This window comes from Anoplophora glabripennis, unplaced genomic scaffold (genome assembly GCF_000390285.2).
Source record: "Anoplophora glabripennis isolate ALB-LARVAE unplaced genomic scaffold, Agla_2.0 scaffold84, whole genome shotgun sequence".
NCBI lineage: Eukaryota > Metazoa > Arthropoda > Insecta > Coleoptera > Cerambycidae > Anoplophora > Anoplophora glabripennis.
The window spans coordinates 1187610-1250484 of NW_019416213.1; the positions used below are offsets into that span (position 1 = coordinate 1187610).

Below are 62875 nucleotides of genomic sequence, written 5' to 3' on the forward strand. Positions count from 1 at the left end.
CGGTAAAAATAAAGTATTTTTTATTAAAAACTAAGTTTGTGGAAAAAGACGTATTGTCGGTTCGAGCGTTTGCTGGAGAGTCCCTGTGTGTGGAGTCGGTTGTAGGTATATGAATAAGCATCTGGTCACCAGCTCCAGTCCGCCGTAGACCCTTTCTGGAACACTGGTGCGTCCGGCGGCGTCCGGCTGGCGCTCTTGACTTAATGCTTAAAAATGGGTCACTTGCGAACATGTGTACCCACAAACTGATTTGACCGATTTAGACGTATAGGGTCTTAAAATGTTCATCTGTTAAGAGGCCTTCAAAAGAAAAGTGGCGTTTTGAGAAATTCAATATGGTGGATCAACTATGGCGGCTACAAAATTGACTCTTCATGGTAAATTTAGAAAAAAACATTGATAACATTCTCAAAAATAGGGGAATATATCCCCAATGCATATATTAAACTGTTTTTGGGTCTGCTGAATACGAATCAGAAATACAAAATTGAAAATGGCGGATCCAATATGGCAAACATAAAACTCATATAATAGTACCGTAACGATTTCAAGTCACTTGAAGGTTAGAGTCCAGGGACTTTTGGATTCTCTGATAACAAATTTGCCATTGAAGTTTTGAAATTCAAAATGGCGGAACCAATATGGCAGATGAGGAACTCCAACTATCTTTTTTTGCGTCAAAAAATGGTTACATCTCACATAATGTCTGGTGTTTTTATTGCGACTACAAATTACGATTGAACTTTTAAAATTCAAAATGGCGGATACAACATGGCGTAGGAAGACCTCCGAATCTTCTCCTTGTCGGCAAATAACGATTAGAGATCACTTAGATAACTCAAAGAAAACGGTCTGGAAGTTCTCAGGAAGTCTGATTACAAATTTGCCATTGGATTTTCAAAAATTCAAAATGGCGGACATGTTCTGCAACTATGGATTAGGTTAGGTTAGGGTAGGTATGGCAAATTTGTAATCAGACTTCCTAAGAGCCCCCAGACTATTTCCTCTCAATGATCTAAGTGATCTGTAATCGTTTTTTGCCGATAAGGAGAAGATTCGGGGTTTTTTGTACGCCATATTGGATCCGCCATTTTGAATTTTAAAACTTCAATAGTAAATTTGTAATCGCAATTCCTAAAAACTTCCAGACTCATTACCTTATGTGAGATATAATCGTTTTTTGCCACAAAGAAGGATAGTTGGGGTTCTCTTCCACCATAATGGTTCTGCCATTTTGAATTTCAAAACACCATTGGCAAATTTGTTATCAGTTTTATGTCTGCCATATTGGATCTGTCATTTGGAGGTTCGTATTTCCGATAATAGATTTATAATCAGCAGTCTAAAATATGTATTGGGGATATTCCTCCATTTTTGAAAATTTTATCAATGATTTTTCCTAAATTTACCATGGAGAGTGATTTTGTACGCGCCATATTTGGTCCAATATATTAAACTTTTGAAAACGCCACTTTTCTTTTGAAAGTCTCTTAATAGACGGACATTTTAAGACCTTATATGAATAAATCGGTCAAATCAATTTTTGTGTAGGTTGGGCGATCGGTTTGACGTGAAATGTCCCGTATATTTAATTTTTTTTTTTTAATATCTATACTTTATTACTACAACAGTATCTGGCGATTCTGCTGATGAACGATCCTAGCTGTTTACTGGATATTGTGGGTGTAATTCAATGTTGGATGTAGCCCGCAGATTAATTGTTTTCCACAATATTAGTTAAAAATTATTAAACCATGTTTACATATTTCTTTATGTTTATGTTTATTTGTTATTATCTTTCTTTGGTATCAATATTGTTTAGATTTATTGATTGGTTTTTATTAAACAAAATGAAAGAGCACCATCATTATGCAATTTACTCTAAAAGTATACTGTTTCAATAAAGTTCTTCAGGGTCTCGGAAACATTTTTGCTCACTTTTACCCGAGGAAACTTCCCTTTAACTTTGTGCCTTTTCATAGCCCATTGGAAGGTATGTCAGAAACAAAAAAATTGTTCACAAGACTTGAGACCCCCAACCCGAATCCGACTTGATCATGTTAACAAATTGGGTAAAGCATGCTCATGACGAGCTTCAACCGGCTAGCGGGTTGTCACTAACACCGTGCATTGAGTGTTACTTGTCTGCCTCCGCCCCAAGGCATGTACCGCTTGAACCTACTACCACCAGTATGTTTATGTGTGTCACCCCCTTTAGTCACAGACCACCAAGGACAACACCGCCACCTCCTCGAGCGCGGCGGCCAAGCCACCTCCCGTTGTTCCGGCCCTGGTCACCAGCCTTGCGACCACCCAAGCGGTGCCTCCTCCGGCCCCCCCAGCTCCAGTGTCAGAGGTGTGCACTCAAACGAGGCCTGCGCCAACACTAACACCGGCTTCCACTAGCTCTGTGTCTGTCTCCCCTCCCCCCAAAGCCCCCTCCCCGTCCACCCACCAGCAGTTTACCGTCCACGGGCACTTCGCCGGCCCCGGCGACCACGTGGGGCCCGCGCCCAACGTCACGGTAAACCCCCACTACCAGCCCAGCGGCGATAGCATCCCCATCCCTCATCCCAGGTTAGTCGCCCAGCAAAGTAGTACGTCCGCGACGGATCAACAGATCCGGGTACTGACCCCCTCCGAAATCATGCGCACACTTCCCTCCCTCTGTCAGGAAAACTATGAACCTCAGCCACTGGTGAGAACCTGTTTCGGTGTGGATTTTTTCCAGTTTTTTGTTTTTTTTTTATCAGAGCTTCTTAAGATTGTTTCATGTGCATTTTACATTTACTAAGAATGTTGTTCGAGTATTATTTTTTTAATTTTTTTGGTTTTGATCAGTGTTTGTGTGTTTCCAATCAGAACAGCCGGAATTTTAATCGAATCGAAGTAAAGCGCATCGAAATTTCGATAAACGCTGTTAAGTATGCGTAAATTTTTACAAAAATGAAGTAATCATATACTGCGAATATCCTACTGCACCTCAAAATTGGTTAATACAAAAACACAAACCAGTGGCGGTTGCAGAAAATTCAGATGGTCATATTTTGATAATGTTGTTTGCGGATGTTTTCTATGCTCACGTAAAGAACGAAGGAAATTGAATTTTGTGAAAAGTAAAAGGCTCACGTGATTGTATCTGTCAGTTAATTATGAAACAAAATTTATATTTTTCACGTATTGTGGAACATCAATCGTCAGGAATGAGTCCAGACCAAATTAATGAATATTTTGGATAACTGGATAGATGACAGAAAAAAATTGATGAAAGAATGGTAAAATTACTGTATTTTCATACTAATTTAAATAATACAGTTATTAAAATAATGAAAAAACTGTTGTTGTTAGCCTTCCAATTTTTTAAAGGCGAAGTTTTTCCAAAATTGTCCATCACCTAACGTTTGTATATAACCAATTTATCTTTCAATTTTGAAGTAAAATGTTTTATTTGTTTCGTTATTCAATGGAGATTTAATAATTTGGAAACTTAATTTTTAACTTTTTAATAAGAATTGGAAAAAATTGCAGATATTTGAAATAAAAATAAAATGTTTCCAGATATTTTTTGCTGGAAAAACTTCATTGAGTATGAAAATATATTAATTTTATTAAATCAAATCTCAAATTAGAAAAATTATCAAAAAGTAAATATATTTTTATTTAAAATGACAAAAAGAAACTAAATCTTTCAGTGATGAAGTTATGACAAAAAACAAATTATCAATTATCTAAAAAAATAAATATTGAAAGTGTTTCTTAAAAAAATTTCAAAATAAAAGCAAACTAAAAAAACCAAGCTCATAAAAAATATTATATTTCAAATTTACTAAAGGACGATCTTCGAATCCCAAGTCTTTTACCTCTAACTCCAGAGCAACATTTTGAATTCTAAAAGAAGAAATCAACTCATTAAAAAAAAATAATTTCTATAATTTATTTTTTAAATTTATTATAATTGGCAAACATGGTGACTAGAACCTTTAGATCCTCGATTTTAACTAAAGTTAAATATGTGTTTTTTTCCATTTTTCAGGAGAAAAAAGTAATTTTTTTGCTATGCCAATTTTTCCAAAAATTTTGGACTTCTGGCTGTGTATGGATTAACCGTTGTCTAAATAATTGGGGTTCTACTGTTTATTATGTGCAACCCTCTTTTGAGATCTCACTGTAAGCTGCCTGTATTATAATTTTTTTATTCCGCAAATTTCGTTTGAAATATACTTAGAAATCAACGTCAACTTAGAAATCTTCCCCCCAGAAAACAATACGAAGTCTCGCACTTCATTCTAAAAATATGACCGCTTTAATTTTGTGTAACCGCCGCTAACGTAAAGGATGTTTTTTAAATTTATCCAAGTTTTCCTTCCTCTTACCCAGAAATCAGATACCAGAGCTATTCTGTATCAGTACTGAAATTAATTTTACGTTTTTTAACTTTGGAACAGATCTGATCTGACTAACCTGCTTTCGGTGTTGGAAATTAAGAAACATTTAATTTTATTCCCGTAACTTTTTCATTTCCAATTGTATTAATTGTGAAATATGTTTGATGTTTAATTGTACTAGGAAAAAAACTCACAAAAACCTTCTTGTGCATGCATATTCGGGAGGAACTAATACATAATGAGAAACAGTAGCGTAGTTTGATACATATGAGCATGGCCTTTTTTTCTTTGTACATACAGTGAGTTGTGGTTTTGGTCTCTTTTATTTCTCTGTGGCCTCTATGTGTTGTAGTGTTTGGTCATTAAAATTTTTTATTTTAATGTCTTATCGATGATCTGCGGGTCACATTGTGAACGTGTAATGTTGTAGGATCAAGAAAAGATCGCCTTGCAGCAAAAGTCGGCTCGTGAGGCTGAACAGGAGAGACAGTGGAAACAGTTGCAGGCTATGAGGCAGCAGCAGGCTCAGCAGCAGCAACACGTTATCCATGAACAACGTGTTCAAGGTACTGGTATGTCCTTTACAATTTCTATTAATTCATTTTCATGTAAAAATATTTATTTATATTACAAAATATATCAACAATTCGTAAAATTGAATAAAACCTTTTTTATAGCGATTGCGAGAGTCCAACGGCAGATAAGCACGGACCCGAATCAACCTTTCATTCAGGATCAGCAGAGCCCCCTGCAAGCGACAACTCCGCAAGATCTTAGCCCCGTAACTTCCCCCTCCCCAATTTCCCGACCGTTCCTAGGTATTAAATCGCCAACTTTCCCCCTCCCTTCGCCTATATCGGCCCCACCTATCAGACCACCGACACCTTCACAATCCCCACACGATTTTCCTCAACCTACGACACCCGACAACAATGATCCGTATGCACAAGCCCCTGCTACTCCTAAACCAATATTTCAGCCCAGGTTGCCCGCCGATCCGTACGCTCATCAGCCTGCAACTCCCAGACCACAATTTCCCATCAACAGGCCACCCATACAGGTAATGTTTCTTATTAAATAATTTTTTTTTTCTAATGTCGCATTTGAACATAAAGGGTTTTGGAAGTATACGTCCCGAGCAGCAGGAGGTCAACATCAACCGGCAACTGCGAGACCTTTTACAGAGACAGCAGTTTAAAAAATTGGATGAATTGCTTCCTGGTAAAACGCAACAACGTGTTTGGCCACCGGTCGAAAATCAAGATGCCGAAACACCGACAACCACGGTAGTGTCGAGCGCAGACGGTACATTCAGGCAGCCATTGCCACCGAGCGTTATGAGGCCGAGAATGACCGTTTCCGTAGGGAACAGACCCATTATGAACACCAATCCCATGAGATTGCAACAGATCGATCCTCGAATCCAAGGTTTAGACCCGAGGATGCGGTTAATAATACAACAGCAGCAGGTAATACAATCCGGTGATTCGGTATTACCACGTTTTAACGTTTATTTACAGCAACGTTTAGCACACACCAGCGCGCAGGGTATCCAGCAACAGTTCGTGAGGTTCTTGCCCGGAGCGGTGAGGCCGACCACGGTGGAACAATTTGAACTACTGCATCGTCAGAATCAATTACAGAATCAGAACCGTGCGGCAGATCTGAGTACGGGCCCGCGATTACCCATTAACCAAAATAGCGTCGTTCAGAGGCCCCCGCTGACTCAACCACCCACCGTCACAACAGCCGCTGGTGCTCCCGAAAACAACGTGAACGAAGAAGGCATTCCGGATAACGTAACTGCCGAGTTGGAGAAGCTGGAGCAAGAAACAGGTATTAGAGTATAAAAAAGTTGTTAAAGTCGACTGTACTTTTTCATATTTTAGGTACGATGGTTGAGCTGCAAGGCGTAAGCGACATCTTAGGCGGTCTGGGCGATGACGACGACGAACTATTGGCTGAAATGGGGGCTGACTTCAACATTCTAGAATACGCCGATCCGGAACTAGAAACTCTGACCGGAGGCAAAACAAATATCCTAGATCTGGAACTGGAAGAAGAGCCGATAAAGAAGGACAATAAAAATAGTGCACCGGCAACGACTTCTACGCAAAAACAACCGGTGACGACAACCGCAACGGCCACAGCCGTCCTGAAAAAAGACACCACGCCAGTTCCCTCGAAACCAGCGCCTCTACCGATGCAAACCCCGGAGCAAGTGGGAAACCTACCGCCGCCTCCCCCGTTGGCGACTTCCCAGTCCCAACAAGTAGCACAGCAGCAGCAGCAGGCGCCACATCCCCCTCCAACCCAGCAGCCTCCCCCGCAGCCCCAGCCGATGCCGCCGCAGCATTTAACGCCTCAGCAGATCCATCAGCAGATGTTGCATCAGGTAAGCATGTTTTTTTTATGTAAAAACGTGATTACGTAATATGTTTTGTTTTAGGTGCAGCAGGCTGCCGCGCAGGGCAGACCAATGCCTCCCGGGTCCAAAATGCAGACACCAGATGGCGTGATTGGCATTGTTATGCCTAATAACACCGTGCAGCTGCAAGTGCCGCCGAATTATCAGCAAAGGTTCATCCTCCAACAATGTAAGTACAGCCAGGTTTTTTTTTATCTGCGAAGCAGTTGTACCACCAGTCTAAAAGAATTAATTTGTTGTGATTGTACAGTATGCAGGGTGTTGTACAAAAAAAGAAAGCCCTTCCTGTGACTGCTGCAGCCATACAGCAATGCTTACTTGACACCTGTCATGTCTACAGTGTAAGACACTGCATGTTCTCCTAACCTCTCCGTCAACTCTCATGTCACCAAGTTTAAAGATTGGCTCTAAAATTAATATTTCTTAAATAAAACAAAACGAAAGTGGTAATGTGACAGTTCATAGAGAGGTTAGGTGAACATGCAGCGCCTACCTTACATTCTAGCCATGACAGGGGCAAAGTAGGCAGTGCTGTACTAGAACATTTCGATTGTTTTCCATTTCACTGATTGCTGCTATCAAGGCGGGTGATGTCATACATATGTTTAAACTTTCTATTTTAAATAATTTGCTAGCACCATACTAAATATACAGGGTGTTCAAGAAGTTTGGAATCCCCTTCTATCTCGGAAAATACTGCTGAAACAAAAAATTGATTAGGACAAAAGTTGCAGGGTTTTAAGTGAGCAATCCAATGGTGACCATGACCATGACCATGACCTTCAAGGTCATTTAGAGGTCAAGTTGAAAATTTTAAATGGAATCGTATACTTTTCATCCCGGAAATAAAAGGAGCGAAAAATTTTACGTTCGGATGTGACCTTGACCATGACCTCGAGGTTAGAGATTGGAAGAGATAATTTAAGCTATTCATGAATATTCATTTCCGGGATTAAAAGTATACGGTTCCATTTAAAATTTTCAACTTGACCTCTAAATGACCTTGAAGGTCATCGTCAAGGTCATATCCAAACATAAAAATTTCCATTTTTTCCATATCCGGGGTCAAAAGTATATGGTTCCATTTAAAATTTTCAACTTGACCTCTAAATGACCTTGAAGGTCATAGTCAAAGTCACATCCGAACGTAAAATTTTTGAACACCCGTTATATATAAAGTACTTTTCTGTTGGATTTGTTGGCGGCTCGGTATGCAGAAGTTTATTTTTTCATCTGCAAAATCCAAGATTCACTTCTGTATACAGGAAGTTTAAAAAAAACAGGCGAGGAGTACAGAACGCAACAGTGCTCGGGAGTGAAAGATTAAGTCGATGAATGCCGACTTGCCTGCCATTCCAGTCGATTTATTAAGATCTTATTCTAACTAAAACATTGTTCAACTTCAGTACAACACCAAAAACTACAAATGAGAGTAGGACAGGCTGGGCCTCGGATGATGTCCGTCCAGGTCTCCCCATCGCAGCAGCTGCATCCCCCACCCGTAGGTCTCCCCGCAGGGCCCAGGATGGGGGCAGCAGCACCCCCGCCGCCGCCTCCGCCATACCCGGGACCTCCACCACCATATCCTGGCAACGTGACTCCACAACACCAGCCACAACAGGTAATTTACGCCTGTTTCTCTTTTCGTGAGCATGTGATTTGTTTTTTTTTTTTTATTTGGAATTGAGTTTGTTAATTAATACGCTAATTGCGAAAAAATAAATTGTGTATCGTTTTGGTCTGCCACCGTCTGATAAAATAATTACTAAATTGTAAATTAAACTGCCTTTCTAACTTTTAACAGTTTCAAATTCATGTTAGTGTCATATTTTCTAAATAATATTCTAATAATTTTCTAAATATCAAAAATTTACATTTTTTAGTAAAATTTATTATAATAAAAAAAAATTGTACGGGATGTAACTCTGAATGGGGGTCATATTTGTCCAGCTTGTCAGTTTGTTTTCTCAAATTCCACTGTGAAAAATGATTTTTTTTTAAACCTTTTTTCATAATTTTCATATATGATATACATTGTTCTCAAAGAGTGATCGCAAAATCCGCCTGTTTTTGAGACTTTGACAGAGGCGACAGGAAATATCCTAAAAATATTCTAAAAATATCCAAAAACTCATGAAACTTCATGAAAAATGAAAATAAGCATTGTGGTCACTCTCTCATCTTTTTTTGTGTACATGTTTTTTGTTATTTCATGTTATATTAACATTAGTCGTTTGTTTTTTTGCTGGCCTAGTTTACAAATCACGTCATGTGGATGTCAAAAAGACCCAAACAGATAAGAGTTGTAGGATATTAAGTCGAAGAACACTATATAATTTGTCATTCAAAAATCGTAAAAATTTTACTTGAAGCAGTTTTGCCATTTTATCGAGTTATTCAGGCGAGAAATGAGTCGACCTTCAAATAACCTACAAAGACATATAGGAGAATTTTTGGCTTCAATTAGTGCTCTACCAATTGCTAGCATAAAGAATAGGGCGTTCCATTCAATATTTTCAAGTTGACCTTGGACTGACCTTGAATTTTAAGGTCAAGGTCGAATCTAACGTCGTCAGATATTGGTATTTTAATACCCTACAACTTCTATCCGAAACATTTTTTGATAGAAATGAAAAGTTATCGGGGGTCGGATCTTTTTCATACACCTTGAATAAGTTCCCTGTGAATCACAAACTAAACACAGTGCTTTAAAAAATGGTAAGAAATACATTTATTAAAAACTTGAAATGATTTTAAAATAAAATAATTATTTTCAAGCAAATTAATTTTATTTACAATAATTAGTAGCATATGTCTCTCTATCTACCAATAGTAGTTAAAATTTAATAAATTATGCATATTTTTTATTAATTTTTGCAACAATGGAACATTTTTTTAATGTGTGGTGTTTCGCCTGTATTGACTTTAAAATAGCGTAATGCAGTCATATCAAAGCATTCTTTTTTAAAAAATTATTTTCCATCACAGTTGGCTTAAAAAGATAACAACAGGCAACACTGATAAGCTTGTACATACAACCAATTACGAGAGCTGTCCAGTGGAGGTCTAGGCAAGAATTTAGTGCTGTTTAAAGAAGATAATTTATTTGATTAAAAAAAAATAAAGTGAGATTAGTATTCTGGCCAAACTGACCGGACCCCCACATAAAGTTTCACCCTGTACAAAAGCCAAATACAAAAAATATCCTTTAGGAAGTAGCAGTAACAATGTCTTGAAAATATTATAAATCGGATACGTTATTTATAAAAATTCGAGTTCATTCATTGAAAAACCGTATTCATTGTGTTGGTTATGGTAGTACTAACTATTGGTTGAGGTACGCTATTGTTAATTGCATGTGTGTGTGGTAGACGGGATTGAGAATGGGGCCTGGTCATCTCTCGTCGGGACACATGCATCCCATGACACTGCAGGGTTTACCCATGCATCCACATTTGCAGCGGAGACCCCTTCTCCTCGAGGTGAGATCTAACACAAGCCCCCCCTTGAATACCTCCTCACTCCTCTGCACTGCTATTCACACTCTTAGATGCTGCTCTTAGCTGTCTGCCGTCCGCCGACCCAAGTCGGTACGTACGAAATTGCCGCTCCTGGGAAACAGATCCAACTTTTAAGAAATTATTAAGTAATTATCACACGGAGTAAATTTTTATACGTCGAAAGAAATCAGTAGACCTTTGTCATTAGTCAATTTTACTTTCAGATTATAATTAATTAATTAATGACTGAATTTGAATTAAAGCAACGGTAGGATCAAAAACGTCTAGGGTTACCTTCTCCTAATTTTATTTAGTGTAAATTCTGGTTATAATCAACATAAAAGCAGGGTGGAAAATCAAGAAAATCGCTAATATCAGATTTTCAATTTGTTCAAAATGCTCTCAATTCGGATTTTTTTCATAAAAAATTGAAGATCTACCTAAATTTGTTTGATTCTATTTCAATTAACCTTAAAATGAATTAAAGCTACATCAAATTCAGTGACTGATATCCCGTGGTACCGCTAACTTCACAAAATATCGTCCCTTGTATTAAACTAGATGGACTTATTAATATTATTTTGTCCTTTTTTTTTTTAAGTACAATGGTTATTCAGTTTGTTATGCCGTTGTCTATGTACCTGGACAACACCAGTTACAGACTTATATTGCACTTCCTTAACCCTTGTTGTTCTCGGGCTAGGCTCTGTAGGGGGTGGACCTGCTGTCAGAACCCCTACACCCTCCCTGACGTTAATTTTGCTTCTTGTTGGTTTTAAGGCCTCTACCACCGACCAGGTACATAGATTACGATATAACAAACCAATAAACCATCATTCTTTAAATATCTCCAAAGAAAATATCAAATATCTAATATAAATAGCACGAGCTGCGAAAGCTTTAAAATTGCTATTGCTTTTTCCTTATTCGTTGCTTAGGTATTGCTACTGTAGCAACGTGAAGTGACTTTGCTACGATTTTTAAACCATACAAAAAATTGTTGGAAAAAGAATAAATTGCATTATACACATTAGGGCGACCTAAAACAAAAACGGTAATTTTTTTTTCGTATCTCTTGTGAATATGGCCGTGTTCTTTTTTTCATCATTTTGATGTGATGAATTCCGTAGAACCAATAAGAGATTAGAATTTTTTAAATACACATCGATGGAATTCATCGCATTAAAACGAAAAATAAAAGAACACGGCCAATATGTTAGTTTATCATGTTTTAAGAGCCCTCTCAAAAACTCAGCTTAAAAAAAATTTTTTTAGACAAGATGTTAATTTCTAAAATCGTCAAAAATTTATTTTTTTTTAATTTTTTTCTCGTTATTTTATCATTTTCTAGGTTGAAATAAATCTGGATCCTGAAAATTTCAAATCGATATTTTTATTTCTAAAGGTCACTCATAATTATTTTAACTTTGAAAGTAGTATACCTAAAATGTTTTCAAGCAACCTCTAAAAATAAATATCAACGAACTAATTTTTTTATTGAATTTGATGAACAAAAGAATAGAAATTAATCAAGAGACACTTTAAAAATTTCTCGAGGCAAAATTTACTACAGCACTGCGAGTATCAAATATTTATAACTTTTTAATTTTTTAAAATTTAAGTGTCGTGATTTATTTCTATTCTTTTGTTCATCAAATTCAATAAAAAAAATTATTGGTTTGTTGATATTTATTTTTTAGATGTTGCTCGAAAACAAGGGTAAACTACTTTGAAAATTAAAATAATTATGACTGACCTTTAGAAACTAAAATATCGATTTGAAATTTTCAGAATCGAGATTTTTTTCAACCTAGAAAATGATAAAATAACTAGAAAAAAAATTAAAAAAAAATTCAATTTTTCACGATTTTGGAAATTTTTAAAAATCTTGAGCGACCTTAAAAAAATTTTTTTTGAGTTGTTTTCGAGGGGGCTCTTAAAACATGATAAACTAATATATTTTCACAAGAGACACGAAAAAAAAAACATCGTTTTGGGCCACTAATACACATACAAATATTGTTAATTTAGCGTAAAAATAAAATTTTTTAGAAGATCTGTCAAAAATGCTGTAACACAAACTTATCAATAAATAATTATTCGGTATTTTGGTATAAACATAATAATTTAATGGTTTTTGGTTTCTTTTTGTTCAGAAAATTTCAGAAGCTAATAGAAATTAAAAAAAATAACGGTATCCTTCGTTTTTCTACAATGTATCACTTTCCTCACAGAACTGTGTACAAAGCGTTCTTGCTTACTAGTTTCAACCTGCAATCTACAACTAATCTAGGTTCTAGAAACTAATTCCTCATTCTCAAAACCTTTTGTAAGTAATAGATATATTTTGGCTTCATCTTTTGCATGTACTGTGAAATAAACTATCTAAAATCCTATGCCGTACTGATGAGATTATTATTTATTAATAAGGAACAGCCCCTTTTGTTGGAGGACTTGCTGGAGCAAGAGAAAAGGGAGCAGGAGAAGCTACAAAACCAGCCCCCCAGCCAAGAAGTGTCCTCTTCGACGTCCGTCGAGCCCGAACCCGCGCTATTGAGCGATCATGATTTTGAGCGACTCAAAGCGGATGTTTTCAGTAGCGGGCCAGTCGGCATTAATTCGCCCATCAGTCAAGGCAGTGGGCCCATTGCTACCCAACCGTCTTGGCAGCAAAACCAGTCGAGACCTCCCCCGGCACCGACGCCCCAAGTAACCACTGAAATTACAACCAGAGTGCAGATATTTAACGCTAATCTGATGCCAGCGCCTCCGTTGCCTCCCGAGAATATCATCACGGAACAAGACAAGCAGTCACAGATGTTATACGAACAGTGGCTTAATCATCAAAACAACGTACTTACCCAGCAGTTGCGGTATTACGAAACTGAAGTACAAAAATTGAGGAAGAGCAGAAAAGTGAGAAGCTGTAGATGTCGATTGGTTTAATGTTACTGTATGTTTTTTTTCTTTAGTCGTTGAATAGTAAGCAGCGGCAGTTGAGGAAATCCGGCAACCAGCTGACAGAAGCGGACGCCGCGGAACTGCAACGTATTTCTGCCGACCAGGCAATCCTCCAGAAACACTTGGAATCTAGCAGGAAGCAAAGCCGGCAGCACGGCATGCTGATACAGGTATCTATTAACACTTATAGGCACTGCTCTTTTATGTAGGTCCAGCACGATTTCCATCCTGGTGGTTAAAAAAATTGATGCGTCTAGTATGTTTGTAGATTTTATTTTAGCTCTCGAGTCTGGAGGCTTTTTTCAATAAACGAAACGTCTATTCCTCTTTCCAAATTTACACATTTTGTTTATTTCACCATCACAGAAGTAGTTCACCGTAGTTGCACTGTACAAAAAGTAGCAATGTCTATAATTGCCAGTTTTATATAATCTCGTATTACCCTTACTGGTCTATATGAAGGAATACCGAAACAAGCAACAAACGAAGCAGTCCGGACCGGGACAGTCGCCTTTACAGCAGATCCACTCCCCGCTGGGTCCGCCGGCGTCTTCTCCGATCCACCATCCGAGTACGTCTCAGTCGCCGATGATGTCGCCGTCGGCATCGCCTTTAACTCAACACAGTTCTCCGATGAATAGTCCCGGACCGATAGTGTCTCACTCGCCGGGGCCCGGTTCGGTGCAGAATCTGTTGCAGAGCCCGAGCAGCATGCCGGGTAATAACATGTCGCCGATGCAGCCCTCGCCTAGGATCGGCACGCCGCACTCTCAAAGTAAGTGTCGTACAAATATTTTACAATGGGAAAGTGTAGAATCTTTCAAAATTTCAAATTAAAGGTTTCCTACATATTTTTCTGTTTAAAGTTCATCTATGATAATTTTTAGTATTTTAATTTTTTTTTAGTTTTTTTATAATTTTCATTTACTTTTGTTATTGGTTTTTTATTTTTTAATAGTTGTTATTATTGACACCCATCTACTTATTAAAATAATTTTTTATAGTTGTCAATAATTGTCTTTCTTCCCTAAATACGATCAATTTTCTCGAATTATACAGATTTATAAAATAAGCCTTTATTATCCTTTTTGCCCAAATTAAATATTGCATAGTAAGTTTTTAGAAACAAGCAGTTTAAGATGGCTATAAATTTTTTAAAATATTTGAAAAACTAAAACTGCGACCATTAATTTTTATGATTACTGTCATTGCAAGAGATGAAAAGCGAATTTATTGATGTTCTCGAAGGTGAAGGCAGCCCAGGTCCAGTTCAGTCACCTTCTCAGGTCTGCCTTCCCCCGCCTGTACCCAGGATGACTTCACCCCAACACAGAAGAATGGTCACGAGCCCAGTTGCCGCACCGCAGATGCGATTCGTACGCACCCCTATAGACCATGCGGCGCTCCAGCAAAGGGTCCGACTGCAATCGTCTTTACAAAATTTCCAGCAGAAACCCGGCACGCCTTCGCCTCTGAACAGCCCTCCAGCTCAACAAATCAGCCAGCAATTGCAACTCCAAAAGCAGCTCCATCAACAAGCCTTGCTTCAACAACAGGGTTTGGACAGTGGTTCTAACGAAGGGAATATCTTGCACCGAGCCGCCCAGCTGCTCCAACACAGGAATCTGCTCAGACAGCAACAGGTGGCTCAGCAGCAACAGCAGCAGTCGCAGCAACAAGCTATCGGTCAGCCACAACCGCTCACACCCCAACAGCACCAGATGATGCTCCAACAACAGAAACAACTGGCACAGCAGCAGCAACAGCAGATCGCCCAGTTGCAAGCTAGGCTCAGCCAACAGCAGATTAATCCTCCACAGTCGCCGATGCCGCCGAAAAGTCCCATGGTTAGTCAGCAAATCATGTCGCCACATTCTATGCCCGCCTCGCCCATGCAGATGCCGCCAAAGAGTCCAATGGTGTCCTCGTTCGGTTCCAATCAACCGAACCCTAATTCTCCCGTCGCCAGAAGTCCGGCTTTCCACCAAGGGATTCAACCTCCCAGCAGTCCGATGACCCACAGCCAGTACCAGCCGCCTAGTTCGCCGATGGCTAGGAGTCCGATGTTGAATCAAACTCAATCGCCTCATGGCATTAGAAGACCTCCAAGCGCCAACAGTAGCCCAGCCATGCCCGACAGGCCTCATAGCGTAGAAAATCTCGAAACCCCCAGAACGCCTTTCAGTATGGAGCACATGTTGCAGGAAAGTCAGAACAATGCTATGTCTAAACAGAACGAGAACATGCAAAGTGGCGGGGGCAATCCCAACAACCCCTGGAATCCCATACCGTCACCTCCTGGTTTCGGCAGATTTGGGTACGTTAAACTCGGATTGCGAGGTGGTTCCCCGATGTGGAATTACGGCAGGGGTGCCAAACGGATTCCTACACCCCCTAGTACCGTCAAACCCGAAGATAAACTGTGTGCGACCGATTCAACCGGCATGTCGTCACCAATTCCAAAGCTAAAAAAGGAATCTCATTTAAGTAAAGTTTCGATATTGAAGAGGAAATCCCCCGCGAAAACTAATCTTCAGTCCCTAGCTATTAGTAAAGTGGGTTCCCTGGTCAGCACGGATTATAATGAATTTGATGATAGTTCCTCGACACCACCGGTGACGCCTCCACCGTTACCTTCCACCAGCAGAGTGACGGGACAAAAATCTATCCCGAAAAAGATACTGGTGCATCCGGACGTAAAGGATTCTTTAATGGTAATGCATAGCGCCGAACAAAAATCATTGCACGTCAACGAGATAATGGACTACGATGATGATAATAACACTGTCTTGTCCGCCGAGGTGTCTTTAAGTGCTGCCGCACAACAAACCGACGGTGACGATATCGTGGAAATCGAAACTTTATCTCAAAGCGATTTAGGAGGCCTGGCGAGTCCTTTGGAATCCGATCAAATGACGGACGAATATTTACTATTTTCGGGAAATATGGTAGTCGAAGAAGACGAAGCCGAGGAGGAATATTCAGAAGAGAATATGCATATCGTAATACGCAGTCCAACAACCAGCGATGACGAGTTCATAATGCAAGGAAAAACGAAAAAATATAACATTGTGGGTCATCCTGATCATCTTTTAGGAATAGCCGACACACCGGAGTCTCCTGAGCAGGAGGATATGAACGTTGATCCTTCGCCAGAACCTGCAGATGACGATGTGCTGGAATCGGAAATATTAATAATAGATCCGAACGCTAAGTCTCCCGAAGACTCCATATCGACCAAAGAGGACTTTGAAGAGCTGATAGATGAAGGGTCGAGGAAGGATAATCTCCGTAAACGAAGCGAAGTTATTACCGCAAAACATATCAGTGACTTTCATAAATACGCCAGCATCTTCAATTATACCAAGAACTTACAAACGGCCGCAGCAACATCTGGCGTGAATACTGCTAGAATTGCTAACGTCATGACTCAGAAACTTTCTTCAAAGATATCTTTGATAGCGAGTCCGGTAGTGCAGAATCTAACTGCCCCTCCTAAAACTACCGCAGAAAAACTAATTCTGGCGCAGAACGCAAAAGTTGTTAATGCCACCAACACGTCCAAGGTTACCAGCATTATTTTAGCACATAACAATGCTGTTAGAGGGAACGTATTAAGTGTACCGAATATCGTCACCACAATTCCACCTGCCATAAAAATAGTCAGTGCCAGCACTTCTCAAATAGCTTCTATCCTACCCTCGAAGTTCACCGTCCCTGTAATAAGTGCAAGCGCCGTACGGCAACTTCCGAACGTTAAAGTTATCGATAAACCTTCGTCCTCGTTATCGTTAACAACGCACGACAGCTCTTTACCGAAGAAAATATTTGAGGACGACTCTGTGTCGCCAGACAGTTCGAACTGTGAAGACGACAAGTCAAAGGATTCTTCGGATGAAAAGTCAAAAACCGACTCGCCAACCGCAGACGATTCAAAACCACCTCTTTTTGCAAAAAATGCTGACTTGTCGGACAAGAATATATCCGCAGCAAGCAGTAAGCCTGCATTGGAAATTAAAGGTGATAGAAAGCACGAGGAGAAGTTAAAGGAAGCAAAAATGAGAGACAAAACTCCGCCTTCAAGAAAAGTAGAACATCTCACTATCACAAGTTTAGTAACTAAGGAACAAGCACAAAAGCAGAGGGTACCCAGTCCGATTATATCAAAAACGTCTCCACCTGTAATAATTCATAATACTCCAGAATTGAAAATGACAGCTCAGGTCATCCAAGAAACACAGCCCCATATGCAGATTACCGCTACAACAGAAACTGTGGATGCTTTCGACGGGTCTACAGAAGACACAAAGTCTGTCGTTATATCTATTCCTTCACCAACTCCTTCTCAGGAACAAATGCTCGATAATATTGCACTGCAAGCTCTGGAGAACCGTAGCAGGAGGGAGTTCGAGTCCTTCGAAGACGTTCTAGACATGATCGAGAACATTACAGCAGAACCACCGGCAATTCTAGAAGAAAACGTTACCATTAAAGAACAGTTTAAACCGGAGCACAGAATAGTAGAAGAAAACAAAATTTTAGAAGTTAAGGAAAAGGTAGAGCCTCCAAAAGAAGCACAAACTCAAACCAGTAAAATTGAGACCCAAGTGGCGGTGAACGTTTCAACATCTAGCAAATCCTCCGTTGTCCCTCAGCTTTCCCCACTCTCTCAACCGACGGACTTAACGACAAACATGGCCAATGCCTCACAACAACTCAGAACTTTACTGTCCTCACTACAGACGACCTCAACATCGGCACCGACGAACGTAGAGTCTATCGTAAAAAATATAGGTCATAAAATTGTTAGCAGTGCCTCTCCCACAGCTTCTTCACCGATCGTGGCCTCTAGAGTGATTCAACAAGCTGGAAAACAGCCTCCGGTTGTAACCAGTTTAAATACCGTTATAGTGCCGAATATGAAACCCAAACCTACCCCTGTAACGACAAATCCTCCAAGGTCCAGTCCGATAAGGACGCAACACATTGCATCCTCAACGTCGAGCGGTACATCAACCTTAAGTTTTCTCTCAACTCGGACTGTGGGTGGCATTCATCTCATGCCCGATCATCCCAAGTTACCGCCAGTAACTAGCGTTATAGGATCTCAACAGACTTCGTCTAGTATCACAACGCTGTCGAGCATCACTCAGAAGAGCTTAGTCACGTCTAGTCCAATAACAACTACCAGTGAGTCGAGAAAACCGTCGCTAACCCTAACGGCAATGTTGCAAAACCAACCGGCAGCCACTATGACCACCAAATCTTCAGCCGACACGATCACCGCAGCCAGTTTGTTGGGTTCTCCGATAAGTATCGCAAAAACAGGGTTCACGACCGCACTAGTACAAGCTCAACCTAATGTTGTGGTTTCTCCTGTAACCACGAACAATATGGTGCCTCAGAGTGTTGCAAATTTGAATAATCCCTCGGTAATAGCGACGCCTAGTTCGATGTTCAGACCGACAGCATCGACTACAAACTTACTGCACACCCAACTAACCAAAGTAAGACCTAAAATCATAGAGGAACCCAAAGAAATAAAACTTGAGGAAGTGAAACAAGAACTGCCGGATATTTCCACTAGTCTTGAAGACAACAAAATAGCTTTGATCAAACAGGAATTAACGGGATGCAAGTATTCCAGCATTCCTACACCTATATGTAACAGAACCGAGGACTCCCAGAACGTGCTACTGAAGAAATTGTTGCAAAACACCGCTTGCGCTAGTACTCAGTCCCCGCCACCCAATACGACGTCGTCAACGACCACTTCAGCTCCAACCAGTTCGAGTGCGACAAATATCGACAACAACCTGGCGAAAAACAGCACGCCCACATTATCGTCATTATTACCACCCGTTATCAAAACAGAACCTCAAATCCCCATAACCATAACTCAGCCGCAACAAAAAGCCGTGCAAAGGGTGACGATTAGAGAGACTTCTTTCGTGTCTAGTCCGGTACCGCAACAAAATATCGCGCAAACGAGCATCGTCACCACTCAAGCTACGCAGCAGCTACATATCGACGTGAAAAAATGCTTGCCGGCAAGCAGAACGCCTAGCAGGGACGATTTGTTGTCGCCTCAGACGCCTAGGTCTTCCTGTAGTCAGGAATCTAGTTTACAAACTCCCCCACTGATAATGAAGAAGGAATTGCCTTCGGTGAATCAACACCAACAAAGTCCTATTCTGACTACCCAGGAAGTCAAGAAGGAATTTGTGGACGACTCCTCGCAACACTCCGAGGTGTCCGACCATAGCCGATCCGACATACAAATGAAAGAGGAACTGGACTCGGTCGATCCATCGACCGACAAAATTATATTAGACAAGGAAGAACTTAAGAAGCAGAAGAGGAGGATGTACCAACAAAAACGCAGGCAAAACCAGATCCTTAACAAAGAATTATCGGGACAGCCCAAGAAGCGACCACGCAAAAACTCAAAAATAGACGAGGACTACGACACCTACATAGACGGAGTTCTTGCTCAACTCAGACAGTTACCTCCTATGACGGTCTCAGAACCTGTCTTGAACCGTAATTTCGGGGTGATGCCAGTTTTTGGGTCCGGAGACATGTCGAAATTGGGAACTAAGTGTTACTCGTCGCAATTTGGGGATTTGATGGGAACTTACGGAAACGCTGTGTTGCCTGGGTATTCCGACTATTACAATACCAAGCCCTACGGGGATGAAGAGCCTTTACCAGAAAAACCACCAGCTTCAACTCAGAGAGGCTTTTATGACCAGGAGTTTCCTCTTATTAGGTTCGACACTGATGAAGATAAGAAGTTTGATCTGTTCTGTAGGGAAGACACTCCCGATTCGATTGTTAGCAGTTCTTCACCCGAGTGCGTACAAGTAGAGCCGCCGCATAAGTTCCTGGGCTTGAGATTGATCAGCGACGATGAAGAGGACGGAAGCGAGGAAAAAGACGTTCAAGGAAGAATATCACCTGTAGTGCCGATGATTAAACCACTTCCGATAAGGCTGAAACCAGCTGGAGGGCTATATCTTAAGGATTATACAGACGTAAGACTCATTTTATGCGACGAAATGATTGTTGTATAAAATTTTTTTTTTTTACTTTGCAGAATAAGGAGAACATTGACAAGGAGGTTCTTATAAAATCAAAGCCAGATTCCAAACCGACAACGCCAGTGAAGGATTCTGGAAATGTTACTGTAACACTCACGTTGACGTCTTCGGCCGCCGAGGATATTATGGGCGTACTTAGAGACCTGGCAAATATCCTACACATCCCTGCGCCCACTAGTTATCAAATCGTTGAAAGAACGAGCACGCCCCCCAGTCAGAAATTGGGCTTGTACAGAACGAAGGGAAAAGATGGGAAAGAAGGAGGTACGTAGTATAAATTGATATATTTTGTAAATATCGCTTAATTTTTTTTCTCGTTTTAGCACCTATTGACATACAAAGCATCCTTAACGGTGCCGCCAAATTCTGCAAGCACTGCGACGTCGTGATACTCAACAACATGATACGAAGGAAAGTGTCGGATCTGCCGTTCTTAGCAAAGGACTCGGAATTGCTGAGCGACGGGGAGGAGTTGTATTTCTGCAGTTCCAGCTGTTACATGCAGTTCGCTTTGATGCATAGATCGCCATCTATTTCAGAGGACAAAGTAAGTATTTTATACAAAAATTTCAGGATTTCTCTCTGGCTATCTGATGGTGACATTGACCTTGAAGATAATTTCAAGGTCAAATGTGATTTTTCAAATAGGACCCTATACTTTTGACCTCAGAAATGAAAAGAGCCGAAAATTTTATGTTGAGATATGACCTTGAATGACCATTTCCTTTTGACCTTAGGCCCCCGCAAGGTCAAACTAACAAATGAATAGAAAATTCATTTGTTCATCAAATTCAATAAAAAAAATAATTAGGTCGTTGATATTTATTTTTAGAGGTCGCCCGAAAACATTTTAGAAACACTACTTCTACATTACTACTCCTACTTCTAAAATGTCGATTTGAAATTTTCAGAATCGAGATTTTTTTCAACCTAGAAAATGATAAAATAACGAGAAAAAAAATTAAAAGCGACCTCTAATAAAATTTTTTTGAGCTGATTTTTTGAGAGGGCCTTAAAACATGATAAATTAACATATTTTCAGAAGAGGCACGAAAAAAAAAATTTTTTTGAGCTACCCTAATCTATTTGTTCTATATTTTACAATTTTCGCATTCCTTACACACCTTACCCATGGCATGGTCTACATGAGATTGAGTCGCCTTCTATTTTGGACTTGGAATTTAACAAAAATTAGGTTGTGTAATAAAAATACCCAGTATGGCAACTGTAACAATTCATTTCGTTTATTCATTTGGCTTTCAGTATGTCTTTTATGCCGATGAAATTCCAGCCCAACACAATTATTTCACAAACCGTGATATTTTATTACTGCAGGAAAACATTTACTATACATAATATGAATTTTATAAGCGTAGCTCAAATGGAGAAATATTTTTAAATTTCTTAAGATGTAACAGCTCGTAAGAATGTTTGCAGTATACTAACAAGCTACAGGCTGCGAGTACTGTGGCACCCAATCGTATTATTAATACACCGAGATGTCCCAAACACCATTATTGACTTTGTTGCAGGCCGCAGCCATAATAGACCATCTATCGCAGAAGGACAAAATGGACATGAAACACCGAAAGTCCCTGAGCGAGGTGTTTGACAACAAAGCCGTTATTGCGCAACGCGTAAGTATGGATTACAGGGATATTAGAAAAGAGGAGCCCATGGACACGAACGATTTTCCGCTGTACCAACATTCCGAACTGAAGCATCACAAGTATTCCGAGTCATCCGAATTTAAGTCGCTTATGCCCTTAAAACCGCATAAAAATATTAGGTATAAATTCTGGATCCCGGGTTGCCTTCAACCAGCTCAAAAACATAAACGGCCAACCGACAAAGAAATTATGGAGCTGCTGTATAAGCTTCAAATTACAGTCACGCCCCCCAGAATGCCCGATGACACGAGAAAGTGCATGTTCTGCCAAGGTAAGGACATGTTTCGTTAATTTATCTTAATATAAAGATAAAGTAACAAATTCTTTTTCTGACTTCATTAATAGAATTTTTTAGGGAAATTTTTTTAAAATATATTTTAATTAGCTTAATATCTGTCCAACAGTTGCAGTTTTGTAGATATTTTAGTGACTATTAAAATGAAAAGTTGTGTTATGAAATGAATTCCACTGCCAAAAATAATACAAGGGACCTCGCTTTATTTGTGGAACACATTGTATTAATATTTGTTGACTGTCAAAGACGCAGCTTCGGATTCTAGTGCTATATTTTCTGACAGACACTCCATTACGTTCCACACTCGTGTCAAAAAAAAATAATTTGTTATTTGTCAACAACTATCCATGACGACTGACGTAGAAAGCCAAAAACTTGACCCCTTAACTTTTTAAGATATCCCTTTGGTACATACCCATTTATAAGACAATAATGATCGTCCAACATTTACCGAGGTCACGGGCGCATATCTAAATTAGTCGAAATATTTAATAGATGCTATTTTTACTAATGGTGGCGAAGCATCAACTACTTCACTTTCTGTGTCATTGTACAGTAACATGTACATGTCTGCCTCTGATCTGAAGCTTTGCATCGATCAATTTATTCGATACGTATATAGCGGCACCCTAATGTCTGCCTTGATGACTTGACGGCGTGCCGGTGAACAATCCAGGTTTTTCTTAAAAAACTAGCAACTGTAGGACAAAACGTCATATATCACACATGAGTGAAATACCATTTAATTGTGAGAATAAACAATAAAAATAACGTTTTGTGTGTTGCAACAAAGGAATTGGCGATGGAGTTGCGGACGGTCCCGCGCGTCTCCTTAACTTCGACGTGGACAAATGGGTGCATCTAAACTGTGGGCTTTGGTCGGACGGGGTCTACGAAACCGTGAACGGCGCCCTGATGAACTTAGAAAACGCCATTCAAATGAGCCTCGTGACCAACTGCATCCACTGCAACAAATTCGGAGCAACAATCCGCTGCTTCAAAACGAGGTGCACGAGCGTTTACCATCTGAGCTGCGCCGTCAAAGACAGATGTGTATTTTTCAAGAACAAGACCGTCTATTGTACCGTTCACGTTCCCAAGAACGAGAAAGATAACGAGCTGACGACACTGTCCGTTTCGCGAAGGGTATATGTCAACAGGGACGAAAATCGTCAGGTGGCCGCTATAATGCACCACTCAGACACCAACAACTTGCTTCGGGTAGGAAGCCTGATATTCCTCAACGTCGGGCAATTGCTTCCGCACCAATTGCAGAACTTCCACACCCCGAACTATATCTATCCCATCGGTTACAAGATCATCCGGTTCTTCTGGAGCATGCGCCGGTTGAACAAACGGTGTAGGTACATTTGTTCGATACACGACGTGTGCGGCAGACCGGAATTCAGGGTGCTCATTCAGGAGCAGCCGGAAGAAGACGTTGAGTACAAAGATCAAACACCAAGAGGGGTGTGGTTGAGAATCGTCGAACAGATCTCCGCTTTGAGAAAAGAGAACAGCTGCTTGCAGATGTTCCCTAAGTTCGCGACGGGAGAGGATTTGTTCGGCCTCACGGAACCCGCCATCGTTCGGGTACTGGAAAGCCTTCCCGGCATCGAAACCCTCACCGATTACAAGTTCAAATATGGGAGGAATCCATTATTAGAGCTGCCTCTGGCTATTAACCCGTCGGGAGCCGCCAGGACCGAGCCCAGGCTTAGGAATCAGATGCACTGGAAGAGGCCGCACACGCAGCGCACCATGGGGGCGACGGTGAGGCCTCTTTTTGGGCCGTCACCGTCGGGGCCCAGCATAAGTAACAGCAGCCTGGGGGAGATGTCGTGTCCGTACAGTAAACAGTTTGTGCATTCAAAGAGCTCCCAGTACAAGAAGATGAAGCAGGAGTGGAGGAATAACGTGTATTTGGCGAGGTGAAGGATAACGTTCGTTTTAACAAGGAAATTTTTATGCTGATTGCGATACTTTTAGGTCTAAAATCCAAGGTTTGGGTCTGTACGCGGCACGGGATTTGGAAAAGCATACCATGGTGATAGAGTACATCGGCGAGATCATCAGAACCGAGTTGGCTGAATGCAGGGAAAAGCAGTACGAGGCGAAGGTAAGCTTGAGCGATGAGTACCAATACCATTCCAATTAGTGTCTCTGATTCTTTGTTATTTAGCAATGTGATTATGGTTTTTAACTGTAAATGATAAAAGTCTGTGGTGACCCCTACAAACTATTTATTGGTTCAATAATTTTAATTATTACTGTTAAAAGACAAAATTATACAGGGGACCGCCGTGTAAACACATTTGGATCCGTCTTACTCAGTTTCTATGAACTAACTCGAATGTTGTCTTGCTTCACCATAAATTAAAACGATATCCATCAGCTCCTTGTTATTATACACGCAAACCATTTTTGACACTAACTAGTAAAAAACTATTGTAAACACTATTGCAACGACAATTGTATAATCGGATTTCAGTATTCGGAGTCGCTGAGGCTACGTGGCTCTCCAGGCAAACTGCAAATGATGCTAGAGACTACAGTTGTCCAGCTATGTAATGGTTGAAAGTACTACAATTTCAATAATTTTTTTCTCGGAAACTATAAGGGTTTTACAAACATTTTTTTTCGATATTGACTCCATTTCTCATGACGTATCTATTCCCAATTTTTTTTGGATAAATTGCGAATCACATTGTATTATTACATCTTTTATTTGTATTGATTCAATGTTGATTAAGCTAACAACCATACACCTGCTTCTGTAATTTATGATTTATGGTAACGTTAGAACAATTTTCTTGACCGATTACTCGGTTTGTTTTTAGAACCGAGGCATATACATGTTCAGATTGGACGAAGAGAGGGTGGTAGACGCCACTCTTTGCGGTGGCTTGGCCCGGTACATTAACCATTCGTGCAACCCGAATTGTGTTGCTGAAACCGTCGAGGTGGAGAGGGACGTTAGAATCATTATTTTCGCAAAACGGAGGATTCAGAGAGGAGAGGAGGTAAGTGGCCAAATATACAAGATTTTGTAGAATTGAACTTGAGGCGTTAGATAAAAATGATAATTTACAGAATTTCAGGAAATAAATAAGCCATAACTCTAGGGCATGCCCCTATTAGGGAGTATAATCGGATTTAAATCAAGTTACCTTCACAGTTTTGTTGTGTTTTTGTTATTTTTTTTTAAGACAACCCCAACAGTTTTAAAGATACTCAAATGAAATTTTAAAACAGGTTTTTAATTAAAAATTGCAAATTTTTTGTTCATTCTTAATGTGTATAGTATAGGTATAGTATATCGGGTATTTTCCATGACTTTTTTGCATAAATGCAGCTGAATTTCGTTGACACAACACTCAATTTCCTCCTTTAATGTTTGGGTGGTCGTGGACTTGTTGGCAGCATGAACCTTAGAGTTCAAAAACCTGCAAGAAAAAAGCCCAGCTGCATTAAATCACATGATCTGAGTGGCCAATTCTGATCACCAAAACGGGAAATTATAAGACCAGGAAATGATTCATACAGTAATTGAATTATTTCTCCGGATGTATGGCATGTGGCACCGTTCTGAGTGTTTAAGATCATTAATTAATTGGTCCAGTCTGAATTTTTCAGTTAATCTCTTAGTCCAGTATACACAACGGTAAAAATAGGGTATTACCTCCGAATTCTTGACACACGTACCGATTTTCATGAAAATTGGAGAGCAAGCTCATTTCACCCTCCTTTACAAAAGTTAGTTTAGGGGGTGAAAACGACCCCTTCTTGCAAAAATCGTAAAAACCATAGATTTAAGTGTTATGTCAATAGAATAAGCACTCTTTTATGTTTCGAATAATAATTTTTCATTTATAGCAATGTTTCAACCCTTAAAATCCACCTTTTATGAGGAAAAAAAACAAAAATTAGTTTTCGCGGCTCTGAAATGTTTTGACGGAGCAATAATGAAGAATTGAATATTTTTTACTGTTTATGAAAAAATCTTAATTTTTCACGATAACTTTTTTAATTTTTAATATTTTTTATTGCTCCAAAAAGCAATTTGCAGGGAATTGCAAGAGCTACACATCAACCTTTATAGTTGAAGAGTCTTTGAACTCTTCGTTTTCAAGATTTTTAGGTTTTAAGGGCTCAAAGAAAGTGGTTTTTACACGCAAATGCCAACTAAAAAACGTAATATCTCGGTTAATTTTTGCTCTACAGAAAAATTGAAAGATAGCAAAAATATTATAAAAGACCTTTAATTTTGAACTCTTGCATTTTTCACATATCTTGTTTAGTTTTTGAGTTATTTCGAAAAAAAAGATTTTTAAAATTAAAATTTTTTTTTCATTATTTCATACTTTTTTTTAAATTTAGGCATTCTAAACAGGTCAAACTTGCAGAGCCTATTATTAGTACCTAAATAAAGTCAACTGTACATGGACTACGCTTAGTTTCTATTTTTATGGTTCAGCCATAGATTTTATTGTTGATTTTTTCTCCGAAAAAATGAGATGACCATTTTATTTTCCTCTTAACTCCGCGAGTTTTTGAGCTATGAATTTTTTCAAAAAGCATTTTAAAAGTTTTTCCAAGTACTTTAAAAAAGATTATATCCATTTTCTTTGAAAAATTAGTTCTTTCACCATTATTTTACGGTAACAGGTTCGATTTTACTTTCCGAAAAATAAACAATCGCCTTTAGAGAGGTTATTATTACATCTACGGTAATCAACAAAAAATGAATCGATTCGTTATTTCGGTTTTTCAATAAAACGCAAAGTTTTGAGTTATTTATTAAAAATGGTTGAAAAACATGCACTTTTTAGATGAAAAATCAACATTTTCAATCTAAAATAACTCGGAAAATATTAATTTTTGGAAAAAACATGGAGCATTTTTTGCTTAGAATTCATCCCTCTATTGATTTTTGCGATTAAAATGGGTGCCTTCATTGCCATCCCCGAGAAGGGGTGGGATTCATCCCTAGGGTAAAAGCACACATCGGCCCTATGTAACTTTTGTTTCTTGAGCAATTTTCTACTTGCTGTTAAAATTTCACGTCAATCGGTGCATGTGTCAAGAATTCGGATCTAAAAACCATCCGTCATATACTGAACTATCTTCACAGTTGAAGTTAAATAACCAATCAATTTCGAACTGTTGTGCCAAACCCTTATTATTTTTTAAATATTGCTCAACAATGAAAACGCATTGTTCTTTCGTGTTGTGCTCCATTTTTAATAACCCTGAATTGCCAGTTACCACCAATTCAAATCTTCCGTGAATTTTAGGACAACCGATAGATTTCTGGTATGATTTTTAATTAAAAAATTTTAAATTTATCTGAATTAGTTTGATATCTTTAGATAGAGTAAAAAAAGTTAGCTAAACACGTGAAATAGTCTTTGTTCTTTGCCTTATTTTCTGATGGCAAATTTTGTAAAATTACGGGTGTTATGAAACCACTTTATTTACTTTAAAAAAGTTATATTTCGTCTTATTCCAGAGAATACTATTCAAATTTTCTACTGTAACTAAATGCTTTTAGGCATTTCAGCAACTTGCAAAAAGTAAATCATTTTTACATTAAATTAAATTTACATTTTATAATTGTTCTCAAAAAAACCCTCTATACTAAATTTGACTGAAACGTCTTAAAAAGTGATAGATCTTAAGAAATGACAACAAAAATTTTAACTTGATTTAAATTTATTTTACTTTTAAAGAATGGCTCACTTATTTTCAAACCATGTAAAATACTATTACTTTTTTGTATGTTAGAATGACACTTTTCGTTGTTGCAGTTGTCTTACGATTACAAGTTCGACATCGAGGACGACCAACACAAAATATCGTGTATGTGTGGCGCGCCGAACTGCCGAAAGTGGATGAATTAGTTAAATATTTTCGTTTGCATATATATTTGTAATGATTGTATAAAAAAATTTCTTGTTACGACGTATTAGTTGGTTTACGTGTACATAATCAATTAATTTGTTATTTGTGTGTATGTAACAGAATTGAAACAGACTGTTTGCGGTGCCATTTTATTAACCCGTTCTTCAATGCATTCCATAATGTCTACTTTCTTACTGATGTCGTGCGACGTATTTATACATGAATATAACAAGCATTTATATATTTTAATATATGAAGCAGTTAGCTTAGGTTAGGGACCAAATTAGTAGCGACGTATCCCCGACCTTTTGATGTACATAGTCTGTCTCCCGATTATTTATTTTTTCACGTTGTGCTCTAGTGTAGATGAACTGTATTTATATACACTTTTCTTTTGATCGTATAGGTTGAGCTGAAGATCAGTTTTTAAAGGTATAATCGATGGTGATTTCATGAGATTTTCTTTTAGCCTAACCTATAAACTAGCCCCTTATTGCCTTATTAACTTTTTTTTCACTAGAGATTGCTGTGCAATATATTCCCGAAGCATTACCTTGCACTTTTACGATGATTTGTAGTTGTATCATGTGTAGTTAATTTTTAAACGGACATAGTCCTTGTTGTTAATTTTTTAGTGTATATTTTGTTTATATTTTTTTTTATGATTTATCGATATGATTTTGAATGCTATTACGACAATAATATATTGGATTTATGAAATTATTTTTACGTCAGTGCTGAATAAATGCATCCTTTGCGTTTCTCGTGACTTGTTGGCATTTTTTATAGTTTTTATATTAGGAAAGTGACAATCACTTAACTGTAGCATAATTTGTATTAAAGCACTACCTGATTAATGTTTAATTGTTTATGTACAAATATCAAGTATTGTATATGCAATTTAGTGTATATATCTCTTTCGAGAAAATAGAAATTTATAAATTTCGAATTCTTTTGTTAAATACCCTTTACCTTCTTAGTCGCAGGAAAAGGCAATGTTTCACATAATGGTGAATTTTAAAATAAAAAAGACTATATTCACAACATTTTATTTACAAATTAAGTATTGATTATTTTTTAACTTTCACTGTACTTGTTTCTCTGATTTTAAATTAATANTTAGGGAGTATAATCGGATTTAAATCAAGTTACCTTTACAATATTGAGGTGTTTTGTTCAATTTTTTAAGACAACTCCAACAGTTTTAAAGATACTCCAATGAAATTTTGGATCGAGAGCTTTTTGTAGTAGCCAACAATATTTGTTCCAAAATTCACGCAAGAAGTAATTTTGATAGAAAACACATGTTTTTAATTAAAAATTGAAAATTTTTTGTTTATTCATAAAGTGTATAGTATAGGTTATGTGTGGAATAGCATATCGGGTATTTTCCATGATTTTTTTGCGTAAATGCAGCTGAATTTTGTTGATACAGCACTTAATTTCCTCCTTCAAAGCATTTCATCCTTCGTGAACTTGTTGGCATAAACCTTAAGCTTCAAAAAACATGCAAGAAAAAAGTCCAACTGCATTAAATCGCATGATCTGGGTGGCCAATTCTGATCACCAAAACGAGAAATTATACGACTAGGAAATGATTCATGCAGTAATTGAATTGTTTCTCGGGCTATATGGCATGTGGCACCGTCCTGAGTGTTTTAGATCATTAATTGGTCCAGTCTCCCTGAATTGTTCAATTAATCTCTTCACTGTTGAGGTTAAGACATCAATCAATTACGAACTGATATGCCAAACCCTTATTATTTTTTAAATGTTGCTCCACAATGAAAACGCATTGTTCTTTCGTGTCACGCTCCATTTTTAATAACCTTGAACTGTCAGTTGTCACACTTTTTTTTCATGGAGCACTTTATCGCAGAAATGGCGTAAATTCAAATCCTCCATGAATTTTGGGAGAATCGATAGATTTCTGGTATAAGATTTTTTATTAAAAAATTTTTAATTTATTTGAATTAGCTTGATATCTTTAGATAGAGTAAAAAAAGTTAGCTAAACACATGAAATAGTCTTTGTTCTTTGCCTACTTTTCTGTTGGCAAATTTTGTAAAATTACGGGTGTTATGAAACCACTTTATTTACTGTAAAAAAGTTATATTTTGTCGTATTCCAGATAATACTATTCAAATTTTCTACTGTAATTAAATGCTTTTAGGCATTTTAGCAACTTGCAAAAAGTAAATCATTTTTACATTAAATTAAATTTACATTTTATAATTTTTCTCAAAAAAACCCTCTATACTAAATTTGACTGAAACGTCTTAAAAAGTGATAGATCTTAAGAAATGACAACAAAAATTTTAACTTGATTTAAATTTATTTTACTTTTAAAGAATGGCTCACTTATTTTCAAACCATGTAAAATACTATTACTTTTTTGTATGTTAGAATGACACTTTTCGTTGTTGCAGTTGTCTTACGATTACAAGTTCGACATCGAGGACGACCAACACAAAATATCGTGTATGTGTGGCGCGCCGAACTGCCGAAAGTGGATGAATTAGTTAAATATTTTCGTTTGCATATATATTTGTAATGATTGTATAAAAAAATTTCTTGTTACGACGTATTAGTTGGTTTACGTGTACATAATCAATTAATTTGTTATTTGTGTGTATGTAACAGAATTGAAACAGACTGTTTGCGGTGCCATTTTATTAACCCGTTCTTCAATGCATTCCATAATGTCTACTTTCTTACTGATGTCGTGCGACGTATTTATACATGAATATAACAAGCATTTATATATTTTAATATATGAAGCAGTTAGCTTAGGTTAGGGACCAAATTAGTAGCGACGTATCCCCGACCTTTTGATGTACATAGTCTGTCTCCCGATTATTTATTTTTTCACGTTGTGCTCTAGTGTAGATGAACTGTATTTATATACACTTTTCTTTTGATCGTATAGGTTGAGCTGAAGATCAGTTTTTAAAGGTATAATCGATGGTGATTTCATGAGATTTTCTTTTAGCCTAACCTATAAACTAGCCCCTTATTGCCTTATTAACTTTTTTTTCACTAGAGATTGCTGTGCAATATATTCCCGAAGCATTACCTTGCACTTTTACGATGATTTGTAGTTGTATCATGTGTAGTTAATTTTTAAACGGACATAGTCCTTGTTGTTAATTTTTTAGTGTATATTTTGTTTATATTTTTTTTTATGATTTATCGATATGATTTTGAATGCTATTACGACAATAATATATTGGATTTATGAAATTATTTTTACGTCAGTGCTGAATAAATGCATCCTTTGCGTTTCTCGTGACTTGTTGGCATTTTTTATAGTTTTTATATTAGGAAAGTGACAATCACTTAACTGTAGCATAATTTGTATTAAAGCACTACCTGATTAATGTTTAATTGTTTATGTACAAATATCAAGTATTGTATATGCAATTTAGTGTATATATCTCTTTCGAGAAAATAGAAATTTATAAATTTCGATTTTTTTTGTTAAATACCCTTTACCTTCTTAGTCGCAGGAAAAGGCAATGTTTCACATAATGGTGAATTTTAAAATAAAAAAGACTATATTCACAACATTTTATTTACAAATTAAGTATTGATTATTTTTTAACTTTCACTGTACATGTTTCTCTGATTTTAAATTAATATAACAGACGTCACTTTTCGTTGCTGTTAAATATTAAACGAATATTCAAATAATTGCACAACCGCTAGAAGCGCTGAACCTCTAACGTAGCAAAACAAATATTTTCTATAATTATTTTGTCATTTACGTTTACTCTGCCGGTAGATATTACGCATACTAATTTCAGGAATAATTTTCAAAATTTATGTCTTGGAAATCGATGATACTTCTTTCAGTAGGTAAGTATTTACATTTACGACAAAAACCTTTATCTATGAAAATACATTTTATTATACGAAGAATGCATAGGCATCTTAAATTTATCCTTTAGAAAGAAACAAGTAAGAACATAATTTATAAGTATTTATCTGAAATAATTAAATAAACCAATTTCAGTACTTTTTATTTAGTTACTATGAAAGGATAATTATAAATCAAGTAACTTGTGAACTGTTTAATTTACTTATTTAATATAACGGTACCTTCTATATAACTGATATCTATGAAGTGTCATATGTTAAATGACATTACTATTCGGTGCCTACCGGCATAAAACGTTACTATCTGCCTACTGCCGTAGGCAGATAGACTGTGTGTAATATAACCTACAAAGTATATGTCATTGGTAAGCATTACTACAGGCGTAGATCGCTCTGTCAGATATAACCTACATAGTATATGTTAAATATCATTGCTACTCGATGCCTACTGGCATAAAACATTACTTTGTACGTTTTGACCTAGGTCGCCTTGTGAGACATAATTTACAAAGTATCTGTCATATTAACATATACCTATTCATTCTATTCATTGCTTACTGGCATAATGAATTCCTTTGTACCTACCGGCGTAGGTCGTTCTATGAGATATAACCTACGAAATATGTCATATGTTAAGTAACATTGCTATTCATTACTACTGGCATAAAACATTACTTCATACCTACTAATGTAGGTTGTTCTGTAAGATAGAACCTACAAAGTATGTCATACATTAAACGTCAATACCTACTGGCATAAAGCATTACTTTGTACCTACCAGGTAGGTCGCTCTGTGAGATATAACCTACAAATTGTGTCGTCTTATCAAAGCATAAGCCTATAAAAGGCATAAATCATTACACCTGGAAATACTACGGCTATTTTATATACTTACACCCAATTTCAGAGGTCTGTCTGTATATGGCAATTTAGTTGTTTACTTAACAAAATGATGTTTGATCATTAAGATTTAACATCAAATATGTTCGACGCCCATAGTTCTCTTAATTGCACCGCTACCATATCAAAAGTTTACACAAATTTTTCACTCATCGTCTTTAAAGGATAATGACATCGTTCAACTCAACTTCAACTCGTCTAATTATTACAATTTCATTTAGCAGCTCTGAGTCTGAGTAGTTATTTTGTAATTTTCAAAAAACCCTACTTATTTTACTTTTTTTTACCTTCTTAGCCTTGTGTGGTGCCTGTAGCCTTTTATTTATTTTGAAATTGTCATTGTTCATCTCTGCTTTAATTTATTAAACTTTAATAAATATATTGTTAATATGACAACATTTTCTTTAATTTTACCTCTTTTTATTCTAGGATCCACGATTTTTTGGAATTTAGTTTTTCAGAACCTATTGTTGGGACATTTTTTTTTAGAGCATCTGAAAACACTGTAGATGCGTTCGTTTCGTTCATAGAAGGTCTATGATGGTCTGCATGTTCTATGCTTTCGACCGATTTTTTTATCTTTTTTAAATAAAACAGACATACTTTCTATGTTTTATGGTTTAATTTGTAAATAGTATTCAAGGGTTTAATTGAAATTATTTGTTATATTAGAAGAAGGTGTTTGGGGATATTATTATACATGGATATCGAACGTTCTCCTTTTGTACTCTCCTCTCTCCCACCCTCGTAAATCAGCAGTCACGCACATACTGGATAGAAGTATGTGCAGTCACGTCATGGTCATGCAGGTCATGTCATAGTGGTCGATCATAGGATTTTACCGGAATGTTAGTGGTTAATTAATATTGCATTATTGTTTTAAGTATAATAAAGACAATGGCGTTGGGATTAAGGCATATTTCAAACAAATTTGTTAATATAACCGGCCTCGTAGGATCTCGAAAAAGCATTGCTAACGCCGAGAAAATATCTATACAATTTTCACAATGTGATCAGGTAATACTGCAAAAATTTGTTTCCCTTACAATTTATTTTTAATTTATATTAATCTTTAATAAACTTGCTTAATTCTTCAGAATATTCTTTAATTTACTATTCCCTTAAAATATGTGTTAATTAAATTCATCACACCATAAATTAATTATAACCTCAAAAACGTGACGGTTACCTAATTTTCAGTATTCAACATTAATTAATACCAAAGTATATTGTAACGAGAAGAAAAACGGAACAAGTCGGCCAAGTATAACTGACAACAGGGAAACACTGTATGATGAAGTAACAAAGGAAAATGTCTGCAATATAACGAGCAGTATGGCGAATATAGGTAAAAATTATCAGAGGTAAAACTTCATTATTGATATAATAAGCTGTGATTGTCATATAACCAGTTCTAGCTTTTGTAATGCCTCGCTGGCTAAAGAAAATAGTGACAAATTTAGTGAAGATTCAAGAAGTTCCCATTCAAATAAACCCAGTCCAGAGAAACTGAACCACGTATACAATATTCTTGGCGAAACGCTACCCAAGATATTTATTCAACCTTTAGATTACAGTATATACCATCCAGATGTAGTATTCGAGGATCACATAAGGAATATAAGGACAGAGTAAGTTGAACTCATGTTGAAAGATGTTTTATTAAATCTATATTCGTTTAGAGGACTTTACAGTTACGTTAAGCAAGTGGCATTGTTGAGAACAGTTGGACATTTAAGATTCGCTTATGTGAAATTTGAAATTCTGAAAATCACGCAACACCCTGAAGATTCCACGGTGAAAGTGAGGTGGAGAATTAGGGGCGTATCGGGTCTGAGGGTCATGTTGTTGTTTTGGAAGTTCCGGTTGTGGAACTTTAGACAAATGGTGGATGACAAATCTGAGAAGTTGGTGTATTATTTAATTTTTTTTTAATATATTTATTTATGTGTATTTGCAGCTGGTATGACGGGTTTTCTACGTTTTATGTGAATTCTGAGGGACAGATTGTGAAGCACGTAGCAGATAAGGTGAGTGTTTAACATTTGTTAATATATACAGTTTGTTAGAAGTTTGACCGGTTGCTTCAGCATAAGATATATTAAAAATAAATTAACAAAAGTGGTGTTAATTGATTTTCAAATGCATCGAGTTATAATATCGGGAAATTTGATCATAACTTAGCAATGGTGGAATTCTAAGACGGCTCCTCTGCATGCACCAGAATTTCTTAAATAATTTTTAGGATTAAAAAATCAAAAAATTACCTTTTTTCCCCAGATGATGCCAGACTCGGATTCCGTGACAGAGCCGTCTAAACTTGGCGTTGAAGCCGCCAAGCTGGCCTTGCTCATGGGGGTAATTCCGAGGTTTTCAGAACTCACCTCGTTAGTGTAAATCATGCATTTTAAATCGGTGTAAAATTAAATTTATTTATTGTAATTGTAAATATAAAAGCGTAGTTGTCGTTCCAACAGCACTCTGAATTTTATATATTATCGTGAAAACAAGTTTCTTAAATATTTATTATTTATATCTGTTAAAAAAGTTTAATAAAATATCTCATGATTTGGAATTGTTTTATTTGGTTGTCTACAAAACTAATTTAAATTAAATAGCTCTATTTACAAAACATGATATACAGGGTGTTTCAAAAAGAGTGCCATAAAATTAGGTGATGGGACATGATGACATTTTTTTATAAACCTTATTATGTCTTTTTTAAGATACATTTATTATAGAGATAAATAAATAAAGGTAGATAAATATTTTGTAAATGATCTGATTTAAAAAAGTTACCATGAGTTTATTTTTTGGTTTTTACTTCAACCCCCAATTTATGGCACCTTTTTTAAAACACTCGGTATAGACTGGTCATTCGTCCATAGGAGTTAATGTCGAGTTCTGTTTCTGCTCCTTGACTTTGTCCTTCCTCAGTAGTATTTTTTCCAAGCTATGGATGGGAGACTCGAAAAATATACACAGGATGAATGCTACTGTATAAGTAAGGATTAGATGACCTAATATTTTACAAGCCTAAAAATATTTCCACGTTAAAGGAATGCTAATACAAAAATATTACCATTTACCAATTCATATTTGCTTAAGTACACAGGTTGTCTAAGGACACCCATATTGTAAACTTCTATCAACCCATTTGCTAGATAGGCACAGTAAGTCAGTCTACTGGCTGGTATGAAGAACTTGTATGATAAAAACTTATTTATTATTTCTGAAAATCATTAGGTAAGTATCAGAAAACGCATTAGTGTCTCAGAAAATTGATATAAACCTGCATTATCCGTTACGCAAACTACTATAATCCATCCAATTGCTAAACTCCAAGCAACTCTGTGGAGAGAAGAATAAGCAGCTGACTCCAAACTGTTCTCCGTATGCTCTGGATTATAAAAAATAACAATGGAGTACATGGACATTATTCCTAGGCTTGCGGAGAGGATCAAACCGAGCCATACTACTAAAGGCTTGATTTTAGTCCTGAAAAGTTATCAATTGGAAAAACGTAATTTACATCTTTAACTCTGATTTTACCCTGTGGACTGAAGCCTGTGCACCAGATATCCAAACAGCAATCCTAAAAAATACGAACTAGACCTCATATGGGTTTTTATGTACACATTTAAAAAGTAGAAGTTCGTAGATATGTCTTCCATTTCTCTGTAATAGAAAGCAATTATTTAATACCTTAAATAAGTCCTGATTTTACTGCATATACTTGTATGAAAATCATCTATTTTTTACGTATTTGAATTTCGTGTTTTTTTTTACTGCTTTTAATTTATGTATCGAACGCGCTTAATGATCGGTGTAATTAGATCAGTTAAATGGAAAATGAACGGAAACAAAAGAGCATCGTTTTTTGTCAGCGCCCTTGCCGCCCTCGTCTTGTGAATTTGTGATGTGTACTCGCGATTTTTTAAAATAGACGCTTGAAGTTTTTATTCTCCGTTTAAAAGTGTAAAATCTAATAATTTTTTGTATTTCGTAGTTTGTAGTGCACTTTTAATAAAGTTTAGTGAAGTGAAAATGACGGGACCATCACATTCAAAACTGTCTAGAGATAGAACAGTTTTTATTCCCGTATCCCAGTTAATGTAGATTAAATTCGCAACGGTAAGTCGTATTTTTGTTTTCATTTCCATTGTATCATCTGTTAAATCGCAGCACCCGATAATACAAAGCCGACGTGATCTAGCTGCATGATTATGTCCAGTGTATTCTTTTAAAATCTTTTACTTTTAATTAATTTCAAATATTACGAGAAAGCTTTTGTTTTTATTATGAAAATGGTTTATGATTTTTTAAACAAATTTATGTCATTTTAACTAAATAGTTTTTAATATAGATTAGGTATAAATTGAATAATTGAAATCAAATTTACGCAGGTAATTCAAAGTTGTTGTTTGAACTATAGAACCGTAGCCAGGAGAAAATCTGAGGCAGGTTGAACGATTTCTCTATCATGGTATCCGAGTGGTTAGTTGTATTAAAATTTATTCCAGAAAATATTTTATTTTACCAGGCAGGGAGAGCAAAAAGATTGTCAGGCAAGACGATGTTGTGGCTGACAAACCTGAGATCGAACCGGACAATTATCGTGATACTTACGGAGGGTAAGCCATGAGGGTAGGGTCCAAATTGTCCTTAAAAGTAATCCAAAACGGTGTCGCGATCGATGTCAGAATACAGACAATCAATAGCGATTCCCCAAATTTTCTTTTACGCCATAAGGGGTAAATTATTAAAGGCGATATTATGAAAAGATGGTAATCGACGGCCAAGTACCACGATTGGAACATACACTACAAAAAAATCGAAACGTTTTAAAATATTATGCAAAACTATACAAGGTATTTGAAAACTTTCTTAGCGCTCGTGGCAAAATTTTATATACAAAAATATATCTTACCAATTGGTCTGTATTGACATAATTATTGACGTATAACACGTTTGTCCACCAAGAACTCAAACATCTGTCTCTTTCTAAACCTATTCTTGACTTCCAGAAAGGTCCAGACCCCGTCCTATATAAATAAGTCATGTACAGTCCAATTACAACAATATACGAAGGAGTCAGTCTGAAAAAAATAGTTTCACAATCAGATCACAATATAAGTACCCATGCTATGTATCTGTGTATGTAATATGTATCTTATCATTCTTATCCATACATATAATGTACTTTCCTTACCTTATGTATCTGGCAAAGTAGAGAATAATCACGTTGAGTTTGCCTTTTCTTTTGTCAAGCTCGATTAGTAGAAGTCTACAGAGAAGGAATCCGCCGACTAACAAAAAAGTATCCACAAGTAACGCGTTGTTTAGTAGAGGACTGTTTTCTAGTTTCGTGGACATCTGAAATTGAAGTACGTAATGTAAATTACAACAAAAAAATGTTATACGTGAAAATAATCTTAGTAGAAGATAAATATAATTTTCAACTCCATTTTCGATTTTGCAGAGTTAAAAGTTAAAACAACCAATCTAGTATCTAGTCACTCTTTTCATAATAAATAATAATTTTTAATCGTGGTTTTATTTATCTTTTTCATTTTGAAGTCATCGATAAAAAACTGAAATTTTTTATTATTTGTTTTCGTTAACATACTTATATAGGTAATTATCCAATTTTACAAGAGTACTTTGTAAACAAAATAATTGAATATATCCAACTGTTACTTCAAACGAAATTTTGACATTTCATTGTCAGTTAAATTATTATCATTGACAGTGTGTAAGTTAAGATAATAATATAAATTTCTCGTAAAATATATATTATGCTCTTCAAATTAATTAATATTTTTGGAGAAATCACGCTCTTCACAGGAAAATTACATTATTTAACATTCTTGATATTGCCGATAAAAATTTAGTTAAATTGTCAAAAATTCGTTTTAAGGAATAGTTGAATGTTTTGTGTTCAAAAAGCTCTTTATAAAAATTAATAATTTAATATTTTAGCAAAGACGAAGAAGAACAATAAATCATATGCCACATATTAGAAAATTATTACATTAGAAAAATGCGTCTGTAAGAAAAACTAAAATTTGCATGTTATTTCCCCATCCTGGTAAGCGCACGGGTAATATGACTATATATTCGAATTCCCCACAAAAAAATATCCTAATATCTGAGTTTAAAAAATCCACCCTCCGTTTTCAATAAAAAAGTGAATATGGAATTTTTAAATTTCAGTTTTTAGTCGATAATTTCAAAAGGAAATCGTCTTATCCCATAAATTAATTTACATGGTATCGGTAGATAAAGTATGCACAAATTTGTATATTATTATACAGGGTGTAACTAAATAAGTGTAAAACATTTAAGGGGGTGATTCCTCATCGAAAAAAGATAGGATCTTTCATATAAAGAAACTTCATTGGAGCATCCCTTGTTAAGATACAGCCCCTTAAAGGGGGTACATAAAATTTGTTTAACAATTTTTTTCACAAGCACTAAACAAGTTACAATATTGAAATTAACCTGACATTTTCTACTACCAAAAAGACACTTAGCCAGTAATTTATTTGGTTTACCCCATGGTTGTAAGGGGTGGAAAACGCAACCCCTAAAATTTATTTCCAACGTAATTTTTTGTCTTATTATTTTTTTACCATTTAAAAATTTATTTCCGATAGCCTGTTTCATTCTAAAAAAAAATGTCTCTTGAATTTTTTGCCCAAATTAAACCAGTTCGCAGCAAAAAATTATTTTACGAACAAGATACATATCGCCATAAAACGAAAATACGAAACTAATTTATCTAGTAGGCCGCCATTAGCGATACTGACAATTAAATTGGAATCAAGCTGTCAGTTTGTAAATTTTTGAAATTGAAGTAATACTAATTGTGTATTGTTCTGTTCTTAATTTGTTACTTTAATAATTCACTTGTTATTAAAATGGCATACACAAATGAGGAAATGGCTGATATGCATTACGTTTACGGTCTGTCGCAGGGGAATGGGTTAGAAGCTTCTACAAGATATGCTGAAATGTATCCTCAACGGCAGCATCCTTCACATAGAATATTTGTCTGACTTCATCAACGATTACGTGAATATGGTTCATTCAACAAAAGAACGCAGGATTGTGGTCGCCATCGAGAAGTAAGAACACCACAGCTTGAGGCAGCAGTACTTAATTTGATAGAAGAACAACCTACTACCAGTACTAGAAAGATTGCTTTCCAGCTAAATGTTGATCATATGACGGTATTTCGAATTTTAAAGGAACATCTCTTATACCCTTACCATCTGCAACGAGTACAGGCACTGTTACCGCGAGACTTTCCGAACCGTCTTGAATTTTGCAATTGGATGCTGGAAATGATTAGAAGAAATCGTGACTTTCTGAAGACGATCGAATTCACAGACGAATGTAGTTTTTCTCGGGACAAGATTATTAATTTTCATAATTACCACATATGGGCTGATGAAAACCATCACGCTATTGTCGAAACTAACCATCAAGAACAGTTTTCTCTTAAGGTGTGGGTCGGAGTTATTGGGGATTATTTAATTGGGCCTCATTTTCTACCTCCTCGATTAAATGGTGAGGCATACGTTCAATTTTTAAGAAAAGTGCATCCCCCCGTACTGCTGGAGGAAGTTCCTTTGGGCGTCAGAAGGGATATGGTTTTTATGCATGATGGGGCTCCCGCCCATTTTAGTCAAGTAGCACGTCAGCATTTAACTGAAACATATGCAAATCAGTGGATAGGTCGAGGAGGACCACAGAATTGGCCCGCTCGATCCCCGGATCTCAATCCTCTGGATTTGTCTACTTGGGGCCATTTGCAGCATTTGGTTTATCGTACTCCTGTTCGCGATGTAGAGGACTTAAGAAACCGCATTATCGATGCGTGCAGGGTAATTAGAGAGACTCCAGGAATATTTGAGCGAATACGTGGCTCAATGCGCCGACGTCTAGACGCATGCGTAATGTCTGAAGGTAGACATATTGAACATTTACTATGATTTCTACATGTTGTATGTTTTGTTATTATTAAATTAGTTTTGATTATTCCCCTTTAATCATTTAATGCAGGTAGTAACTACAAAATAACAGTAAATCCAGTCCGCATTTATGACGATGTATCTCTGTAGTTGTTCGTAAAATAATTTTTTACTGCGAACTGGTTTAATTTGGGCAAAAAATTCAAGAGACATTTTTTTTTAGAATGAAACAGGCTATCGGAAATAATTTTTTAAATGGTAAAAAAATAATAAGACAAAAAATTACGTTGGAAATAAATTTTAGGGGTTGCGTTTTCCACCCCTTACTACCATGGGGTAAACCAAATAAATTACTGGCTAAGTGTCTTTTTGGTAGTAGAAAATGTCAGGTTAATTTCAATATTGTAACTTGTTTAGTGCTTTTGAAAAAAATTGTTAAACAAATTTTATGTACCCCCTTTAAGGGGCTGTATCTTAACAAGGGATGCTCCAATGAAGTTTCTTTATATGAACGATCCTATCTTTTTTTCGATGAGGAATCACCCCCTTAAATGTTTTACACTTATTTAGTTACACCCTGTATACTGTGTACGCGTTTTTTTATGAATAATTCAAATGATGTATTTTTCCATGATTTCTGCTAAAAACAGACCTTTTAAAATCAGAATTATCGAATAAAAGTTTATGACAAAAACCTTTTAGAATGATTTTCTTTATTGCTTTAGATTAATTAATTCATCCTGAACCAGAAATACAGTCCACAAACAATTCTTTACACTTTACTTGTCAGGAACGCTAAAATTATGTAAATATACATTAAACTAATATTGGCGTATTATTTTACTACAAGTATTATATTTGATTTAAAGGTCACATACAAAATACGTAAAACATTGATTTGTCCGACGTTGGAAAGATCTTTAATAAATGCCGCTGGTGGTCTTAAATTCTGTTTCTCTCAAATTCTCTCATTTTTTTCCGAATTTCCTTAAACTACCACGTATTATATTCAGTGACGCACCTCCAAGAGCCCATGCTTCCTCTTTGATTGTCGTGTAAGAGAATATTAATTAATTTAAAAATTTAAACATTATATCCACTTTTATTTCCACCTATACTCCGCGGTCGAAATTATAAAGAGTGACTAAGACATAATATAAAAACACTATTACCATAATGCGTATAAAATATAAAATGATTTTTATACGGTTCAATATTATTTATCTTTGTGCCGCTCGCTACGCACATCGATAGAATCTATAATCGTCTAGAGACCGAGTTACACTGAACGTCAATCTATGTTCTATCTCTGTCTTTTGCACTTTTTAGGGAATAGGGAAATGCTTTTTTAGTGGGTGTAAACGGACTTGATTTAACCCGTCCTGAGAAACGTCATAGCATAAGCGTAGACGAGAGGTCTAATTCCATGGCTATAATAAATTTATAAATTAAAAAAACACAACTGGGACGTTCTAAAATGCTGTAATAATTAAAATTGATCAAAGTGCCTGTTATAGCAAACCGTAAAAAAATTTAGATGTTATGTTTTATTATATTTTTTCATTATTTTCTATATCTTGTTGTCTTTTACGCAGACATGCCAATGGATTTTCGTTCCCGGCACGCTTCATCCCCCTTACTAGTCCAAAAGCTAGCGATGAATCACTCTCTATAATTTCGACCGTAGAGTATACATATTTGAATTTATCCTCCCAAAACGTCATTCTGAGTGCCGCCACTGATTACAATCAACTTAAGCACAATTCGTCCAATACATACCTCTTTGAAAAAATCCCTATTGACCATCGGCCCTCCCATGAAGAATATGAGTGAGTGCCCCACTATAATCAAACTCATCGACAAAAACTTGATGCCGCAGATGCATTCCAGATTCAGCTCGTTGGGTTTGACGTGCAGAAATTTCCCTATTGTGTTTATGCACGAAAAACATATCACAACTTCGTGCAATAACTTCGGTTTCCTCGACCTCAACGAATCCACGTTATAATTTATGTATCTCTTCCTTTTTCTTATGTACATGCAATGAAAACACGTCGCCAGCAAGGTGAACATGAGAAAGGCCCCTATGATACAACTGAAATGCAATACAAAATCTCATTTTTAGTTAATGTTATAGCGGGAAACAACTACTCTGCGGACTATATGCCCGGTCTAGCGTTAAATTACACTCTTAATATCTGGTACGTAGCTAAGATCTTTTGTTGGAAGAATCACCAGATCCGATCGGTTTCGAATTTGTTAGTTATCAGTACGTCATAAATGAGATGACGACCGATTTGTCTACCTACCGACATATTTTGAACATATGTAGGTGAGATATAACCTATAAAATAAACGCCATAGCTTGAATGTCATTGTTGCTCAATTCTATTGGCCTACAATGTTGGACGGGGCATATAACTCGTATATTAATTGTGTCACAATAATTATTTCTGACTAAACTATACAGAATTCGAAAAAAAAGCAGAAAAAATTTTTCTAATCTAAAAATCGAAATCATTAAAAAAATAATATTATTTGCTTGATAATTCAAAGATAAAAAAAATTCTGTTGAGGGTAATTAGAAAACTATCCTTATTTATAACCGCTTTAGGTGAAACTTATGATAGTTAAAGATCCATATGGTATGATTATTACCTACTGATCAAATTAGACCAGACACATGCCTGTTTCAAAAATCGGGTCTTTAAAACCTGTAGTATTCCTTAAACTGTAAAATAAAATAAAATAAAAAATAAAATAAAATATATCTGAAAATAAACCTGTAATCGATATGACGTATATTTATCGATTTTGTTCCTGAGGAAATTTGCTATAAGGATAGGCTTTTGCGAAAGCTCGCAAAATTTTTTTACATTGTCTACAATATATACATTAAATATTTATTTTACTTTTAATATTTTTATAAAAATTAAAAAAAGCAACTTTCACTAGCAGTATAATTCATTGAATAAAATATGGTAGAATTGAATGTAACAGTTCTTTCAAATACTATAAAATGCAGTACCTACTTATATGTAATGTTGATATTGTAACATACCTCGACCTCTGCTGAGAACGGTAAATAGAATACTGATCATTTTTTCAAAGAAATAATTGACTTTTGTCTTTAAATACGTAAAAAGACCATCTTACTTTTCAAAATATCGAAAGCATAATGAAATCACAAAAGAAAACGTGAAAAGTCAATAAAAATGTATTTTTCGGTATCTGGCGACGATCTGTTAATAACTTTTTTATTTTACAACTTTTAAAAATCTGAAATTTACGCAAACGTGAGACAATGTAATTACCTTTCGATCCTTTTTTACCGAATTTCGATATCTTGACTTGGGCAGAAGATATACGCTCTCGCATTTTCGACTTTATAATTTTGCAGTAGGCCGCCATTTTGAAATTGAGGATCCGAATTGCGGGTATCTGTTGAGCACCCCAACAGTTACCTTTTTCTGTAGTTTCATCCAATTTTGGTCAAATTTGTTCTTTTTAATTAATTTTGAAAATTTTGCACATTTTTTTATTCACCGCTATTTTTGCAATGTAAAAAATTTTTTGCGAGCTGTCGCAAAAATCTATCCTTGTAGCAAATTTCCTCTGGAACAAAATCGATAAGTATACCTCTTGCCGATTAGAGGCTTATTTTCGGAGATATAAGCGAAAAACTGAAAGACGAGCAATTATTTTGTTTTCTTTTATTATAAACAATATGACGCTCGACCTCTACAAATAAGTACACAAATTTAGACTTTTATTCTGTGTATTTTTTACTTAATTTTAAGTCCATAAAATTTGAGTTAGGCTCGATTTTTGAAAAAAAACCTAATTCGCCCGGACTATACGTTTTTCATGCCATGGTCTTAATCAGAAATAAAGTTATTTTAAAAAAATATCCAATTAATAAGACCTCTTTGGAAGGCTATATCTCAGTAACGGGGAACCAATGTTTATAGGAACTTTTTTTTACTATTTTTGGGTCTACTTTCACCTCCTTTTTTGTACCAACTTTTTCAAACACCCTGTATATGCTGTGAATCATAGTACCTACATATTAGTAGATGACTGTCACTAGATTAGACTAGTAGGAATTCAACGGCAATGACATTTAAGATATGACATTATATTTCACCCACAAAATATATTACAAATATTTGCAAAAATTTTGTAAATGATTTTTAATTTCAACTGCGCACCATGTGATCACTAAAACTTGTTTTACTTTTAACAGATTCTCATCCAATAAATACCTTCATAAACTAACTTCAATAAATTAGCCGTGAAATTGAAACCAGCAGAACTGGTTCTAATTAAATATAGATCAAATTTGAGTAATTTTTCACAATTTGATATTTGTATTTATTCCAAATATTTGGCGAGTATGTGGTTCGTTATTGTAATTACATAATTCTGAATTGAGTTCCTGATATCATGTTTGATTCTTTTTTCCAAAGTTTGGTAGTCTTAAACTTGATAATTTTAATAAAATTGCCAATTAATTGCAACGTGTAAAAAGGTGCCTCAAATTCAGGTATAACTTTGAATGGAGACAATATTTATACGGTGGTTACTTTTATAAATGCATATAAGTGTTCTCAAGTTCCATCTAATTTTTTTCAACCGCGAATAAAAATATTCGCGGTTATCACACCCCACCACTGGGCAGGTTAATCTAATCCCAAACAAACGCGTGCGGTGACATTAATGTCAAATTTCATCTTTCTTGATTCATATACAAGTTTTTTCATTATATCATACAGATATTTAACAATGAAGATACACAAACACTTCGCGAAATTACCTATTTCCGCCATATTCGTTGCCGTTTGTTTCTTAACTATCGCCCTATTGTCATATCACATCAGTTGGCAGAGTTTATTGATACTGAGATTTAAACTAAACATAGTGTTTTCACTATATATAAATATATATATAAAATATATAAAATAATATGGTGACTTTAAAATAACACGGCGCAAGGTCATACACAAGCAATTTGTTTTTACAAATTTATTTTTTTCATTGCAGTTTTACTCTCTGCCACTTCGTTCGTTTCATAGAATTTGTTTGAAAAGACGACAAATTTGTAGAATTCATTAATTTCGCTTTCTCATAGATTTCAATAATTTCGTCTTTAAAACTCACCTATACACTATCTCCAAAGCTGTAAAAGGTGGAGAAGACTCGTGGTAGCATTTATCGGAGTCTACCCTCACGTGCACCACGTCAAAATTATGTACCGCCGAAGTGAAAACTTCATGTACAAATATTTGTGCGTCTTCTGTAGAACACGAAGACGGGAGGCATATGCCCCAGTGTATCACGCTGTTGTTGAATTTATTCCTGTCAGTCTAAAAAAAAAAGAAAATTAACTATGAAAGTGGGAAAATTTTAGAAATGTGTTTAGGAGGGTTAAAATGGTTTAAGGGAATTTTTTAGATTTTTTTCTAGATAGAAAATTTAATTTCCAAAGAAAAATTCTTACAACATGAATCAGGAAAGTAGATGGGTTAGAAATTCCATATTTATAAATAAGTTTTACGATAAAGTAATTACTCTTTGGAATTACTAATTTTTTTAATTCGAGTGCGATTTGTTTCAATTTGACCTTGATTCAGAGGTCCAAATTTCCAGGAAAATTGGGCTTAGAAAAAATACCAGTTTTTTTCTGGAAATCTATTTCCCTGAATATCTATTTTTGTAACTGATCCCTTCATATGCCTCAACCATCTCTATACGTAGCTATATTTTTAGTTATAGTTCCACGATACTCAATACTCGTAGCTACTTACAAGGAATATTAGCTTTCTAATAATTCGTTCTATCAAGCGTTAAATAATGGTTTAATAACTTAATAAAGTAGATAGGTACTTTATAAATTCGTGAAAGTAAGTTTCTACGGATTTTCCTTTGTTTAAGCAATATCCGAAAACTATACAGGGTGATTCGTTGGCCTCGTTACAAATTTTAGAATATAAAGTGAATATAATAATATCTAGACAGATAAGAATTTCTTAAGTTTCAAAGTTGTAACGATTTTTAAATACTATGTGGAAAAAATATCTTCAAAATGTACTGTTTTGTTATGGGCTTCCAGTTTGTGCAAAATAACTGTCATTGTTGTAACAATGTATAAAAAGCATTCTCGTACAATTCAACAAAATACAACAAATGGATTTGCTTCAAAAACTTGAACATATCAGTACGGTGTCAAAGTTTCCCATTTATTGGTACTTATGTATAACATGTAAAAATGATTTTAAATCATCTTTAACAGTGTGTTATTTTTAGCAACTTTAACAAATGTAATCATTGTTTAAAAAAAATGATATGTAATAAATTGTGGTTTATATTTTTCCCAGTACCCCAAGATAATTTCTAGAAAAAATTACAAAACTATTACAGAATAAATACACAAAACATCAATAGTAATGTGGTAGCAAAACCTACAATACCAGGTCTGTTCAGAAAATAACCAAACTTTATTTTTTTTATTTTATACATTACTGGCCCTTGTCAAAGTACTCCCCTAACCTATTCATGCACTTTTCCCAGCGGTCTTTCCATTTTGCGAAACAGTCATTTGAAATGGCCCTTAAAGTCTGACGAATTTGCTTTGATGTTATCAATAGTCTGAAAACGGCGTCCTTTCAACACTGATTTTAAATTCGGTAATAAAAATCGCAGGGAGCTAGGTCTGGCGAGTAAGGAGGGTGAACGAGGATAGTATTTTTTTTTTTCACTAAACTGACGAATTGACAAAGCTGAGTGTGTGGGCGCATTGCCATGGTGCAAGAACCATGAGTTGTCTCGTCATAGCTCTGGTCTATTTTTGCGGTTCACTGTTTCACCTTTATTGAGGAAAGGATTTAAAATGCACCATTAATCACTTTGACATGGGATCGAGACTAACCTGCTTTCTTGGGGCGTGGAACTTTTGTCTCAATGTCGTAGCCGTAAATCCAGCTCTCGTCTCTCGTTATGATCCTATGAATTAATGTTTCATCGTCATTGGATTCTTCAAGGAGTTGCCGACAATTTCCACACGATTTTCTTTCTGTTGTTCGGTCGTCAAACCAGGAACAAATGCGGCAACTCCATGCATGTTCAATTTTCCAGTCAAAATTTCAAGGCATGACCCAATTGAGAGATAACCTTTTCTGCAATTTCTCTAACAGTCAGTCGACGATTTGCACGCACCAGATCTTTGATTTTCTGAACATTGACGTCATCAGTACAATTCCAAGGCATTTCTAATCATCGTCAATTGACTGACGACCACTTTTAAATCATGAAAACCATTCGTAACATTGCATACGCCTCAGAGAATCATCTCCATAAGGTTGTTTCAAAAGTTGAAACGTTTCCGTGAAAGTTTCCTCTAGATATAGATTCAAGAACATGTGGTTACAAAGGAGGTTGTGAGCAACGCAATGCTGCCAACTATATATCACTAAATATCTCTATTAGCGCGTAATTCAAAAAGTTCGGTTATTTTCTGAGCAGACCTTGCTTATATAAATTTTCATGAAAAATTTGTTGCCAGTGTGTGATACAAATTGTAATTAGTTTTAATTTACATATAAACAGTCAATAATGCTACAATTGTATACATTTTTTACTTATTGTTTCCTGTGTAAACTTCTTTGTATATTTGTGATAGGAATAGTCCATCGAAATTTGATCCAACATTTTGGTGCCACCCTGTATATTTATTCACTAATTACGAAAATTAATAAAGCAACTACCTGTTCCGTTTACCTTGACTTCAGCCTTATTCGTCGATCTGGCGAACCTTCCGTTGCTCTCCTTCTTGCGCTGGAAGTGAATGTCGGCTAGACAGTACTGACCCTGTAGCTGGATTTCGTCTTCTTCCTCTTTGAGTAGGCGTTCCACGCCTACACACTCGTCGAAGTTTCCCATCTGGTAGTGGTTGCCGTAGATGATTCCCACTGGAAACTTCGGAAAGGAATCGAACACTGAAAGAAAGTCACGAATTTAAATTTTTTTGGTCAGCGTTTTTATTTAGGGTGTTTCTGAAATAAGTGCGTTTCTTCAAAGGGGTACTAGAACAAATTATTTTAAGCAAAAAGTTGCATATGAGCGTGGGTCGTAGTTAGCTCCGTTTTACATGGTGTTGAAATTAGGAAAGAATAAGACATTTTCTGAAATATATCTGAGGATGCTTGATGTAAACTGATGAAACTTGGGCGACCAATCTTTAGGAGTATTTGTTCAAAGAACTAGACATTTTAGAGTCTCGAGTTTTTTATACAAATAACACAGTGAAGTACCTAAATAAAAAGTAACTGAAACTGTTTGTTCTAAAAAAACAGTTTATACGAATTTTTTGTTAGAAATACAATTATAAGTTGAAAAGTAAATAATCATTGGTAGAGATTTTGACATTTTTAAGGGAATAACTCCTAAAAGAATGTCAAACTTTACACATTACTCAAGGCTTCCAGTGTCAAATAATTTTTTTGTTACTGTTTAAAAACCTATCACTAAAGTAATTTTTTGCAAAAGGAAAGATTTGTATAAGGTACATATAAAGCTGATATTTTTTCGTGTAAAAATATTTTTGTGACGTCTATTTGAATGTGAAATATTTCAAAATCAAATGACTTTGAAGATAGTAGATCGGCTCCAGCTGAAAGAAACATTTTTTTATTTTAAATCTGTAAAAAATTGTGTGCACGAAATGAACGTTGGTTTTTCTTGAATATATGTATTTTATGGATATGAAATAAGTGGATATTTTTCTCAGAATGTGCATAGAGTGCATTCTAAATATGACATTTATTATTTTATTCAATGGCGTATCATTTATTTCGAAAAAGGTTCGCCATTTGCACCCCACTGGATTTTCCAATCAACTGAAATTTTACCAGATGCTAGTAGGACAGGATATTACCCATTATGTAAAATTAGAACGTAATAGCTATTTAGATTTTCCAGATATGGCTAAAAACTAAATTTATTTTCTTTAACTTGAATATTTTGTATTGTAAAATTGAAACGTTTGCACTTTCTCAGAAACACCTTCTATAAATTTATGCTCCAGACATTTTAAATTGGAAATATTATACTACTCGTCTACGACATTTCTTAAAATATACATTTTTTCAATATCAAACTATTTAGTTGGTATGCAATGGGACATCTTCGAAACTTTAAGGTTTTAACGCCACAGTTTCCAATACATCGGCCCATGTCGAGGCTGAGGTTGTGTGGTATGCTTCGTTTCAAATATTACCATATAAATGTTTTAATTATGTACGTCGATCAAGTATACACATTGCTTTGTTTATATTCTCCTTATTCAAATGTTTACGGTCGTTACTAGCGTCGCATATCAAGTTGGCTATAATTCTTTTATGTCGTTCAAATTTCGGTAAAACGTTTTTTCCTAATTTGGAAGAAGGTGGTAATTTGTTTGTTAAATCTGATGAAATTTAAAGTTTCACTCGCGCATACAAATTTGTACCTTTACCTTATTGTTAGTCAAAAACGATTGTTTTCAAAATAAAATTTGTTAAATTGTTTAAACGCAAGTTCCATCCATGCTTTCTATGCGTTTTTACAATCACCATTCAGTGGCGGCCCGTGACATTTGTTTTAATAGGTGTGCTGCTTTTTAACCTAAAACAACCCCCCCCCCACATAAAAGCTAATAATACAGTGGCATATTGACATATGACATGATACATCATTGACAAAACATCAATTTTGTACCAATATTAAATTCAACAATTGTATATAACCAATGCGCATTTATTTTTTATATTGGTTTTTTATTCCTTGGGAATTTCTGATGTATTAAATTCTTTATTTAGGTATATTTGTTCTGCAATTGAATTTATAAGCTGCTGCGCAATAAACGTATCGTTATTATTATATATTCTTAGATAGCGTAGCTTATTGTTAGTGATAAAACCAATAATATTAGGTAGTATAAAAATAATTAAACTCATTCTGTTTAATTCTCTTAAACTTTAATTGAAAATGATTGCATTTTAATGTATTGTCTACACGTCTACCTGTTTTATCAAGTTCTGAAAAATACCAGAATTTTCAGACGTTTCGTGTTCATTCAATTTAAAAGCTCCACAAAACTTAATACAGTTGATGATTTTGTATAAAATATACCTGCTTTTTCGTCATCTCGTCGTTGTTTTTGAATGTTTGTCCAGTAAATGGAATCAAATTTAGCCTGCATCTTGACATTCCCAAAGAATCCGCATCTTTTCTTAACACTTAAATGCAGATCCCTTATCTCCGTTTTCTTCTACTCGTAGACTTTCTGGTCCTAATCAACACCAACCAACACGCGAAAAATAAAAAAAAAAATTTTTTTTCGGAATAGCCACAAATGTAGTTGTTTCGCGTTCTTACATGTTTTTCCACAAGTCTGTCCAACAACTTCAATATATAAATAAGACAGACAAATTTGTGAAAATTTGTTTCACACAATTTAAATTCCATTTTTATTTATTTAAACCAACTTCGTCCGATCTAAATTAGCGGGAGAGAAGAAAAGTAATGAAAGTTCCTTCCTTGGAAAGTTATAATTTTGGTGGTTTTGTACCTTTTATGGGTTGATTCACAACTTATCCAAAAAAATTTGAGAATAGATGCGGCATGAGAAATGGAGTGACTATCTTAAAAAATTTTTTTTGTAAAATCCTCATAATTTCCGAGAAAAAATTATTGATGTTGTAGTACATTCAACCATTATATAGCTGGATGACTGTAGTCTCTAGCATCATTCGCAATACGCGTGGACAGCCATGTGGCCTCAGCGACTCCGAATACTGAAATCCGATTTTGCAATCGTCGTTGAGTTAGTGTTTACCTGTTATCTGTGGTGTTTACAATAGTTGTTTAGTAGTTAGTATCAAAAATGGCTTGCGTGTATAGCAACTCGGAATTGTCACATTGTGCTAGGTCAGGTTCTACAGTGGACCAGTTTCCAGTGCCGTGCAGAAGTGTATTTTTAAATCATTTTCGAACTGCCCTTTTTGATTTTTTCTTTACAAAATTGTATTTGTAAGAGTCCCCTGTACATCCATTTTTTTTGGATAAGTTCTGAATCACCCTGTAGAGGGGCTGCCGCTGTCACCACATCTAAGTATTGCGTGAAACACTTGTTAATAAATGTTTTTTTAATTAAATTATTATTCGTATAATATGCGATTCAACCACAACCTGTAATTATCTATTATTTACCTTTCGCATTGGTTTATTATTTTTAGTAAAAAAATAAAATATAATCATTAAATATTGATTACCTAAATTATTTTTTAAATATTTTAAAGATGACAATGTTGTATTAACAAATTGTAATAATTCCTTGAGATGTAGTAATTTTTTTTACCTTAATTTCTTATTCTGCTTAACTTTTTCTTTGTATTTTACTTCCTTCTTTCTTGTCTGGGCGCCAGCTTACATGAGCATATAATAATTGTACTTTAATTCACATTTTTTTTGTTCACTATGTTTAGAGAAAGCTTTTGTTTGAAAAATTAATTTAAGATATTATCAAATTTTAGTCTAACGTGAGTAGTCTCATTGACTAGGTATTCTATTTCTTGTAAAAATAAATTTCTAATTTATTTAATGACTTGAATGACTTGAACTCACTATATTTCCAATTAAATAAAATAATGTGAATGGCTAACACTTAATGTTATTTTATTTATTTTACCAACATTATCCAAACTTTGATCAATAAAATTTTCTTAAACTCTACCTACGCCACATTCTACTCTGACTTAATTAAATAACAATATCCAATTATTTGGATTTCAATATTAAATCTAATACCAGTTTGTTTTATATTAAGGTTTTATACCTTTCGATCACTGTCTAACACTATTATTTCTTCTCTTGTTGGTCCTTTCTCTCCTCTAATCCTTTTCTCAACCGTCTAGCACAACTTCTGTCCTTGTCTTGTCATCTGTCAATTCCTTGTTATTTGTCTTCTTTCCAATATTTCTTTATTACTACTCCCTCGTCTATGACTTTAATTAGGTGCGGCCTACTCGATACTGGTTATTCCTCTATAACATTTAACTTGTTTCGTTATTGGACTTACTTTGACTTCTCTTGGCTTCAATCGATTTAGTTCTTGTGATTGTTTTCTTCTATTCCTTTTGTATATGGTTTTCTTTACTAACTACACTCGTTTCTCTATGGTTATTAAATTATCTTCCTTTTTAAAACTCAAAATATAATTTCTACCACTTCTGCTGTCATTCCAATTTTATTATTTTTTCTTAGTTACCTCACTCTTTTCTTTTCATATCCCACTAATTTTTATATATCACATTTANTTTAAATTTTGTTTGTAATTCTTTTTTTTACAAAACTTTTATCAAAAACATTTTTACTAATTTTATCTTCAAAAATTTACCTTTCCCTTTGATATTTTAAAAATTTTTGGCTCAACTCATTCTGTTACAATATATTCCTGCAATATCATTTACGGAGTCTTATAAATAAATTGGTAATTTCCCGTTCGAATAAATTATTACTAATGTCAATATCACATCTAGCAAAACGCCTCAAAATCATTTAATCCGAAAATGAGGGTTATAAGAAATTTACATGACGACCCCAAGAGGCTTAAAGTAACCTTTTATATTATGAATCGACATCTATTTTTCGCTCTGTATATCCACGAAATACGTAGAGTTTCATCAGTGTTTACATTTTGCTGGGACTGACATGACAAGCGTAATTGTTCGTGTAACATCTGGAATATATTTTATTTTGCCTATTCTAATAATATCGCAATGCACAATACGTACTTTATTAAAAATGATAACTCTGTAATTTAATTAATTATTTATCGTATGTCGCAATTGTGTTATTGATGTTTATATATCGCTGAATAGGTTTTATACCTTTTGATCACTGTCTAACACTTTTATTTCTTCTCTTGTTGGTCCTTTCTCTCCTCTAATCCTTTTCTGAACCGTCTAGCACAACTTCTGTCCTTGTCTTGTCATCTGTCAATTCCTTGTTATTTGTCTTCTTTCCAATATTTCTTTATTACTACTCCCTCGTCTATGACTTTAATTAGGTGCGGCCTACTCGATACTGGTTATTCCTCTATAACATTTAACTTGTTTCGTTATTGGACTTACTTTGACTTCTCTTGGCTTCAATCGATTTAGTTCTTGTGATTGTTTTCTTCTATTCCTTTTGTATATGGTTTTCTTTACTAACTACACTCGTTTCTCTATGGTTATTAAATTATCTTCCTTTTTAAAACTCAAAATATAATTTCTACCACTTCTGCTGTCATTCCAATTTTATTATTTTTTCTTAGTTACCTCACTCTTTTCTTTTCATATCCCACTAATTTTTATATATCACATTTAGGCCAATCATTATAGTTTTTTTTCGGGAAAAAAATACTATTAGAAGTTTTTCTGCGGAATATTGTTCAGAAACGTGTTATAAACAAAATATTAAAAAATCAACTCGAGACTAGTTGGGAAACTTTATTAAAACAATGGTCAAAATTATGAAAAAGTAGTTTTTCGACTGGCGTAAAAAAACTGNAATTTCGGCATCTCGATCCGTTTTCGAGAAAAATCGATTTAACGAACATTATGTTTTCATAATACGAGAAATTAAAAGCGAAAGAAACCAAGTGTTTCTTCATGTTATTACAACAATTAACAATAAAACAAATGCAATACGTAATAATGATTAATTGTTCGAAGAATTCACCGTCTGACTTCGTTAGCAGCGATTTGTACGTATTGCATTTGTTTTATTGTTAATTGTTGTAATAACATGAACAAACACGTTTTCTTTCGCTTTTAAATTCTTGTATTATCAAAACATAGTGTTCATTAAATCGATTTTTCTCGAAAACGGATCGAGTTACCGAAATGAAACAAGAGTACATAATTAATGGAAAAATGATTGCTCTTTCAGCTTTTGAATCAAGTTTAATGTTAGATATACAGGGTAAAAAGTTATTAACTAAATTTTCGGAAAAATTGGTCGTAAGTATCTCTGGGAAAAATGTGTTAATCAAGTGGTTGGCGTCAACAAAATAAGAAATGTGCCAAAAGAAATAGCAACTTATCTCAGTTTACCTCATCCGACGCAGGGGCCGATATTACCACCATTAAACGACATGGGGAGTGGCGTTCTAATACGGTAGCGGACACGTATATAAAAAATTCTATACAAAATAAAATTTCAATTTCAAATAAATTGTTATCGTCTTCTGCAGAACCTACGGAACTTGCCAATAATACAACGTGCGCAGTAAACTTAAACAATTACAGCTGCAGCCTCATTGAACACCCAGAACTAAAAGCTACGGTAACTGACAGCACTGGATCTGGCATAAATTTAACTCACTACAATATCGATACTTTCAATTTACATGTACATAGTGCAAAATAAATTGTAATCGTCCTGTTTATAATGGTTACTGTTTTGTATTGAAATGTTATTGAATTAAAATGCATATTGTTTAATAATTAATAAAATTATAAATAAGTTTCGAATAAATGACACATTCTTTTGACATTTGTTTTATGTTCTAGAACGAAAAAGACTTTGGCGTTCCAGAACGTAAAAGTATTTTGCAGCTAGGTGACAAAAAAGACTCACATTGTCAACTGAAAATTTAACGAAAATGTCGACTTTTGATGACAGTTAACATAATCTAGTGAAGTCGCTTATGTTATTTATGTTGCGAAAGCTGAGGATCATCGTTTTAGTCTTGGACATGTTAACAGTCATTTAATTACTGAAAAACCAATCGTTTGCTAATGATTGCAACAAAGACATGTCATTAAGAAAAACGGATAAATTTGAATTTGCTGTTGTTAGTAACACTGGTGTCATCTGCGAAAAATATACTTAAAATACTATAATACTGTCAAAAATGTTAGTAATATCATTTACATAAATTAAAAAAGTAAAGGACCCAAGACCGAACCCTGTGGAATACCATATCTTACTTCAAAGATATTTTATATTGTAAACAATAATATCTGGGAATCTAGGTGCCTTAGAAATGTGGAATAATATATGATGAAATTTCAAATAAGCAGCAAAGTATTTGCTTTTTTTTGGCTATTATTTTTTTACACATTTTCTGGTTATTTAATTCAAAATTCTATGTCGGACAAAAAATATTGTACACTTTTTATGAAACGAATAGTTTTAGAGTTTAGGTACAAAAAAAATTAATACTTAACAAATCTGCCTATTTTGGATCGAGAAATGTTTGATTTTCTGCTGTAGCTCGTTTTGTTAATAAAGTAGAAGGATAACGTTTACATTTTGTGACATTTTTTTGTAGTAAAATTCAAAATACTCAGTTCCTCTAGTCACTGTTGACATATTTGTATACTAGTTCAGTTAATTTTCACTTTTAATGAGATAAATTGTCAACGCAACATTCATCAGTCTACGTCAAATATCTTCGGAGCTATTTACATAAAAACTTCTAAAAACTTTCTGTATCTTGAATCACGGTAATTCCCTGGGCCAGTCTTTTGAAAACACCCTGTATAGGGTATTGTGTGCCATATTCTAATGATTATTTTTTAAATAAATTTCTCGCCCTCATTCAAAAAAGCGTTGGGAAACGTAAATAGACTGCTAGATTTAAAATAAAAGTTTTTGTGTATCCAACATTTTGTGCGCAATTTTTTGAATGTTTGCCCACAAATTGACTGTTGATTTTGTAACTCATTATTTAAACTGCATTTTTATGCTGCAAAGGTATTTATTTATAAATAACAATCACGGAAATTTGCATGTTTTGGGTGAATTCAGGTTATAAATGCGATAATCTGAAAAATACAGTACCTACCTATCATCTATACAGTGCGAGTCACAAAAATGGAATATACTTGGTATATCAAACACAAAATTATTTATAACGCTAATTTATAAATATTTTTTTTATCAATATGCAGCAAATTAAAGATTTTACTATTCTTTTAATTTTAAAAGTATCAAATTGGTATTTTAGATGGAATCAATTGTAGTAAACAAGTGTAACAAAATTAAAACTTCTATTTTGGAACCAAATTAAATGCACAACATACATTTTTAAAAATTTTAAGAATGGTTAAAGAATAACTTTTAACATGCTGTATTTTTTGAACGACAAGGAATGAAGTTTGAAATTTCGTGGAATGTTAATTTTACACATTCTTCAAAAAATCCCAAAAAATAACTTCATTCCTCAAAAAATCTTCGATGACGTAGTATCTCCTAGTTGTGACACCCTGTACATGTTTTTTTGAATAAAAAAGTGCGCTACTAATAATACTAATCGACGTGTCTGAGTATTTTCTTATAACGATTTTGTGTTTGATATACGGAATTTATTCCATGTTGGTGACTCACCCTGTATATTTAACATATGCAGTTTATTTCACAGTATTTAATTATGGAATGTTTCCATTATATTAACCACGTAGATGGTAGAGTTTGATAACAGTAATCTAAGAGTAATTTTTCAAACTGACGTTACAATAACGACTTTTGATTTGTGCGAACAAATAAGGGGAACGAAAGTAATAGACATTAACACAAACCGACAGCTTGACAGCTAAATTTTAACAACCTCTTAAAATTAATAAAAGTTACGGGAAACCGAATTTGTCGATTTTATTTCGGCATCATAGGACAAATTTTAAGAATAAAAAAACTACTTACTTTCTAAGGCCCATCTATCATGTTGCGTCATTCCTTCCAAGATCAACGTGGTGTCCCGAACACACTTGTCGTTTTTCAATTGTTTCAGAACTTCCTTGATTATTTGTAGGTTGTAGGGAAAATTAAGGTTGTTGATATTCGGAATGGATTTCGTTTCAGCCACTGTGTCTTCACTTGTTTCACTGGTTTCTGTCGTGTAGTAGTAAATAGGATCTCCTTCATTTGCGTCTTCTACGAATAAAAATATTGCGTATACCTAAGAGTTCTTAGATTATAAACTGTTTGTTACATGGAATTTATTTTTGAAATTAAATATTTAAATAAATTTTATTGTTGGTAATCTTGCTTCTTTTTATATACGAACAATAATAAAAATGAAAATACCGCACACGGATCTGTTGATACATGTGGATTCGAAGGAAATTTTTGGAATAATTACTTTTTAAATTGTTATTGACGTAAATGTTTAGCATATACTTTTCTTGGGGGTATATATTGATTAAAGAAAATATATAAATAAAAACCAATAAAATGCTGATCCTACTTAAATGAATCCTTGTGATATTTTGCAATTTTAAATGTCACAATTGGAGTATATTTTTAAAGTTTTAGTATACAGGGTGTAGAACTTTGACTAAGTAAAAGTCACTTCACTTAATTTGTGTAAAATTATACAGGATGTTTCCTAAGTTCCCATAAATATATGGCCGGAAACGCTTAGATTACGAGATACAGAGTGTTGAAAATTTAAAAAAATATGTTAATATTTGATTGGAACAGTCAATGTTAGGTTCTTAAAATTTGGCAGTTATTGTACGTTGGTAAAGAGCTGCATTTTTAATATAAAGTCAATTTTTATCTGCCGACAGTAACGTAGTTAGGCGTGAGTAATAAAATTTAAAGCGCCAATGGATTTTTTTAAATTTTTATTATTTTCGAACTCTACATTTTATGACGAAAACGTCGACTGACTCAAGACTAATTACGCCACTGGTGACGGCTAAAATTCACTTTATACTAAAAATGCAGCTCTTTAATTAAGAACCTAACATTGACTGGTCCAAATCAATTTCAAATATTATACAGGGTGTTCCGAAATTCATGCAACAAAATTTGGTGAAAGATCCTTAAGACAAATTTAGGGGACCTGTATTTTTTCTTTTTGCCAACTGGCCCACTATTTCCCAGTTACAGCCCCCAGAAATCTGCCCCTAAGAAGTCTTTTTTATATCTCAAAAACCATGTTGTACGAGAATCACTAAATTTGGTACACAGGGGTTTTATGGCATGTGGAATCTCACAGTGCTACGCTTTTTGACGAGAAACCCCCTTAAGACACTTTTCCGTGGCCCCCATTGTCTTTGGAACCAAAAAAATTTGGTCGCAAATATGATTTTTTTTTAATTATTAGTTAGCTAGAAAGCCATTGGATTTAGAGACTTTTTTGTCTCTTGATATTTGTTTCGTAAAACGCAATGTTTTTGAGGAAAATAGCGAATCACGATATGCATTGGATGACATTTTGACATTTTTCTCGAAAACATTGCGCTTTACGGAAAAAGTATAAAGAGACAAAAAGTTTCTAAATTTAATGGCTTTAAGTGGACTGATAATTTTTAAGAAATTTAAATATGCAACCTAATTTTTTTGGCTCCAAAGACAAGGGGGCCCACGAAAAATTGTCTTAAGGGGGTTCCCCGCCAAAAAACGCAGCACCATCAGATTCCACATGTCATAACACCCCTGTGTACCAAATTTAGTGATTCTCGTACAACAGGGTTCTGACATATAAAAAAAAGATTATTCTTAGGGGCGGACTTCAGGGGGCTGTAACTCCGAAAGAGGGGGCCAATTGGCAAAAATAAAAAATACGGGTCCCCTAAATTTGTCTTGAAAATCTGTGACCAAGTTTTGTTGCATGAATTTCGGGACACCCTGTATATTTGTTAAATTTTCAACACCCTGATCTCGGAATCTAAGCGTTTTCGTCCACATGTTTATAGAAACTTGTTTTCTTTAAATACCGTAAGAACTGGTGTCCTGAAGTTACGGACCGTACTTAGAAAACACCCTGTATAGACCAGTGACGGACATGCTGAAAACACTGCTACTAAGAAACCCACAATTTCTACGCCTCTGACTATTTTGGAAATTTCATGGGTGCTTTTGATTCTTAATTGGATTTTAGGAAAATACTATTTGCAATACCACGCCCTCAACAAAAATCGGAGAAAATTATTTCCAAATAATTTTCAGTGTTATTGCTCCAAAAAAAAAAAAAGAAAATTAATTTCTACACTAACAATTTTTTTGAAACTTTTGCTTTTTAGAATTTATAACAAAAAAATCCTATAGGCAGTTTTTCTTCAACAATTTGGAGATATTTGCCTAGATGTGATATTTTTTAAAAATTTTGACGCCCTGTATCTGTGACAAATTATATCACGTTTATTTTTACCCTAAATTTGATTATAATTTTGTAGATAGGCAGCGTTTGCATTGCAAACCTAGTACTCAATTGAATTTTTGCTATATTTATAAAAAAAAAACAAGCAAATTAAGAAAAGTAACTTAATTATTAGACTGTTAGAATTTTTTGCGGCACTTTACCTTTCGTTACGTTTAAATTGGGATCAAACAGTGGCGGCGGTACTGACGTCCGATTCACATGTACTTCTATCTTCACAACAGTTGCATTGTCAAAGCCAGCGGCACATCCAAAATTTAAAATAAGGACTCCCAACAAACCCCAGGAAGTCCTCATTCTAATACGCGCGCTCTCGCTACAAACTCGGCTTAATAGCTGGGAAGTTTTCGTTGTACTGATCATGTGTTATTGATGGTGAAGTGATGGTCGCGAGCTGTTCGCGCTACTAATAATTATTCTAACTCTTCAAAGAGGGGAAGTCGAATTGTGATGTGGTCAGCGATTTTTACGTGTTAGTGTTTTTCCTCAATGCTACCGGTTCCTTGTCTGTGTCATTGTCAATTCTGTTTCCTGATTCTATGAAATAGCCGGACGGGATTACGGATTCTGTGATGATTTATGGTCTGGGTTACATTATTTTGGGGGTCATACTTTGGAAAATCACAACTGAGGATTTCTCATATTTTTCCATATAAAAACTGGTGATCTTCAATTTTTAAACTCATGATACTGGGAGAAACAACGACTACTCTGCGGGCTAATGTCCCGATCAGCATTGAATTATACTTTTGCTTGCTTGCTTTTATAACCTATTTTAAAATTACTATAACTTTTTGATCGTCACGGTCTCATATACCTCACCCCTTATTGAAATCTAAAGTATACAGGGCGGGCCATTAGTGTGAGAAAGTAAAATAACTCCCTTGTTACTCATAATACAGAAAAAAGTTTATATAAAAGTTGTACAGAATCAAGAAACCTAAACTACAAAATTAATTTGAGACATACAGGGCGATGAGTAAAAACGGAACATGCCAAAGATTACATTACATTTTTTAAATAGAACACTCTGTATATTTTTAAACATGGATTTCCGAGAAAATTCTGTATATGGCTATATAAACAGTTTTTTAGTAAAGGGTTGCCAAGTAATGTAGAAAGTTCTTCGAATTTTGGAACAAACATGACCTCGAAGAAGTTGTATTAACTTTCAACTACTAACACTTGGAGCTAAGTAATTGGACAGAGTTATAGGCAAATGTTAGACAAATACTCCTATATTAGCTAATATCGATATTTTATACAGGGCATTTTTTGGAATACGATCATTTTTAGAAAGTTTAAACTTGATTTTCTAAAATTTTTCAAACGGAACACCCTGTGTTTAATTGTTCTATTTTATTCACATATCGGTCCACTTCAACTTTTATTAAGCATGTTCTATATCTAAAATTGTTAGTTTTTAAGATATAGTAATATTTCTGAAAAAACTTAATTTTTATTATTTTATAGAATACCACAAATAAATATTAACCAATGAAATTAACTCAAAATGGAATGATAAATTACACAGCCCCATAAAAAAAACAAAAAGTATCGGATCTGGTATTCAGACCCTTGTATTTCTATGTATTTTTTTCCGCTGAATTCGAATCTGCTTCAGATTTGGCTCAACGGGTCTGACTTTTCGGGAAAATCAAAAAACAAGTCAAAATTCATAAAAAACGTTATTTACGATCAAAGCAAATTATTCTACCAGCTCACTAGACGTATGATTTTTCACTCGTTTAATTCCAATTTATCATCATAGTCAGACAAGCTGGTCCAATTTCATTGAAAAACATAAAATAGATCAAAACGCCATTTTCATGGCATAATTCGTGTTGCAGAGTTCTGCATCCATCTTTTTATCCACCCACCCATTTATGAATTCATACATCTTTCTATCCAGTCGTTCATGCATTAATACGTATATTTATCCATCCACCTGTACCACCTATAAAATCCACCCATCTATCCATCTAATTTTTGTGCTGAAAGATAGCCTAGAAGATTGAGAATGCAATAAAACTTGTAGATTACTCTACTTTCTAAACAAAAGAAAACGATATCCACAAATCATTCTCATTTTTGTTGCTATAACGTGTTCTCTTTTCTTCAAAGGATCTATGTAAAGGGTTACGTTTTAATTTAGTTCTAGTTTTCTTTTGTTTAGAAAGTAGAGTAATCTACAAGTTTTATTGCATTCTCAATCTTTTAAGTTGTTTTCTCATCTCTCAGCACAAAAAGTAGATGGATAGATGGGTGGATGGGTGGGTTTTATGGGTGGTACAGGTGGATGGGTAAATATGCGTATTCATGCATGAATGACTGGATAGAAAGATGTATGAATACATCTTTCTATCCAGTGGGTGGATAAAAAGATGGATCCAGAATTCTGCAATACGAATTATGCCATGAAAATGGAGTTTTGATCTATTTTCTGTTTTTGATTGAAATTGGACCAGCTTGTCTGACTATGATGATAAATTGGAATTAAACGAGTGAAAAATCATACGTCTAGTGAGCTGGTAGAATAATTTGACTTTTTATAACTTTCGTCGATCGTAAATGACGTTTTTTGTGAATTTTGACCTGTTTTTTGAATTTTCCCGAAAACTCAGACCCGTTGGGCCAAATCTGAAGGCAGATTCGGATTCAGCGGAAAAAAATACA

The 62875-nt window shown here is 35.1% G+C and overlaps 3 protein-coding genes across 9 annotated transcripts in view; 2 read left to right on the plus strand and 1 right to left on the minus strand.

The window, feature by feature from the left end:
• LOC108904469 (histone-lysine N-methyltransferase 2C) overlaps positions 1-29192 on the plus strand; it is a 48449-nt gene extending 19257 nt beyond the window's left edge. The window contains exons 17-36 of one of the 6 annotated variants that reach the window (XM_018707043.1): positions 2219-2356; positions 4816-4957; positions 5063-5445; positions 5501-5854; positions 5906-6221; positions 6275-6780; positions 6835-6982; positions 8220-8434; positions 10185-10295; positions 12744-13229; positions 13286-13444; positions 13737-14049; positions 14490-20311; positions 20374-20641; positions 20701-20924; positions 21910-22318; positions 23136-24273; positions 24332-24461; positions 25183-25365; positions 28153-29192. In XM_018707043.1, the coding sequence (XP_018562559.1) occupies positions 2219-2356; positions 4816-4957; positions 5063-5445; positions 5501-5854; positions 5906-6221; positions 6275-6780; positions 6835-6982; positions 8220-8434; positions 10185-10295; positions 12744-13229; positions 13286-13444; positions 13737-14049; positions 14490-20311; positions 20374-20641; positions 20701-20924; positions 21910-22318; positions 23136-24273; positions 24332-24461; positions 25183-25365; positions 28153-28245 (11538 nt within the window). In that variant the 3' untranslated portion in view covers positions 28246-29192. Of the gene's footprint in view, positions 1-2218; positions 2357-4815; positions 4958-5062; positions 5446-5500; positions 6222-6274; positions 6781-6834; positions 6983-8219; positions 8435-10184; positions 10296-12743; positions 13230-13285; positions 13445-13736; positions 14050-14489; positions 20312-20373; positions 20642-20700; positions 20925-21909; positions 22319-23135; positions 24274-24331; positions 24462-25182; positions 25366-28152 lie in introns of all 6 variants that reach the window. The other 5 variants (XM_023456588.1, XM_023456622.1, XM_023456603.1 and 2 more) reach the window with 5 other exon arrangements.
• A 4627-nt stretch (positions 29193-33819) lies between these two features.
• Positions 33820-35578, plus strand: LOC108904488 (uncharacterized protein C6orf136 homolog). Of its 2 annotated transcripts, none has more exons than XM_018707082.2 (6): positions 33820-34042; positions 34226-34389; positions 34438-34656; positions 34708-34932; positions 34986-35055; positions 35306-35578. In XM_018707082.2, exons 1-6 carry the CDS (start codon positions 33923-33925, stop codon positions 35420-35422), a joined length of 915 nt encoding a protein of 304 aa, XP_018562598.1. In that variant the 5' UTR covers positions 33820-33922; the 3' UTR covers positions 35423-35578. The 2 variants fall into 2 exon arrangements, with proteins under 2 accessions (XP_018562598.1, XP_018562599.1); XM_018707083.1 differs by having other exon boundaries at positions 34444-34656; positions 35306-35574.
• Positions 35579-35608: 30 nt separating this feature from the next.
• LOC108904487 (nose resistant to fluoxetine protein 6-like) lies at positions 35609-60537 on the minus strand. The gene is made up of 12 exons (XM_018707080.2): positions 60343-60537; positions 57733-57963; positions 48781-48998; positions 46165-46370; positions 42784-43099; positions 38238-38401; positions 37956-38124; positions 37655-37848; positions 36578-36703; positions 36318-36523; positions 36115-36257; positions 35609-36061 (listed from the first exon to the last, which is right to left on the minus strand). The coding sequence occupies exons 1-12, from the start codon at positions 60494-60496 to the stop codon at positions 35900-35902; spliced, it is 2289 nt and encodes a 762-aa protein (XP_018562596.1). The 5' UTR covers positions 60497-60537; the 3' UTR covers positions 35609-35899.
• Between the last annotated feature and the right edge of the window lie 2338 nt (positions 60538-62875).

Excerpts from the sequence above, each read along its gene's own strand:
- LOC108904488 (XM_018707082.2), top strand. The coding sequence starts at position 33,923 with ATGGCGTTGGGATTAAGGCATATTTCAAACAAATTTGTTAATATAACC. Across the intron at positions 34,657-34,707 it reads ATAAGGAATATAAGGACAGA|AGGACTTTACAGTTACGTTA; the intron begins GTAAGTTGAACT and ends ATATTCGTTTAG. Across the intron at positions 35,056-35,305 it reads TGAAGCACGTAGCAGATAAG|ATGATGCCAGACTCGGATTC; the intron begins GTGAGTGTTTAA and ends TTTTTTCCCCAG.
- LOC108904487 (XM_018707080.2), bottom strand. The coding sequence starts at position 60,496 with ATGAGGACTTCCTGGGGTTTGTTGGGAGTCCTTATTTTAAATTTTGGA. Across the intron at positions 48,999-57,732 it reads TGATAGATGGGCCTTAGAAA|TGTTCGATTCCTTTCCGAAG; the intron begins GTAAGTAGTTTT and ends ACTTTCTTTCAG. Across the intron at positions 46,371-48,780 it reads CGAATAAGGCTGAAGTCAAG|ACTGACAGGAATAAATTCAA; the intron begins GTAAACGGAACA and ends TTTTTTTTTTAG.